General features: G+C 35.4%; 3 protein-coding genes and 2 non-coding genes across 7 annotated transcripts; 2 read left to right on the forward strand and 3 right to left on the reverse strand.

The window, feature by feature from the left end:
• Positions 1-22442: 22442 nt before the first annotated feature.
• Positions 22443-25400, forward strand: LOC108465542 (uncharacterized). 2 transcript variants are annotated; one of them, XM_053021124.1, is made up of 7 exons: positions 22443-22622; positions 23351-23536; positions 23649-23701; positions 23797-23875; positions 23956-24094; positions 24386-24499; positions 24728-25400. In XM_053021124.1, exons 2-7 carry the CDS (start codon positions 23373-23375, stop codon positions 24917-24919), a joined length of 741 nt encoding a protein of 246 aa, XP_052877084.1. In that variant the 5' UTR covers positions 22443-22622; positions 23351-23372; the 3' UTR covers positions 24920-25400. The 2 variants fall into 2 exon arrangements, with proteins under 2 accessions (XP_052877084.1, XP_017621378.1); XM_017765889.2 differs by having other exon boundaries at positions 22448-22622; positions 23301-23536.
• A 5946-nt stretch (positions 25401-31346) lies between these two features.
• Positions 31347-33112, forward strand: LOC108465543 (WUSCHEL-related homeobox 6-like). Its single transcript, XM_017765893.2, has 4 exons — positions 31347-31689; positions 31800-32123; positions 32198-32277; positions 32572-33112. Exons 1-4 carry the CDS (start codon positions 31566-31568, stop codon positions 32917-32919), a joined length of 876 nt encoding a protein of 291 aa, XP_017621382.1. The 5' UTR covers positions 31347-31565; the 3' UTR covers positions 32920-33112.
• A 4534-nt stretch (positions 33113-37646) lies between these two features.
• Positions 37647-42470, reverse strand: LOC108465541 (phytanoyl-CoA dioxygenase). 2 transcript variants are annotated; one of them, XM_053025000.1, is made up of 9 exons: positions 42142-42470; positions 41923-42047; positions 41759-41819; positions 41434-41502; positions 41193-41311; positions 40114-40261; positions 39881-40025; positions 39701-39787; positions 37647-38500 (listed from the first exon to the last, which is right to left on the reverse strand). In XM_053025000.1, exons 1-9 carry the CDS (start codon positions 42359-42361, stop codon positions 38449-38451), a joined length of 1026 nt encoding a protein of 341 aa, XP_052880960.1. In that variant the 5' UTR covers positions 42362-42470; the 3' UTR covers positions 37647-38448. The 2 variants fall into 2 exon arrangements, with proteins under 2 accessions (XP_052880960.1, XP_017621375.1); XM_017765886.2 differs by having other exon boundaries at positions 42169-42465.
• Positions 42471-55483: 13013 nt separating this feature from the next.
• LOC128290005 (small nucleolar RNA R71) lies at positions 55484-55590 on the reverse strand. Its single transcript, XR_008279645.1, has one exon. It is a non-coding gene; the product is annotated as a small nucleolar RNA R71 (small nucleolar RNA).
• Positions 55591-71673: 16083 nt separating this feature from the next.
• LOC128290069 (small nucleolar RNA R71) lies at positions 71674-71780 on the reverse strand. Its single transcript, XR_008279710.1, has one exon. It is a non-coding gene; the product is annotated as a small nucleolar RNA R71 (small nucleolar RNA).
• Between the last annotated feature and the right edge of the window lie 309 nt (positions 71781-72089).

A 72089-nucleotide genomic window follows, 5' to 3' on the forward strand; every position in this document is an offset into this window, starting at 1 on the left:
ATGTTGTGCCATGAGATTCATGCATGTTTTTGGTTGCTAACTTGATGTTCTTATTAGCCCATGGTTCAAATCTTTGCTATGTCATGGGGATGATATTCGCCAAGGTAGATGTTGTGTTAATGCCATTGCATGCTAAATATGAAGCTTGATAATGACACATGTGATGGTGGATTGAGGACTCTTGGATTTTCTTTTAGCATTTTGAGTGAGACATTAAGTTCTTTGTTTAACCATGACCAAAATCAAAGCGGTATGGTGTTGTGGTGTATTCGGCCATGGTATATCCGTAAGTATGATTTATGCATATTGCATGGTAGGTAAGATTTGAGCTTTGGATATATGTTTATATTTGGATATAAGTAACTTTGAAATTCGGCTCTAGCATATATATATATATATATATATATATATATATATGTTTGCACATGATGTATTGGTATGACATATATACTATCTCAAGGTATATAATTGCATATGATGATGTTTGGTTATGAAATAAATGATTGATGCGTATTGAGTTACAATATGGAATCGTTAGTTAGTAAAATGTATGCTGTTTTTGTGTGGTATTAAGCGTATAATTGGCCTCAACATGGACATGCATATTCGGCCACATGAGGGGGATTGGTGTGCATGCATTCGGTTAGAGGCAAGCATATTGATGCCTATTCTTGGCTTGGAAAATTCGGCTAAGGAGAGTACTAACTAATGTGTTGAGTTTGATTCATGATTTCCGTACATATGTGACTTTAATGTCTAATGAAAAAAATGTGGGCTAAGTACCTTGAATTCCTCTTTCGATGCTCAAATGATTAAATCAATTTATTTGTTAAATTAAGCTCAAGAGCAAAGGGGAGCTAAATCCGATAAAGGGAAGGAAAAAGTGGTCGAATAGCCATCGGGATCATTCGACAACATCCGAGGTAAGTTCTTGAGTAAATAGAGCTTAAATTATGATTTGATTAGATCATGTCTCAAGTAAATCGAAATCACGCTCTTTGTGTGTGGATATTGAACCGAAATGTGCAAGAGTGATAAGTGTATTGTATTTGAGTTTTGCTAATGGAAATGAAATACGAATGTGTCATGATTTAGTGTTAAATGTGCATGTTTATTCGAATGGTGTCCGGGCTAAGTCCCGAAGGCTTTTGTGCTAAGTGACTAAATCCGGGTCAACTCCCGAAGGCATTTGTGCGAGTTACCAAAACCGGGTTAAGTACCGAAGGCATTCGTGTGAGTTATTAAATCCGGGCTAATTCCCGAAGGCAATTGTGCGAATCACTATAACCGGGCTATGTCCCGAAGACAATCGAGCGAGTCACTATATCCGGTTAAATTCCGAAGGTACGTGATTCGGGAATGAGCAATCTTGCTGTAAAAATTTCAGTTAATACGCTTGCAAAAATTCCAGCAATGAGGTATGTTTGTATGTGCATTGGAATAGTTGAATTCCTTCGAATAATATTCGCTCAGTTGAGTAATGAGCTTCCGGTATTTGGCTAAGATGATCCCTTATGTATGAACATAGGGGTTGGAATGTAAAGTAGAAATGATTTGAAAGTATGTATATACGGAATTATCCGTTTAGTTATATGAATGCTATACCTCTGTTGTGCTTAAATTCTTCGCTCAAACTTACTAAGCATAAATTGCTTACTCCGTTTCTTTGTTTCTTTGTTTTATAGATTTTTGGCTCGTCACCATCGGACTGGATTTTTGGAAGTCAAGTCTCCCACACTATCAAGACCCTTTTGGTACAAATTTTGGTTGAGCTTTGAAATGGCATGTATAGGACTACCCTTTGTTGCTTTTCAAGTACTTTTGTGATGTATGTGTACGGCCATGCAAAAATGGCTCGTAAAAGTGGAGTATGGCATTAGACCATTTGTGTTTATGTATATATGTATGGTTTCATGATGTTACTACGGACTGAATGGAAGTGTTGGGCAAATTATCAGCCATTGGAATGGCTAAATATGATTATATGTGGACCTATGTATGACAAAACTCTAGTTGGTCCATGGAAACCACGAAATAGGTAAAGTTTACCTTGAAAACAGATGCTGACAGCAGCAGTGGTGTGGATTTGAAAAATCACTAAAATTTGTAGAAATGGAATTAAATAGTTAATAAATTATTTAAATGAACCTTGATGAATCTACTTTCATATGGAAGAAACGAAACGGTCATATGAGTTATATGTTAAAAGATATTAAAGTTCTCGTGAAACAGGGCCAGAACGGTTTCTGGATTCCCTGTTCCGAATTTGGAAATTCATTGTAAATTAACCAGAGATAATTAGGAGTCATTCCATATATTTATAGATTCCACTTTGAGTCTAGTTTCTATAGAAACAAACGGCATCAGTATTGAAGCCCTGTACAGAGAGATATTCAAGTTGTAATGCGTGAAGGTCAGTGTAGTCGACCCCTGTAACATGGGAGACTTTAACTAATAAACTGTACTAATTGGCCCAACCAAAAATTCTAGAAAAACCTTTTTAGATGGAAATATGAGTCTAATTTCAGGAAAAAATTTCGAAACTGATTTTCAAGCTTTGAAACTCAAGATATGATTTTTAAGGCGACAGTGATGCAGTAACCAGCTTGTCTGGAAAATTTTAAATGGACTGTGAAAATGATTAAGTCGAGTTGTGTGCACCTTGTGTTCGACTCCGGTAACGGACTCGGGTACGGGGTGTTACAATATACATATATGAATGAAATGTTGAATGATGAGCTCATCTAGTTAGATTATATGATACATGATTATGTGACTAACTCATTGATTGAGTGCGTGAAATAGGAAATCATTTCATAATGGATGATTTCATGAATTAAGTATGGATGTATGCTAATTACTCGGTAAGTTTACTTTCCAGTTATTTGAGCTTACTAAGCATGAAAATGCTTACCCCCTCTCTTTTCCCTGTTTTACAGAGCTTAAGGACTCATAAAGATTGGAAGACGATTGGAGAGTCAACACACTATCAACTAGTCAAGCTTTGGTATAAAGACACTTCTATTTTGATAATGGCATGTATAGGGCTTTGAGTATTTTGTCATATGAGTCATTTGAATTTCCAAATGAAGGCATGTAAAGATGTATTCATCTTTTAGTACAAGGCCATGGAAATTGGCATATTTGAAAGTAGGCTATAACCTGCCTTTATATGCATGTTTATGCTCCATTATGATGGGTTGCTTCAAGTGGCAAAGAGTTCAAAAATGAGCCAAGTTTTGAATGTGTTACAATAACATAAGAACCCATAAATACTAGATGGGAAATAACCTTTTTGAATGAAACCAATGATACGAGGTTTCCATACAACTAACTTCATCAAGATCATTTACAAGTGTATAATCATGTTTTACTTTGAATTTGGTATCTTTTAAGAAAAAGAAGTAGAAATGGTTGATTAAAGGCTTGGTAAATAGCCTATTAAAGTCCACATGGTTAGACATACGGGCGTGTGTCTATGCCGTGTGTGACACACGGCCTATCCCCATTGGCGTGTGGTATGGCCGTGTGTCCCCTGCACCTAAAACTTTAAGTCAAATTAGTACACGGGTAGGACACACGGGCGTGTGTCTGGGCCGTGTTAATTTAACAGAATGCTCAAGTTTTAGACACGAGGTGAGCCCACGGGTGTGTGCCTTAGCCGTGTCTAAAAGTCAGTGTTACCCGTGGGTTAAAGGCATGGAAGTGCCTTAGACCACACGGGCGTGGGTGATCACATGGCCCCTCATGCACGGGCGTATGGAACTTCTAAATAAGGAAATTTTTCTAAAATTATGGAACGTTCCCGGTCCTAACCTGAATCATCTCTATATATATTTAAGGCCTCGGAGGCCTATTTAAAAGACGAGATGTGAATGCTTGTAAATTCCAGTTCGGAGCTAAACCTGGTGAGTCGAGTCAACATGTTTTAAATGAAAAATTCCGGTAATGCCTCGAACCCTATCCCGGCACCGGATACAGGTGAGGGGAGTTACATTTGTTGGGATTTCTTGGGATTTCTTGGGATTACTTGGGATTTCTTCCAAAGGAAAATATTACTTGGGATTTCTTCCAAGCAGAGTTTAGGAGGAAATATATTAGCCAATGGTTTTTGGGCTCGAAGCGAAAGGAGTTCCTGGAACTCAAACAAGGTAACAAGACTATAGTGAAATACGAGAGAAAGTTCGTGCGACTAAGTCAGTACGCAACTGAACGGGTCAAAACTGAATAGGAGATGTGTAAACGCTTCAAGGAAGGCTGGATGAGGACATCAAGCTGTTAATTGGGATCTTAGAAATATGGGAGTTTGCCGCTTTGGCCGATAGAGCCAAGAAGGTCGAGGAACTTAATAATGAAAGAAAGCAAGCTAAGAGAGAGGCTCAAGTTGCAAGCAAGAGGTCTAGCGGTAAAACACAATTGTTCTCCGCGAAGAAAGCCAGGAGCCTGCATGAACCCTCCACTTCGTCAGTGGGATATTCGGGTAGATCGAGAAACTCTAAGCGACAAGGTCAAAAGTCTTCCTCCCTTATGGTGGCTAGTGTGGGGAGTGTAGATGATCAAAAATCGAAGTGTAAGAGCTACAACAAATTTCATTTCGGGGAGTGCCGAAGAGTGGCGCATGTTTCAGATGTGGTTCTCTTGATCACTTCCTTAGAGACTGCCCAGAGCGAGTTGAAAAGAAGTGGATGTAACCCCGAAATCGAGTACTCCTATTGCACGAGGTAGACCTCCGAGATACTCAGGGAGTGCTAGTGACAATTAAGTCGTAACTAAAGACGCTGCAAAACCAGAGGTTCAAGCCCCGGCAAGAACGTATGCGATACGTGCTCGAGAGGAAGCCTCTGCTCTTGATGTTATTATGGGTACTTTCTCTCTTTTTAATACGAGTGTTGTTGCTTTAATTGACCCGGGGTCAACCCATTCATATATTTGCATGAGATTGGTGTCTAGTATGAACATACCTGTGGAACCTACGAAATTCATTATTAGAGTGTCGAACCCACTAGGCAGATCAGTCCTAGTCGATAAAGTCTGTAAGAATTGTCCTTTGACGATTCAAGGTCGTTGTTTCCCGGCTAACCTTATGTTGTTACCATTTGACGAATTTGATGTAATACTTGGTATAGATTGGTTAGCCCTTCATTATGTAACAGTGAATTGTGGTAGTAAGTATATTAAATTGAAATGCCCGGATGGTAAGATTCTACAGGTCAAATCAAGAGAATTAGGTTTGCCACCGGTTGTAATCACAGTAATGGTTGGCCAAAGATATATGAGGAAAAGATACGAAGCCTACCTTGCATTTGTGATGAACACAAAGGAAATTGCATTAAAGATTGAGTCTGTGTCGATAGTATGTGAGTACCCAGATGTATTTCCGGCGGAATTACCTGGATTACCTCCTGAAAGGGAGATAGAGTTTGGTATTGAGTTGGTGCCAGGGACGACTCCCATTTCTATTACTCCGTACAGAATGGCACCTACTGAGTTGAAGGAGGTAAAAGCATAGTTGCAAGAGTTGATGGATAAAAGATTCACAAGGCCAAGTTTTTCACCTTGGGGTGCCCTTGTGTTGTTCGTAAAGAAGAAAGATGGTTCGATGAGGTTATGTATTGATTATCAGCAACTGAATAAGGTGACTATCAAGAATAAATATCATTTGCCAAAGATCGATGATTTGTTTGACCAGTTGAGAGGAGCCACTGTATTCTCCAAGATAGACTTGAGGTCTGGCTATTATCAATTGCGAGTTAAAGACTTCGGATGTATCCAAGATGACTTTTAGAATGAGGTATGGCCATTATGAATTTCTTGTCATGCCGTTTAATTTGTGAATGCACCGTCTGTGTTTATGGATCTAATGAACAGGATCTTTCGGCCATATTTGGATAAGTTTGTCATTGTGTTTATTGACGACATTTTGATCTACTCTAAAGATGAGACAAAGCATGCGACGCTCCTGGGAATTGTGTTGCAGACCTTGCGGGAAAAGCAACTGTATGCTAAGTTTAGCAAGAGTGAGTTTTGGCTCCAGGAAGTTGGGTTTTTGGGTCATATAGTTTCGGGTGAAGGCATCCGACTCGATCCAAATAAGATTTCGGCAATTTTTAAATAGAAACTGCCTAAGAATGTAACCGAGGTTAGAAGCTTTTTGGGCTTAGCCGGTTACTATCGAAGATTTGTAAAAGGATTTTCCATAATAGCGACTCCGATGACGAAGCTACTTCAAAAAGACGTTAAGTTTGATTGGACGGAGAAGTGTCAGCAAAGTTTTGAGAAGTTAAAGACATTACTGACCGAAGCTCCTGATTTAGTGCTGCCTGAACCGGGAAAAGAATTTGTGGTATACAGTGATGCATCCTTAAATGGATTGGGGTGTGTGCTTATGGCAAGGTGATAGCCTATGCTTCACGGCAATTGAAGCCTCATGAGAAGAATTATCTAACCCACGACCTAGAGCTTGCCATTATTATTTTTGCCTTGAAAATTTGGAGGTATTATTTGTATAGAGAGACTTGTCGTATATTCACGAACCACAAGAGTTTAAAATACTTGATGACTCAGAAAGAATTAAATTTGAGACAGCGGAGATGGTTAGAACTAATTAAGGATTATGATTTGATTATTGACTATCACCCGAGAAGGGAGAATGTGGTCGCCGGTGCACTGAGTAGAAAATCTCTGTTTGCCTTGAGAGCCATGAATACCCTTTTGAAATTGCTTGATGATGGTTCAATTCTGACCGAGCTGGAGGCTAGACCAACATTTCTGTAGGAAATTCATGATGCACAATTAAATGATGATGACTTGCAAGCAAAAAGGGCTCAATGTGAATTTGGTGTTGAGTCAGATTTCTGAATTAGTCCTGATGGATGTTTAATGTTTAGAGATAGGGTTTGTGTACCCAAAGACAATGAACTTATTCGGAAGATTTTGCAAGAAGCACATAACAGTCGTTTGTCAGTTCACCCGGGAAGTACCAAGATGTACAACGATTTAAAGAAGATGTACTGGTGGAACGGCATGGAAAGAGATGTTTCTAAATTTGTATCGAAATTTCTAGTATGTCAATAAGTTAAAGCTAAACATCAAGTACCTTCAGGTTTGTTAAAGCCTGTAATGGTCCCCGAATGGAAGTGGGACAGAGTTACCATGGACTTTGTGATAGGATTACCCTTGACTCCGAAAAAGAAAGATGCCATATGGATTATAGTGGACAAATTGACAAAGTCAGCTCATTTTATCCCGGTAAAGATGGATTATTCCCGTGATAGATTAGCCGATTTGTACATCTCTGAGATAGTAAGATTGCACGGAGTTCCATTGTCAATTATTTCGGACAGAGACCCGAGGTTCACTTTGAGATTCTGGAAGAAGTTACAAGAAGCCTTGGTTAAAAAGTTGAGTTTTAGCACAGCTTTTCACCCTCAGACCGATGGTCAGTCTGCGCGGATGATTCAGATTCTCGAGGACATGTTGCGTTGTTGCATCCTTGAATTTCAGGGTACTTGGGAAAAATACCTGCCATTGGTAGAATTTGCCTACAACAATAGTTTCCAAACAAGTTTGAAGATGGCACCTTATGAGGCCTTGTATGGTAGGAAATGTTAAACTCCATTGTATTGGACAGAACTCAAAGAAAATCAGATTCATGGAGTTGATCTAATTAAAGAAACTGAAGAAAAAGTTAAAGTGATACGGGATTGTTTAAAAGCGGTAGCAGGTAGGCAAAAGTCTTATGCTGATCTGAAAAGAAAAGAAATTGAGTTTCAAGTTGGGGATAGAGTATTTTTTAAAGTATCTCCATGGAAAAAGGTATTGAGATTTAGTCAAAAAGGTAAACTGAGCCCACGATTTATCGGACCATACGATATCACTGAAAGGGTTGGACTGTTAGCCTATCGTTTGGTGTTGCCACCCGAACTGGAAAAGATTCATGATGTGTTCCATGTATCCATGTTAAGAAGATATCGATCAGACCCCTCTCATGTAATTTCACTAACTGAGATTGAAATTCGACCGGACATGACCTATGGAGAGGAACTGGTTATGATATTGGCTCGCGAAGTTAAACAGTTGAGAAATAAAGATGTGGCTCTTGTAAAACTTCTATGGCATCGACATGGTGTAGTAGAGGCTACATGGGAGCTGATAGAAACTATGAGAATTCAACATCCGAATCTGTTTTCTGGTAAGACTTTCGAGGACGAAAGTCCCTAAGGGGGAGAAATGTAACATCCCGAAATAGGGCCTAGTCAGAATACTAATTTTGGGACCACAAATCCGACACCAAAATATTTATTTTATGATTATTATGAGGCCTAGAATATGAGTATATGCATGTGTTAAAGTTTCATGAAGAAATTATATGCATAAGGTGTCCAATTGGAAATTAGGGACTAAATTAAATAAATTACAAAACTTGGATTCTAGAAGCAATTTGTATGAAATTACTTTAGATTATGAATTAGTAGGTATTGGATAGTAATTTTCCCAAATTCTAAATTTTTGGACAAAAATGGGCTTGCGTGGATGAAATTTTAAGGAAATGGCATAAGGGCATTTTGGTCATTAGGCTTTTTAATGAAATAAAATGGGAAAGATGAACCAAAATCAGCTCATTTTCTCCTTCATCCAGCTGAATTTCAAGGGTCACCATAGCTAGGGTTTTCAAGCTTTTCAAGCTAAATAGTAAGTGCTCCCAAGCCCCGTTTTTCATATTTTTTGTATTTTTGAAATCCCGGTAGCTTACTCTTCCTATTTCTACCCATATTTCATGCTAGAGTTTATGTTCAAAAATTTACCCATGCATGAGTTATTGGTATTTTGATGGATTATGGAGGAATATGAAAGATTAATGTGTGTTAAACATTTTTTCCAAGTTAGTTTTCATGAAAAACCCTTATAGGGACTATTTTGTAAAAGATGTAAATGTGTGATAGAAATGAGGAAGATAATAAAAAATTTAGGTTGCCAAAAGAGAGAAAAATGTTCAGTTAGGCTTGGGTAAGATAGAAATTGCATGTGTTTCATTATACGAGCTTAGGGACTAAATCGTAAAAATATCAAAGGTTAGAGGCAAAACGGTCAATTGGACCGGGGTGGACATTAAACTTGAAATGTATTATGTAGGGTGTTAATGAGTTAATTTTGCTGTTATAAACCACGAGGAACAAGTTCCGGAGGTCGATCGTGGTAAACGTAAGGTTTTGGAATAACCGAAACACAATCCTAAAAAGAATACTAGGTAAGTTCGGATAACTTAAAGTAAACCCCTAATATGCATAGTTGTATGATTTTTGAATGCATGAAATTTTCATTTATTGGTGGTATGAAGATGCATGAAATGCATCTTCGGTCATGACTTGTTTATAATGATCTAGGTTGAGGTTGATAAAGGGGATTCGATGGATAAACCCTGATTGATATGTGTAACGAGATCTTGCATGTGTTACAGTAAGGATTTAGCCCGGACGGGTAATCCGTTAATCTCAATTATGAAAAGGATCTAGCCCGGACGGGTGTTCCTTGAATGATCGAGCCTCCCAAAGAATATATATGCATTTACAGATTTAGCCCAGACGGGTAATTTGATTAAGGTTTGAATTTAGCCTGGACTAGTAATTCAGATCCGAGCTCATTAAGGGTTTTGTCGCTATAAGAGATTTAGCCTGGACTAGTAATCTCGACATCACCTTACGAGTTCATGATATGTGGGATTTAGCCTGGACTGGTAATCCTGCTATATGATGTGAGGTTCGCGGGAGTGCATATATGGAATGATCATTCTTATGAATTGACGGATAATGGGTATTCCATCGAGATTTCCTAGAAACTCAACGATATTGACATGGGATATACATATATGAATGAAATGTTGAATGATGAGCTCATCTAGTTAGATTATATGATACATGATTATGTGGCTAACTCATTGATTGAGTGCATGTGATAGGAAATCATTTCATAATGGATGATTTCATGAATTAAGTATGGATGTATGCTAATTACTCGGTAAGTTTACTTTCCGGTTATTTGAGCTTAATAAGCATGAAAATGCTTACCCCCTCTCTTTTCCCTGTTTTACAGAGCTCGAGGACTCATTAAGATTGGAAAACGATTGGAGAGTCAACACACTATCAACTAGTCAAGCTTTGGTATAAAGATACTTCTATTTTGTTAATGGCATGTATAGAGCTTTGAGTATTTTGTCATATGAGTCATTTGAATTGCCAAATGAAGGCATGTAAAGATGCATTCATCTTTTTGTACAAGGCCATGGAAATTGGCATATTTGAAAGTAGGCTATGACCTGCCTTTATATGCATGTTTATGCTCCATTATGATGGGTTGCTTCAAGTGGCAAAGAGTTCAAAAATGAGCCAAGTTTTGAATGTGTTACAATAACATAAGAACCCATAAATACTAGATAGGAAATAACCTTTTTGAATGAAACCAATGATATGAGGTTTCCATACAACTAATTTCATCAAGATCATTTACAAGTGTATAATCATGTTTTACTTTGAATTTGGTATCTTTTAAGAAAAAGAAGTAGAAATGGGTGATTAAAGGCTTGGTAAATAGCCTATTAAAGTCCACATGGTTAGACATACGGGCGTGTGTCTATGTCGTGTGTGACACACGGCCTATCCCCATTGGCGTGTGGTATGGCCATGTGTCCCCTACACCTAAAACTTTAAGTCAAATTAGTACACGGGTAGGACACACAGGCATGTGTCTGGGCCGTGTTAATTTAACAGAATGCTCAAGTTTTAGACACGAGGTGAGCCCACGGGCGTGTGCCTTGGCCGTGTCTAAAAGTCAGTGTTACCCACATGTTAAAGGCATGGACATGCCTTAGACCACACGGGCGTGGGTGATCACATGGCCCTTCATGCACGGGCGTGTGGCACTTCTAAATAAGGAAATTTTTCTAAAACTATGGAACATTCCCGGTCCTAACCTGAATCATCTCTATGTATATTTAAGGCCTCGGAGACCTATTTAACGAACGAGATGTGAATGCTTGTAAATTCCAGTTTCGGAGCTAAACCTGGTGAGTCGAGTTAACATGTTTTAAATGAAAAGTTCTGGTAATGCCTCGAACCCTATCCCAGCACCGGATACAGGTGAGGGGTGTTACATTTATTGATATTAGAGCTACGGTTTAGTCAGTTCTAGGACTACCGTAGAGGATGTTAAAGGTTCGCTATACATGTAATTAATTGAATGTTGATAGTGTAATGCCTTCTAATTGTTTAAATTGTTTTGAATAGAGTAAATGTCTTCCAATCAAGCACAAGATGAGTCCGAGGGAGCCGAGAGCCATGCTCCAGCTTCCGTACAACGAGCTGTATCTAGTAGTAGTAGAAGGCTGATGTTAGAAGGCCGAGAAGAGGCCCAAGCTGCCTTCTTTGATATGAAGGATGAATGGTTTGGGGATTATCTAATAAATCGCCCCAATATACCAAGACCTCCCCCGCCCCCTAACCAGCCTAATGAGGATGTGCCACGAGGAATGGCACCAGTGAGAATCGGTAAAGCCCTTGTAGATGAGCTTAGGAAGTATGGGGCTGAGGAATTTAGAGCGAAAGTTGATAATGACGCTGAAAGAGCCAAGTTTTGGCTCGAGAACACTACGAGGGTGCTAGATGATTTGTCATGCACACTCGAAGAATGTTTGAAGTGTGCTCTGTCCCTTTTGAAGGACACTGCATACAATTGGTGGAAGACCGTATCCTCGGTAGTGCCAAAGGAAAATATTACTTGGGATTTCTTCCAAGCAGAGTTTAGGAAGAAATATATTCGCCAATGGTTTTTGGGCTCGAAGCGAAAGGAGTTCCTGGAACTCAAACAAGGTAACAAGACTATAGTGGAATACGAGAGAAAGTTCGTGCGACTAAGTCAGTACGCAACTGAATGGGTCAAAACTGAATCAGAGATGTGTAAACGCTTCAAGGAAGGCTGAATGAGGACATCAAGTTGTTAATTGGGATCTTAGAAACATGGGAGTTTGCCGCATTGGCCGATCGAGCCAAGAAGGCCGAGGAACTTAATAATGAAAGAAAGCAAGCTAAGAGAGAGGCTCGAGTTGCAAGCAAGAGGTCTAGTGGTGAAACACTATTGTTCTCCACGAAGAAAGCCAGGAGCCTGCATGAACGCTCCACTTCGTCAGTGGGATATTCGAGTAGATTGAGAAACTCTAAGTGACAAGGTCAAAAGTCTTCCTCCCTTATGGTGACTAGTGTGGGGAGTGTAGATGATCAAAAATCGAAGTGTAAGAGCTACAACAAATTTCATTTCGGGGAGTGCCGAATGAAGAGTGGCGCATGTTTCAGTTGTGGTTCTCTTGATCACTTCCTTAGAGACTGCCCAGATCGAGTTGAAAAGAAGTGGATGTAACCCTGAAATCGAGTACTCCTATTGCACGAGGTAGACCTTCGAGATACTCAGGGAGTGCTAGTGACAATTAAGTCGTAACTAAAGACGCTGCAAAACCAGAGGTTCAAGCCCCGGCAAGAACTTATGCGATACGTGCTCGAGAGGAAGCCTCTGCTCTTGATGTTATTATGGGTACTTTCTCTCTTTTTAATACGAGTGTTGTTGCTTTAATTGACCCAGGGTCAACCCATTCATATATTTGCATGAGATTGGTGTCTAGTATGAACATACCTGTGGAACCTACGAAATTTATTATTAGAGTGTCGAACCCACTAGGCAGATCAGTCCTAGTCGATAAAGTCTGTAAGAATTGTCCTTTGATGATTCAAGGTCGTTGTTTCCCAGCTAACCTTATGTTGTTACCATTTGACAAATTTGATGTAATACTTGGTATAGATTGGTTAGCCCTTCATTATGTAACAGTGAATTGTGGTATTAAGTATATTAAATTGAAATGCCCGGATGGTAAGATTCTACGTGTCGAATCAAGAGAATTAGGTTTGCCACCAGTTGTATCACAGTAATGGTTGGCCAGAGATATATGAGGAAAAGATACGAAGCCTACCTTGCATTTGTGATGAACACTAAGGAAATTGCATTGAAGATTGAGTCTGTGCCGATAGTATGTGAGTACCCAGATGTATTTCCGGAGGAATTACCTGGATTACCTCCTGAAAGGGAGATAGAGTTTGGTATTGAGTTGGTGCCAGGGACGACTCCCATTTCTATTACTCCGTACAGAATGGCACCTACTGAGTTGAAGGAGTTAAAAGCACAGTTGCAAGAGTTGATGGATAAAGGATTCGCAAGGCTAAGTTTTTCACCTTGGGGTGCCCTTGTGTTGTTCGTAAAGAAGAAAGATGGTTCGATGAGGTTATGTATCGATTATCGGAAACTGAATAAGGTGACTATCAAAAATAAATATCATTTGCCAAGGATCGATGATTTGTTTGACCAGTTGAGAGGAGCCACTGTATTCTCCAAGATAGACTTGAGGTCTGGCTATTATCAATTGCGAGTTAAAGACTCGGATGTATCCAAGACAGCTTTTAGAATGAGGTATGGCCATTATGAATTTCTTGTCATGCCGTTTGGGCTGACGAATGCACCGTCTGTGTTTATGGATCTAATGAACAGGATCTTTCGGCCATATTTGGATAAGTTTGTCATTGTGTTTATTGACGACATTTTGATCTACTCTAAAGATGAGACAAAGCATGCGACGCTCCTGGGAATTGTGTTGCAGACCTTGCGGGAAAAGCAACTGTATGCTAAGTTTAGCAAGAGTGAGTTTTGGCTCCAGGAAGTTGGGTTTTTGGGTCATATAGTTTCGGGTGAAGGCATCCGACTCGATCCAAATAAGATTTCTACAATTGTTGAATAGAAACTGCCTAAGAATGTAATCGAGGTTAGAAGCTTTTTGGGCTTAGCCGATTATTATCGAAGATTTGTAAAAGGATTTTCCATGATAGTGACTCCGATGACGAAGCTACTTCAAAAAGACGTTAAGTTTGATTGGACGGAGAAGTGTCAGCAAAGTTTTGAGAAGTTAAAGACATTCTTGATCAAGCTCTGATTTAGTCTTTGCTGAGCAGGAAAAGAATTTGTGGTATACAGTGATGCATCCTTAAATGGATTGGGGTGTGTGCTTATGCAAGATGGCAAGGTGATAGCCTATGCTTCACGGCAATTGAAGCCTCATGAGAAGAATTATCTAACCCACGACCTAGAGCTTGCCATTATTATTTTTGCCTTGAAAATTTGGAGGCATTATTTGTATAGAAAGACTTGTCGTATATTCACGAACCACAAGAGTTTAAAATACTTGATGACTCAGAAAGAATTAAAATTGAGACAGCGGAGATGGTTATAACTAATTAAGGATTATGATTTGATTATTGACTATCACCCGGGAAGAGAGGATGTGGTCGCCGGGGCACTGAGTAGAAAATCTCTGTTTGCCTTGAGATCCATGAATACCCTTTTGAAATTGCTTGATGATGGTTCAATTCTGACCGAGTTGGAGGCTAGACCAACATTTCTGTAGGAAATTCATGATGCACAGTTAAATGATAATGACTTGCAAGCAAAAAGGGCTCAATGTGAATCTGGTGTTGAGTCAGATTTCTGAATTAGTCCTGATGGATGTTTAATGTTTAGAGATAGGGTTTTTGTACCCAAAGACAATGAACTTATTCAGAAGATTTTGTAAGAAGCACATAACAGTCGTTTGTCAGTTCACCCGGGAAATACCAAGATGTACAACGATTTAAAGAAGATGTACTGGTGGAACGGCATGGAAAGAGATGTTTCTAAATTTGTATCAAAATGCCTAGTATGTCAACAAGTTAAAGCTGAACATCAAGTACCTTCAGGTTTGTTAAAGCCTGTAATGGTCCCCGAATGGAAGTGGGACAGAGTTACCATGGACTTTGTGATAGGATTACCCTTGACTCCGAAAAAGAAAGATGCCATATGGGTTATAGTGGACAAATTGACAAAGTCAGCTCATTTTATCCCGGTAAAGACGGATTATTCCCATGATAGATTAGCTGATTTGTACATCTCTGAGATAGTAAGATTGCACGGAGTACCATTGTCAATTATTTCGGACAGAGACCCGACGTTCACTTCGAGATTCTGGAAGAAGTTACAAGAAGCCTTGGGTACAAAGTTGAGTTTTAGCAAAGCTTTTCACCCTCAGACCAATGGTCAGTCTGCGCGGATGATTCAGATTCTCAAGGACATGTTGCGTTGTTGCATCCTTGAATTTCAGGGTACTTGGGAAAAATACCTGCCATTGGTAGAATTTGCCTACAACAATAGTTTCCAAACAAGTTTGAAGATGGCACCTTATGAGGCTTTGTATGGTAGGAAATGTTGAACTCTATTGTACTGGACAGAACTCAAGGAAAATCAGATTCATGGAGTTGATCTAATTAAAGAAACTAAAGAAAAAGTTAAAGTGATACAGGATTGTTTAAAAGTGGTAGCAGATAGGCAAAAGTCTTATGCTGATCTGAAAAGAAGGGAAATTGAGTTTCAAGTTGGGGATAGAGTATTTTTTAAAGTATCTCCATGGAAAAAGGTATTGAGATTTAGTCAAAAAGGTAAACTGAGCCCACGATTTATCGGACCATACGAGACCACTGAAAGGGTTGGACTGTTAGCCTATCGTTTGGTGTTGCCACCCGAACTGGAAAAGATTCATGATGTGTTCCATGTATCCATGTTAAGAAGATATCGATCAGACCCCTCTCATGTAATTTCACTAACTGAGATTGAAATTCGACCGGACATGACCTATGGAGAGGAACTGGTTATGATATTGGCTCGCGAAGTTAAACAGTTGAGAAATAAAGATGTGGCTCTTGTAAAAGTTCTATGGTATCGACATGGTGTAGTCGAGGCTACATGGGAGCTGAAAGAAACTATGAGAATTCAATATCCGAATCTATTTTTTGGCAAGACTTTTGAGGACGAAAGTCCCTAAGGGGGAGAAATGTAACATCCTGAAATAGGGCCTAGTCAGAATACTAATTTCGGGACCACAAATCCAACACCAAAATATTTATTTTATGATTATTATGAGACCTAGAATATGAGTATATGCATGTGTTAAAGTTTCATGAAGAAATTCTAAGCATAAGTTATCCAATTGGAAATTAGGGACTAAATTAAATAAATTACAAAACTTGGATTCTAGAAGCGATTTGTATGAAATTGCTTTAGATTATGAATTAGTAGGTTTTGGATAGTAATTTTCCCAAATTCTAATTTTTTAGACAAAAATGGGCTTGCATGGATGAAATTTTAAGGAAATGGCATAAGGGCATTTTGGTCATTAGACTTTTTAATGAAATAAAATGGGAAAAATGATCCAAAATCAGCTCATTTTCTCCTTCATCTAGCTAAATTTCAAGGGTCACCATAGCTAGGGTTTTCAAGCTTTTCAAGCTAAATAGTTAGTGCTCCCAAACCCCGTTTTTCATGTTCTTTGTATTTTTGAAATCTCGGTAGCTTACTCTTCCTATTTCTACCCATATTTCATGCTAGATTTTATATTCAAAAATTTACCCATGCATGAGTTATTGGTATTTTGATGGATTATGGAGGAATATGAAAGATTAATGTGTGTTAAACATCTTTTCCAAGTTAGTTTTCATAAGAAACCCTTATAGGGACTATTTTGTAAAAGATGTAAATGTGTGATAGAAATGGGGAAGATAATAAAAAATGTGGGTTGCCATAAGAGAGAAAAATGTTCAGTTAGGCTTGGGTAAGATAGAAATTGCATGTGTTTCATTATACGAGCTTAGGGACTAAATCATAAAAATGTCAAAAGTTAGAGGCAAAACGGTCAATTGGACCGGGGTGGACATTAAACTTGAAATGTATTATGTGGGGTATTAATGAGTTAATTTTGCTATTATAAACCCCGAGGAACAAGTTCCGGAGGTCGATCATGGTAAACGCAAGGTTTCGGAATAACCGAAACACAATCCCAAAAAGAATACCAGGTAAGTTCGGATAAATTAAAGTAAACCCCTAATATGCATAATTGTATGATTTGTGAATGCATGAAATTTTCATTTACTGATGGTATGAAGATGCATGAAATGAATCTTTGGTAATGACTTGTTTATAATCATCTCGGTTGAGGTTGATAAAGGGGATTCGATGGATAAACCCTGATTGATATGTGTAACGAGATCCTGCATGTGTTACAGTAAGGATTTAGCCTGGACGGGTAATCCGTTAATCTCAATTATGAAAGGATCTAGCTCGGACGGGTGTTCCTTGAATGATCGAGCCTCCCGAAGATATATGCATTACAAATTTAGCCCGGACGCGTAATTTGATTAGGGTTTGAATTTAGCCTGGACTGGTAATTCAGATCCGAGCTCATTAAGGGTGTTGTCGCTATAAGAGATTTAGCCTGGACTAGTAATCTCAACATCACCTTATGAGTTCATGATATGTGGGATTTAGCCTGGACTGGTAATCCTGCTATATGATGTGAGGTTCGCGGGAGTTTATATATGGAATGATCATTCTTATGAATTGACGGATAATGGGTATTCCATCGAGATTTCCTAGAAACTCAACGAGATTGACATGGGATATACATATATGAATGAAATGTTGAATGATGAGCTCATCTAGTTAGATTATATGATACATGAATATGTGGCTAACTCATTGATTGAGTGCATATGATAGGAAATCATTTCATAATGGATGATTTCATGAATTAAGTATGGATGTATGCTAATTACTCGGTAAGTGTACTTTCCAGTTATTTGAGCTTACTAAGCATGAAAATGCTTACCCCCTCTCTTTTCCCTGTTTTACAGAGCTCGAGGACTCATAAAGATTGGAAAACGATTGGAGAGTCAACACACTATCAACTAGTCAAGCTTTGGTATAAAGACACTTCTATTTTGTTAATGGCATGTATAGAGCTTTGAGTATTTTGTCATATGAGTCATTTGAATTGCCAAATGAAGGCATGTAAAGATACATTCATCTTTTTGTACAAGGCCATGGAAATTGGCATATTTGAAAGTAGGCTATGACCTGCCTTTATATGCATGTTTATGCTCCATTATGATGGGTTGCTTCAAGTGGCAAAGAGTTCAAAAACGAGCCAAGTTTTGAATGTGTTACAATAACATAAGAACCCATAAATACTAGATGGGAAATAACCTTTTTGAATGAAACCAATGATATAAGGTTTCCATACAACTAATTTCATCAAGATCATTTACAAGTGTATAATCATGTTTTACTTTGAATTTGGTATCTTTTAAGAAAAAGGAGTAAAAATGGGTGATTAAAGGCTTGGTAAATAGCCTATTAAAGTCCACATGGTTAGATACACGGGCGTGTTTCTATGTCGTGTGTGACACACGGCCTATCCCCATGGGCGTGTGGTATGGCCTTGTGTCCCCTTCACCTAAAACTTTAAGTCAAATTAGTACATGGGTAGGACACACAGGCATGCGTTTGGGCCATGTTAATTTAATAGAATGTTCAAGTTTTAGACACGGGGTGAGCCCACGGGCGTGTGCCTTGGCCGTGTCTAAAAGTCAGTGTTGCCCACGGGTTAAACGCATGGACGTGCCTTAGACCACACGGGCGTGGCTGATCACACGGCCCCTCATGCACGGGCGTGTGACACTTCTAAATAAGAATTTTTTTCTAAAGTTATGGAATATTCCCGGTCCTAACCCGAATCATCTCTATGTATATTTAAGGCCTCGGAGGCCAATTTAAAGGACGAAATGTGAATGCTTGTAAGTTCCAGTTCAGAGCTAAACCTGGTGAGTCGAGTCAGCATGTTTTAAATGAAAAGTTCAGGTAATGTCTCGAACCCTATCCCAGCATCGGATACGGGTGAGGAGTGTTACAATACCAATGCTATCACCTTGCCCTTTGGAACCTATCTCTCATATATATCTCTCTCATATATATTCAAACGTCTAAAAATTCCCACCCAAGTTGATCCTTCATTGGCAAATCCTCTACGTTTTGGCATTGGAACGCTTCGTCACATTGGCTACAAGAAGGACCCTAGCACAGGCGCATGGTTGAAGGCTACTCAAACCAAACCCCATGATAATGATAAGGAGGATGTTAAAGGAGGTGATCCTATTCCACCTCCTGCGCAAGCTCCAGCTTAAGACGCTCAATTTTTGGTCAAGACTTCAGCCATCCTTGAAGCTATTAGCTCATTACGAGATGTTGTTAGTGGCATAGATGCTACGATATCTACAATAGAGGAACACATAGCTAATCTTATGTCTCTATTTCCTCCACTACAACCTCCTCAAGATAGTTAGGACTCATCTTGCATATCATGCATTTTCATGGTTTAATTGGATATTTTACAGTGTTTTCTTTTCCTACTTTTATGCTTGTTGCACTAAATGTTAACTTTGTATTTTGAGATACTTTAGAGTTTTATGTTAGTTTCTTGTTCTTTATTTTTTTTTTTCTATTTATCATTGGACTAACAATTTTCTTTATGTTAACTTAGTATTTTGAGATACTTTGGAGTTTTATGTTAGTTTCTTGTTCTTTATTTTTTTCTATTTATCATTGGACTAACAATTTTCTTTATATCTTAAGCTTTATTTGTTTATTTTGCTATAGAAAAAGGGAGAAATGTGGTAAATTGGTTGGTATATTAATCTCTATAAGTTTGTGACCATTTTCAAAAACAAAATCGAGCTTTTAATTGAAATTGGGGGAGTACTTTACTCAAAAACAAAATTTATAAAAGTGTTTATATATATATATATATATAAAGGGAGATTGCTAAACTAAGCTTCATTTTATAATTTTTTGATATAACAAAGATAATGTTTTGAATAAGATTTGATGAATTTCAAGTGACAATTTATTTCAAAATATTTCTAAGAGATAAAATTTAAATATACTCATCAGCCACTTAGAAAATATTTTGAACAAATTCAAATTGAGTAACAAATATGTCAAACATTTTTTTAACAAGTGAAAATTGCTCCCTATCCAAAAGTATCGATACTTATACCAAGTATCGATATCAATTTGAGCTTCAAAGTTCAGGAAAATCGAGCAAAAATCAAAAGTATCGATACTCTTAACAAAGTATTGATACCCTCCCCAAGGTATTGACACCTTATAGCAAGTATCAATGTTTCCTCTATTGTATTGATACTATAAGTTTTAACGATCACTAAATTTAGGCATTAAATGCCCAAACTATCGATACCCCTTTGAAGGTATCGACACATGTTGTTGCAAGACACATTAATGCATTGGTTTTTACGTCTTCAATGACTTTATTCAAATTCCCACCAACCCAAACTGTTGGAAATCTATTAGGAGCTATAAATACAAGTTTCTAAATCTTCTACAATAAGAAGAGAGATTACAAAATATCAAAAGCTATCAAGAAAGATCAACAATTTTTATCAACCTTTTGTGCGTCAATTTCTTCTTATTTTTCTTACAAACACTTGTGAGCAATTCTTTGTTTTTTTTTAATGTTTTTATTATGTGAGTGTTTAACTAGCAAACATCCTAATCGTGCAAGGATTGTCTCTTTGTTTTCTCATTTGTTTACTCTTTTGAAAGGGGTTAAGTCTTAAATTTTGAGTAAAAATCTTAAAGGAATTGTAAGGTTAAACCTTATTCTCAAAGCTTGATCAAATTAATGAATTTGATAAAATCCTTAGTTGTGGAAAGCTAAGTTAGTGGGGTAGGCAATTAAGGTTGAACAGCTCTAAATTTTTATGTTCATTGTCTCATCTCTTCCTTCTTGGTTCCACAAAATTTTAAAAGGCCAATTTACCCCCTCTTGTCTATTTCAGTTGATTGATCTAGCTAAGAAAATCATAAGAACCAACTTGAGATAATGTCTCAAGCATAGGAGGGGGCTAAATTATAAGAATAAGCTATCAAAATAATAAGAACCAACGGTCATATTTAAACTAATTATGCCTTTTGTTGTTCCATTAAAAAGAGCCTAGAGGAACTTGAGATAATGTGTCAAGTTCGAGAGGGAAGGCTCGATCAATCAACTGTTGCAATATGATTGTTGAAGGAATTGATCTACCACATGAAAATCGAGGAAGCAACGGTCATATTCTAATGGTCATATTGCAACGGTCACATTCCAACAATTATATTATAACAGTTGGATTCCAATGACTTTATTGTAACAGACAATTTTTTGCATTACCAATAACCTATGTATAATATAAAAGAGTTAATGTTATTTTCGGACTCCAGTTTCATTTTAGAATTGGAATATCAACATAGGTCAGCTAGCTACCCACTTTTTCTGTTTTTGGATATAAAGTCTCTTTCCCTCTCAAAGTTTAGGGACAAGATTTAATAAAAAATTTGATTTTTAAATGTGACTGAGTAAATGAAGTGTTGGAAATTAATATTACTAAATGAGACCCAATGTGAGTAAAAGATAGCCACATAAGCAATATTGTCCTGCGGAGGCTTTTTTAATGGAACAACACTAGACATAACCGCAATCTTAAAAGTCAAAATTAATTCTAGGTTTCTCTTTCAAAATTTCCGTAATATAAATATTTTTTAAACATTAAGAATAAGAAAAAAATATTTAATGCCAAGCAGAATTAAAGAATTAACAAGAGTTTTGTAATGGTCAATTTTTAAAATTATTTATAAAATAAAAATAAATTATCAATTTATCAAATATTCACTCTAAGAATAAAAATTTTAAAATAACTTATTTTTAAACACTTGGGTTGATTTTATTTACATTAATACAAGTTTTGGAGTACTGCAGGAGACTATTAAGAAATAGGTTTGTACTTTATGTTGCGTTAAATAATGAGGTTAGGTCAAGTGATGTCAACTACAACTTAATTTTAAAAAAAAAACATAATTCTAAGCCTGTTTTCGAGTCAAAACAGAGTCAGCTCTACGTGTTTACCCTTTTCATAGTTAAAATTAATAAACTATTAAAATTATATTTTATATTTTTATTTATATATTTTATAATTAAATTTAAATTTAAAAATATTTTTATTTAAATTAAATTTCATTCGTGCGTAGCCAATTCGAAAAATAAAAATTTTATCCGAATTTAACTCAAGTTGGATTAAGTCTATAGGATTGAGGGATTGCTCGACAAATCTATTGCATATACTCCATCACTATTTTAGTTTCAAATAAATTTTACCGAATTCTTTAGTGCATTCATTTTTCTATCTTATTATTGTAACTCGTGATAGTGTAACCATTGATACCTTAAGTAGTTTTAAAAAAGAATATTATAAGCTTTTTCCAAAAACAATGAACTCAAATTCTTTTAATAAGTTAATTTTTATTTTTATTTTTTAGAAAGTCTTGAGAAAAAAAATACAATTTGCAGAATAAACGTAAGTAAATCGTATACGAATAGCATAGGTGGCGAGGGTTGATTAGGCAACAGAACTAAAAGCGAATATGCGGACCGTTATATGAAGAAGATTCGTGAGTCATCCGCATCTCCCCTTCCTGATGCTGTTTTAGTCTTTAAAAGTAAACAACTACCCACCCGACTCTCCTGCCTTTCTTTAATTCTCTATAACCGTAATTCACACTACATTAATCTCTCTTTTCCTTTCTTCCTTCCTTCTTTCATTTAAATTCTCACATCTTTCCAGGTATCACTTTCTCTCTTTCTTAAACAAAACTTACAGTATATTTCTGTTTTGTTCTCCATAATCTTCATTTCTTGCTTTCTCTTTTTTTATGTAGAGTTGCCTGTTTCGCTTGTATTTTGAGAACCCATTTTTGTGTTTCCTTCCTTCTTTTTGAATGTCGATGCTTGGGGATATCTGGAAAATTAAGTGCATGATACTATATGATTATTTGATTTTAGAATTTGGGTTGAATGCTTTGGACAAAAACTTCATTTGGGTTATCTCAAGCTTTAAACTTTGAACTCATATTTCTCCTTTAATGGGATCTTAAAAAATCTGATGAGGCTCTATTGAGTTTGTACATTTTTGGATTAATGAACGATGATATGTTCATTGCCATGACCTTATATATGAGTTTAATCTTATTTAAGTAGGATTAATCTACTATTTTTATGCTTTATTTGTTTAACAAAATATTGAGTGTTGTTTTAGCCAAAGAGAGACATTATCATTCTTTTCTCAATATGAAAGGGAAAAACCTCATGGGGGAAGGTGAACTCGTTGAGCTTAATAGAAGCGTGATACAAACCTCTAGCTGGTCAATCCTTGAAGTTAGTGTTTTTTGTAGAAGCCTTATCTATGCTTTTAATTTATTGAATGTGATTTCAATATATATTTCTGCTTCTTTTAATCGTACAGAGATTGGTCATATAAGTTGCTTCTTGCATTCGTCTTCCCTCTGTTGCCAGCAAGTTCTTGCTGGCAGGTAAAATGTTTTGCACAGCGTTGAGGCCTAGTAAAGCCTTAGACGGTGTAAATGGAGTGCAAGTGGTTCCTCGTTCACCTTTTGCATTGGAGGAGATAAACCAACAAAGGGAATTCCAATCCACTCATGATAAATCATTTTTTACAGCAAATCAACCACTATTGATGCAGTAAGTTATGCATCAAACAATCTGTTTGAATCCGTACTCCGGCAATTTCTTTGTAGATAGTCACATGTACTAGTGACACAGCATAACGTACTTGCTTATACTTACTTTTCAGAGTATGGCAGCAGAGGCCATCTTGTTTAAGGCCAGTAAGATGTTGTATGAAAGGTATGATACTGTTTGTGCTTGTTTTTGTGTGTCTCAGCTCGGCCATTCTGTCATATAAAATTTGTACATTGCTTACCCTCGAAAGCTTTTGTCAGGGGATCAGAATTTTCAAGAAACAGTGGCTAATGTGTTAACCTCACTTCCTTTTATAGTTCTTGGGATCCAAGCCCCGAGGTAATAGTCTCCTTAATTTGCTTCATGAACAAGATACCATATTACCTTTTCTTATTAATACTTTGTTTACTTGGATACAGGAGAAATTTGAACTCTAAGCTGTATGCTAATTCACTAATCGGAGTTGGAGTTGCCTCTACTTTGTATCATTCTTCCAGAGGAAAGCTGAGGATGTATTTAAGGTGGGCTGACTACACAATGATTGCCACTGCTACTGTGGTAAGTTCAGACTAAATTCATATCTTTTTGAAGATTAAAACTCGGGAAAGATTATAAATGTGAATGAATTTTGGAAATAGTGAATTTGAATAATCCTCATACATGTTGTAGACTGAAGTTATGCTTCTGAATAGTAACATGTTTACTCGTTATCAACTTTATCAATTCCAAACATAAAAATGAATGTTTATTAGGGCATTGTGGGTATGCTGCTTTTTTAGACTTGAATGCTACCTGCTGAAACTTGTGCAGTTCTGTTTTCACATTTCTCATTCCAATCCTTTTTTGCAGTGTCTATCAAGAGCTCTTAGAAATGAGAATCCGAAGTTATTGATGGCAGCTTCTGCTTTACTTCTACCTGTTCAACCTCTGATGGTTTCAGCTGTTCACACTGGAATGATGGAGGTATAACTATCTAGTTTATATCTCACTTGGTTTTTTATTTAATAAAAAACAGTCTGGGATCCTATTATTTTTCCATTACAACAATAGGTTCGATCTCATTATTTTCCAAGTCTTCAACTGCCTAATCTTTGCTCCAACTTAGCATTATAATTTAATGGAGTTACCTTCAAGGCTGAAGCTGTTCCGTGGTACTGAAAACATGTCCAATGTCGTGTTCCTGCATTTCAGGTGGCATTTGCAAAAAGAGCATTGAAATACCCAGAATTAAGGATGGCTCACAATGTTCATAAGATGTCATCACTGTTGGGAGGTGTTCTTTTCATTGCAGACGATGTCTTTCCTAGGACTCCTTTCATTCATGCTGCATGGCATCTTGCAGCAGCTGTCGGTGTTGGCACGTGTAACAAGCTTCTTGAGTAGTGTGTTATATATAAATTATAGTAGGACAATCTTTATATCTATAACTATTATTTGTTTATCCCGATTCCTAAGAGCTCTGGAATATCTCTTTACAAAATCTCGTAAAGATTCATCTTCACGTTGCCTGATTGGCATTAAATACGTTGGCAATTGTTGTAGTGTCTTGTTCCCAAGAATTTGCTCATGAATAAGTCCGCCAATTGCTTGAAACTAATGATGAAATTTTACAGAAGCTACATATACCAAGCCTGAGCTGAATCTTTCAATGTCACCGAGAATGCCATGCACTCCACCTAATCTGAAGCAACCAAAATGTTCATATGATTCACATAATGCGCCAAATGATCTTGGGGTCAACTCGACCATCATACGATAATTTAGGGAATTTAAGAGTTGGAAGAACATTACGACGTAGTATTTCACTAGCCAAGGGTTCATTTGTATATTTCTTAACTAAACTCAATGACTAATACTTTTGATATTTCCGCATGTGTTTTTTCTAACTGTTCTATCTTTTCTTCTAGTGTGCTTCTACTAAAATTCCAACTTTGACTATCGTTAATAGCCTCGTCAACATCATTATCATCTACATTATCATCAAGATCATCATTACCTTTGTTATCATGTTGATGCTTGTGAGTGGGATGGATATTCTCCTCTTCTCTATGCAATGGATCTTGCCTTCGAGCAGCTCTAGTCGCTTTTAACTCTTTTATGAGCTTTTCATTCCTTTCATCTACTTGGCTTGTCTTTCATGCAGCCCCCGAACAAATTTTTATTGCTCTTCATATCTTCTTTGTTGTGAAGATATTTGTTGCTCCATCACCTTCATTCTTTCTTGCATGTCAATGTATCGTTGGGATATTGAGTGGGTGTTTTGTGATCCTTGGTCAACTAGAGAAGCACTGGTATAGGTGTGGATGACTGTAACACCATGGTGGTGGATATTGATAATACTGCTAAAATTGGTTAAATTGGTAAGGAGTTTTTTGAGTTTGTGCATTAGGATTGAATCGGGTTTGTTGATGAATGTTTCGATTGACATGCATGGAATCTTGTACTCAATTTGTTTGGTTTTGAGATGGTAAATCCTAGAGTGGTACCTCTTTCAAAGGGTCTTGGGTTTGCTGATTACTAGTGGGATCAAGCTCATTGGTGGGGGATGTTGGTATCAAGCTCACGGTTGTCCACGTTCACTGCACCAACTGTTAACCTGTTGGATTAATAAGGGAAGAAAGTAGTGGTTTTATTGGTGGTTCACTTGGGATGAGGTGGAAAGCCACTAAGAACGGGGTTTTCCCGTGAGAGAGTTAAAGGGAAGAAGAAGGTTTTTTGGTCTGGGAGTGGATCTAACCTCATGAGCTGTTGCATGGGACTTTTATACTAGGAGACAAGGTTGCCTACGTGTTTACGGACTATTGATAGTGAGATCTTATTTGGTTTCGACAGTGATGCGTCCTAAGATATGATGTATAACGATTAGAAAGTTAGTGGTGTCAGAAAATACGATTTCAAAATTTTATTTTTATAAACCGAATTTGTAAATATTTAATATAAATATTTATGGAGTTATATAGTAGATGAATCGAACTTTAGATAGGTAATTTTATCAAATTAATGATTAATTAAGGTGTAATGACTAAATTGTAAAAGTGGTAAAAGTTCAATTGCTAAAAAATCCTTAATTAAAACATGGACAAGGGACTTAAGTGTAAATTAAACCACCATGCAAATAATAGTGGACGGTGGTGGCATGATTTCTCTGAATTTTGTATGAAAAATTTAATTAAATTAAAATGAACTAAAACATAAAACGTTGAACAAAACATGAAAGTGGGGAGAAAGAGAAGACATTGTGTTTTTATCTTTTTTGGCCGAATTTAGAGAAAGAGAAGAAGGGGATGTGGGCATTAAGGGTTTTTATATTTTTGAAATCTTGGGACCTTAATTTAGTTAATCTGTGTGTTATTTTTAAAAATTGTTAAAGTTTTGGCAAAATGTTATTGATGAATCTTTAAAGTTTTAGGTACTAAATTGATAGATTTTAAGTTTAGAAGTGAAAAAGAACTAAATTATGAAGTTAATTTATAGTTTTGTACAATAGAGACTAAAATGCATAAATTTCAAAATTTTTGGTAGAAATGAGAAATAGGATGTCCAAATTGGACTTTTGTGAAATTGGGTTGAAATTTTGAGTTCTAGATTGAAAGTTAAGTTAGCCTCAGTTTTAGGGACTAAATTGAAAATATATATAAATTTTGTGTAAATTCGCAATTGAGTAAATTTGAAAATATTGTATACTATAAATTGAAATTTTGATTCGATTGGGATTGATTGTTTGTGATCAAGTCTAAATTGAATAAATTTGAAAATATTGTATATTGTTATGAGTGTGAAATTGAATCTATATGGTGATATGTGAATTGATGATTGGGTGATGAGATTATGATATGGAATTGAGGAATTCACTTATAAATGAAATTGAGAAATGGTTACCTTATAAATTGTTTGAGCAGAGTCGAATATAGTTGGCATGTTATAAGATGGGAAGAGTACAGGGTTATTACAACTACGAGTCAAGGAGTGTTGGGCACACATGTATGTTGGTTATACGACTAGCATTGGGTACAACTTACTATTTTGGATTTATCTGATAGGCACTAGATGCCAAACCGTTGTGATTGGTTGGATTCATACATTCATCTGTATCTGAATCAGGTTAATAAGGAATTAAAAACATAATACAGGATGATGATATGTAAAATGAACTGAAAAGATGATTGATTATGTTCATCGTACTTATAAGGTCAGAAATTTGAACTAGAATGTGACAACCAACGGTTGAGATTTCAAAAGTGATATGATATGAAATGGTTTATGTTTTTATACTAGTGAATTGAATTTGATTGGGATAATGAATATAAGAACTAATATAATTGACATGATAACTTGCATATTAATATTTGATCTTTAACTCATACATTTGAATAACTTACGTAGACGGGTTTGAGTAAAAATGTAGGTCCGAAAAATGGGCTTGAAAAAAAATTGGTCAAGCCTCAGGTAAGACTTTTTTTACCCAAGCTTGGCCCAAACTGACCCAATTTGCAAAAAGAAAAAAAAAACATGTTGTTTTCTTATTGTTTTCTCATTATTTTTGCTGTTATTTTATTATTATGTTGCTACTATTTTGTTGTTATTGTTTGGATATTGTATACTCCTATTTTATTGTTAATTTCGCTACTATTTTAGAGGCATTTGCTTGTTAAGTTGCACCTATGTTAGTATTATTTAAGTATAATTTTTTAATTTATTTTCAATTTGGTGAGAAACATTTATTTAAGTATTTTTAGCATTTTTAATGTATTATATATTTTTTAAAAATTATATAAAAAAATTAATACGGGCAGGCTGGGCTTGAGCAAAATTTTAGGCCCATTTTTTGGGCCGGGTTGGGCCCGGGTCTATCAAACTGGCCTAAAATTTTGTCAAGGCCTGGCCCAAACCTGACCTGGTTGGACAAGTCTAGTTATATTATAACGTTCGAATTATGTAAATACCACTGAGTTATACTTAACATACGGTTTTGTTTTTCATGCACATGTTAAGTTTTGATTGTGTTTGTCTATTGATAATAGCATCCAACTATAATCTTGGACAAAGCAAGTTGGTGATGTTTCTCGTTAGTTCAATGAAATTTTCAATGACATGCACCAAAGGAAGTCTTATGTTTATATAATGCTAAATTTGAACGATGAAATGGTATTTTGATGTATTATGTATATATGTTGGCATGATTTTGGTAATGGTATGAACCATGTGTATATATTATGGTGTTTATGATATGTGGATTAAGTAAGTATATTTAATAGCTTGAATGAATGATAAGTGATATGCTATGAATACGATTTGCTATAAGATTAGTTGTGTTGGAATGGTTGGCATACTTGTGTTAATATGAATCTGTTTGAGTTTGATAGATAAGAAATGGTCTTTTTTTTTTTATGGAATTAGTATGAAATGTTAGGTGATTGTAGATTTGGAAGCTTGAAATGCTAAGTAGAATTGCATGTATTGTTAGATTTGAATGAAGTGATTTGGTACCAATTAAGGCTTGATGAATTAGTTGAATTTTGTAGAGTAAAAGAGAATGATTTGGTATGAAATTTGACTAATTTTTTCAAAACATGTTTGACTTAGGCATGAAATAAGAAATTGAAAGTTGGGATTGCATTGACTACTATTTGGTACATTTTTGCCAAAATAGTAGGTGACATCATTCGAACGTCGTCACGACGAGAAAACCATGTTGAGACACCAATCATGAGTTGTCAGGACGAGCTTGAGCCCATGTCATGGCGCGGCGAGAATTTACGTTGTTGCGACAAAATCAAACAGTGAGTCACGTCGTAACAAGGAACTCCCTCATATCGCGACGTCAATCCTGAAATTTTGGGACTTTTTATTTTAGTCCTTCTTTGGTTTTAAATTTGCTTTAGAGCTTATGTAATTTCATACAAAGCTTGGGAATGATTGTATTTCACACTGTATGTATAATTGTTTGACTCGTTTCAATAAATTGCATAATTTAAATATAAATTTATCGTAGTTGCTCTAGCAATGAATATGACATCCCTTAGCTTAGACTTGACGATCGGGTCGAATAATGGATGTAACATGATGTCTTAAGAAAACTGGGTAATCAATTATTCTATATCTCCACGTGCATCCCATATATGCTCAATGGAGATATGATGCAACATGAAGCCCACTAGACTCAAGTTCATCCATGATAAAGGGTGGAAGGACAAATGTCGCTAAAGGACATGTGTTTTGGGTATGTGGTGTAGGTATAAGAGTATCATAATCTTGATTTTGGTAATTTACTTGTTTAAGGCGTTAAATTTACCATTTTGAAAATTCTTTAAAATTCTTAAATTTTACACTTTTATATAATTTTTGTAAAAAAATTGGAGAATTTTTTATAAATATTTTGAAAAGTTGAAGGTTATTTTGATTTTTTTATATTTTGTTGTTAATGGACATTTTTTTATTTTCAAAATTGACAAGGATCTAATAGGTATTTGAACTAATTTTTTATTCGAGTTGTAAAATTCAACTCAATTCGAACTTGAAAAATCGAATTATTTATTCGAGTTAATTCAGAAAACCGAATAACTCAAATAATTTAACTCAATTAACTCAATTTTTTTTTAACTTCTTGAAATTAAATCAAGTTTTACTTAATTTCAACCTCTAGCATTCTTAATCACATCCCAATTCAACGTTACTTTTCTGTTTCAAAGTTGTCCTTCATAGTTTGTCGCGCCATCCTCCTTATATATACTACTCCCCTCAATTACTTGCCAGTCACTCCATCCATCGAAACCTCAAACTAACTCCAAAGTCTTACAACGACACTACCCCTACTCTCCCAAAGAGAGACTCAATATTGTGATGAATTAAAATAGCAAGGCCATGCCACTCTCCACGTTGCATATTGTTTTTTTAGTTGTACATATTTAGTGTATATAAAAGATTGATTGTATACATATCACATATCAATTAAGTTTAAATTTAATTATAAAAGCTCATTGTTTTTATTAAGCAATAAGTATTATTTTAAGAATAATTTTATTTTTATATAAAATTTAAAAATTATTTATATATGATGAAACTCTATTTATTGTATATATTTCATCCCACGGTAAAATGTAATATAATCTAATATATATATATATATATATATATATATATATATCTATATTTAGATGTATCGTAACATATCAACTACACATACCTCGTGATTTTTAAGTGATTCTTACTTAATTACGTAACTATAAAATAGTAAGTAAATAAGATTACATTTTAAAATTTATTTTAATGTGATGGGAAAATCAAAATGATTAACCTAATTAATTAATTTTTAAAACTATATAATCTAAATTCAAAATAATTTTAAATCTTTAATCAAGAACTTTAAGAGATGTTCGGATATAAATATATTTTAAATAATTTATTGGGAGATAATAAACAATATTTTTAAATCGAATTGATAGTCGAATCGGTTAACTCACTAATTTTTAGTTCAACCAATCCATTTAACTCAAAATAAATAAATCATTTAAAAATTAAAAATTAATTTAATCAAAATTTAATCCAATTAAATCAATTCATACCAATTTACAAATCATTTAAATGTTTTATTTTCATTAAATCTATAATTCAAATAATTCTCAATTTTATCGATTGATTTGATTGGTTTGGATAGTTTGATAATAAACTCTTAATTACACTCCAACCTGCATCCTTTTAGCGTGTAAAAATAATAAAAATGTTTTAAACCCTAGGTGTCCCGTCTAAAAGTAGAAACAATGTTTACTTTTTATTTACTTTCTTTTTCTTTTTCTATTTTCACATTGTCTTCTGATGCGAGTACGAGCGCTAGGGAGAGACAAAGCGATATTATTACTGAGAAGTAGCATCCCCTTCTTAAACCCAATGCTTACTCTCTTTTTTCCTTTTTTTCTTTCTTTTTTCTCTCACTTTTTAGCAACCTTAATTTGAGTCTCAATCTTATCACCTTTAATATTTTTTTCTTTACGAACTTCACAGCACAGCTCAATAACCTGTTGCTTCTTCAAAAATGGGATATCCCCATATCACTGACCTCAACTTGTCTCATTCATTCAACATTGCGAAGCCTTCACCCTTGGATCCTAACCCTACTAACACCACCAACCTTTTAGCTTTGAATCATGGTGATTTGGGTAAATCCTATTTCTTTTTTTTAAACTTGTCATTCATTTTTCTCCATTGTTCTTTTAAATGATCTCTTGTTAAAACAGAATATATTGATAATTTCTTGTTGTTGGTATAGCAAGTAATGCAAATGAGGTTAGTCATACGACAGAATTGAACAGTCAGCAGCAGCAGCCATTAGGGAGTTCACGTTGGAATCCAACGCCGGAGCAGTTACTGACCCTTGAGGAACTCTACCGACGTGGAACACGGACTCCGTCGGCAGCACAAATCCAACAAATTGCGACGCGGCTTCGGAGGTTCGGGAAGATCGAAGGGAAGAATGTTTTCTACTGGTTCCAAAACCATAAAGCAAGAGAACGTCAAAAACGCCGCCGTCAACTCAAGACTGAAGAAGAACAACAACAATGTGATACCGAAAGCTTGGAAAAGAAGGAATCCGGTAACCTATATACATAGAATTTAAACATGAATGTTTTGAAAGAGAAGTGACGAGATTTCTTTTTGTTTTACTAGTATTTTCGTTGCCAGTAGGATGCTGCGAAATTACACCGACAAACAAGGGTTCTCCTTCAAACGTTAGAAAATTTTCAGAGGTTTGTTTCATGCCATATTATTGCTTACTGCAAGGCATAATTATAGAAGCTAATTATTATTAGATCAAAAGGTCAAAGGTTTTCAAAATAAAGTCAAGGGAAAAAAAAAAGATGAAAAAGCATTTGTTAGTATGTTGGGAAAAGAGAGGTCTAAAAGCTGCATTTCTTACTTTCTGTTGGGGCTGTTGTTTATGAAATGACTGAATATTTTTGGATTTATTGTGAGCTGAGCATGTTTATGATCAGCTTTAATTACTTTCTTTTTGTCTTTTTTTTTTTTTTTCTATTGCGTAGGAATTCATTTGGACGCATGGATTTCCAAAAAGTGAAGGAAATGAGTGGATGGAAATTGAGGAGAAGGAATTACGCATGGAGTTGTGTTGTACACCAATTGACCTCACCAACACCACCACAACAGCTTCATTGGACACTCAGAAAAATTTATGTTCATTCAAACCCCACCAAGAAAAAATTACCACTCTTGAAGATGAAAACAGAGAAGATCAGACCCTCGAGCTGTTTCCCCTTGGAAGCAACGATGGAAACGGCATTAATATCAGCAACAAAGACACCCAAGGTCCCATCAGAACCATAAGTACAACCCCAAACCAGTATTTCGAGTTTCTTCCTCTGAAGAACTGAAGAAGAAGAGTAGCTTAGCATGTGGCTACAAGTGCAGCAATTAAATACTAGTTTTCCATTTAAGTAAAGATGGTTAAGGCTGTATTAGTTTTGTTTTGTTGTGGGGAACTAGGGACTGTTTCATCTGTGTCTGTCACGCATGGTGCAATTGTGAGATAAGGACATGTAGTTATTTTTGGGCTTTGCCTTAAAACGCATTCTGGACCATGTTGGCTAAACCAAGGAAGAGCCTCCTTCATTTTCCTTTAAACGATGCAAAAAATTACAGAATTTCTCTTTGTTTTTGTCTATTTCATACAACTCATTGAGCAACACAAAAATGAAAGAGAGATGAGAAGGCCATGGGGAGACAGATAACAGGAGAAAGATGTGAAAGAGTTTGATGTAAAGTGACCTAAAATTTGGACTGCACATATCTGGGGGTTTTCAGGTATATGTCAGTAATATTTTTGTTTTTATCATGTATGTTCAATTCCATATATTCCTAGGGAATTAAATTCGTACTGAACTAACAGTAAACTAGTCCAAATGCAATATTGAATATCTCCTTTCCTTTGGAGACTAATCAAACCCATCAAAGTGCTACACATTAGAGTAATGTCACAAGGAACATGGACATTAATGTCAATGGTTGTTCAACTGTTTGAATATTATTTGAGATTGCAGAGTAGTATATGAGAAAATAGTCTCAATTAATCCATATATTGGTGTTATAATTTTCTTGCATTATGTATCTATCTGATCTGTAGAATTAGGTTATTACTGTTGTTTTACCGACAAAAGGTCAAAAACAGAAGCAAGGGTTGACCTTGATGACACCTGTTAGACGTTTTGTCCTTTCACCTCTTGAAAAACCCAGACATATTCATTCATTCACCAACAAAATAAGATTAAAAAGACCCCCCAAATGACAATGTTAAATTATGAGATAATGAGGGAGGTGGCCTGGAAAAACTCTGGAGAGATAAAGAAGATGCCTAATGAAGTTGTCACTGAAACTTTTGCAGCTGAAAGTCTGCAGGGTATGCATAATGAAAGAAGCAGTGTTCAAAGAAAAAAAAGATAGAGAAAGAAAGAGTAGGACAAATACAAGAAAGAAAGCGCGTATTGCCGAGAAAGACCGACCATGATCTAGTGAAAAAATCCAATCAAGTCCGGAAGCAGCCAGCATTAATTGGAATTGGCCAAAAATAGGGAAGCTAAGGGGATTGTCCTTGTTTTTCTTTTACTCTGATTTCCCAGCACTGCCTCGTCAATCAGGACAAACACAATCTCACGCCATGAACTTCAAAAAAAAAAAAACCTAAGTGGAACAGTTGGGGTAATGGTTTGAGATTCCTTGAAAATCTGTTTGCAGAAGTAGACTAGCAGTAGTAGACGACCCATCCTTCAATAATGAAGAAAGCTCCAATGTTTTCAGAAATTTATAGACCCCTTTACCCCATAGCTCTGATCACAACCTAGCCTTTTTGTTTTTCTTTTTACACCATACTCTCTCTTTTACAATTACTAGCGTTACGTGTTTAATACATGCAACCAAATATCTTCAAACATGATTAATATGATACACATTCCATACGCGTATCAGAAAAAGTGAAATAAATAAGCATCTAAAAGTTTGAGGTACGTTATTATAAAATATGGTGCTTTCTTTTTTTCTTTTCTCTCAACAGGGTAAATGTTAATAGCTATGTTCGAGTCATGTGAGGATGGAGTACGAAAAAGATAACTCATTAAATCTATATACCTATATGTTAGAAGAGAAAGGTTTATATAAATCAACAGCATCATATCATTTTGTATTTTTTTCATTTATTTAATGATATTTTAATAATTTTTTATGTTATTTATATATAATTTTGGTAATTTTTAAACTCAACCCTAAACCTTAAATTTTCAATATTGCTTTTATTGCGTTTTTCAAAATGTCACTAGATAATTTAATAGAAAACTTTTAACAGTGATAATAATTAAAGTTAAATTTTTTAATATGAAAACTAGAGGTATTAAATTTCTAAATATAAATGTAAGGAAACTAAATTCCAAATATCTGAAATGTATAGGGACCTAGAGTATGTTTTAATCTTCAAATTTTTACTCTATCATTTAACATAAACAAATAATCAACTCAACACCAAGCGTGGCGAAGAACAAGACTAGTTAACTTGAATTAAATGACTATAAGAGTAGTTATTTATACTACTTATAAAATTTTAATTAAGTTAGTATCACAAATTAACTAGATACTAATTTAATTGAGAAAAAATATTATTTATGTCTTTCAATAATTTATATTTTTTCTTAAAATAAATAACTTAAGATTACGATTTTAAAATCAATGGATAAATAGTTAAGAGATCTAAAATACTTTTAGTGTGAATTTGACCTTTTGTGTTGATTTTTTTTATAGATAAATGTATATAAATTTTTTATACAACATTAGGGATGGGAGGAGGTGGTCAGATTTAAATTAGTGACAAATAGGAGTGAAATTAAGAAAATTTTTAGGGGCGAAATTAAATTATAATTTTTATGATACAAAAATTTAATTTTATCATTTTAATATTTTATATCTTTATAATTTTTAAAAGATTAAATCAAATTTTATATTTTTAAAAAGGGTCAAAGTGCAATTTTATCTTTACTAATTTAAAATTTTAAAAACTTTAAGGAGTCTAAAGGGGGTTCGGGGTCCTTGCCAGCCTCCCTAGGTTCGCCCATGAAACCAAACTAGTGCCTAATAAGAGTTTTAACAATCGCTTCCTAGAAGTCATTGACCCATATAATAAATATGACATAAAAGTAATTATGTCATTTTATATTTTATAAAAACATTCTTTAAACAATTTATATACTCCAATAACCACTCTTATTTACAGTAACTTAAATTTTAATATATATACATTTTTTGAAATATAATATATATACAAGCTAGTATCTATTATCCAAATATTAATTTTACTTATTAAAATACATTATTTCAAAGATTTTAACAATATACAGTTCAATAATTATAAATATTAGATTGATATTTTAATTAAAAAAACTTTTATATAGTGTATATATATGTATGAAAGGATATTTTATGAAAATTTAAATATATTTTAATAAAATTAAATATTTAAACTTGAAAGGTTATATCGTGAAATAGTATAGATAGATGATGAACATATATTTCTTTTGTATATTGCTATTTCAATCTCCTCTAAATCTTTTTCCTTTCTACAAATACAAAGTTGTTTTAAACCTATATTATTTCTTTTGTATGCTGCTATTTCAATCTCCTCTAATCTTTTTCCTTTCGACAAACACAAAATTCTTTTTAACCTATCTTCTAAAAATATACTTTTATTTACATATTTTTAATATAAATTTTGTGCGACTTAATCCAATAACCATTAATAGGAATGCCAATGGACCGGAAGGACAGATTTTGCATATCATTTTTATATCCTTTATCCAATAAATGTTGAGTCAAATGTCAACCAATAATCTAACATCTTCTAAGCTCCAATAAATGATAATTAGACCCCTACACCATGCAATTAACACTTTGTTGAGGGGTCAATAAACAATGTGTTATAAGCGAAGGACCATTAAAATGACCAGCCATTTTGGTTATTAGTACATGGTGAACCAAGTTGCTCTGACTTTCAAGTGTTCGTGTCGAACATCTTTATTAGACTCCTATTATGGCATGGGAATGGCATTACAAATCTTCAAAATACATAGAAACTTAGAAAGAAATGAAAACACCCATCTGGGTCACATATAACTATCCCACACTTGCATCGAGTTAACATAAACGATGATCATCATCCTGTAATCTTACTTTCAACAAGAGGAATAATTTTTCTTAGACACGTACATGAAAGCTCCATGCAACTACGACAAACTCTCAAGTCATCCGGAAGAGTAAAGGGACTTAATCCAATAACCATTAATAGGAATGCCAATGGACCGGAAGGACAGATTTTGCATATCATTTTTATATCCTTTATCCAATAAATGTTGAGTCAAATGTCAACCAATAATCTAACATCTTCTAAGCTCCAATAAATGATAATTAGACCCCTACACCATGCAATTAACACTTTGTTGAGGGTCAATAAACAATGTGTTATAAGCGAAGGACCATTAAAATGACCAGCCATTTTGGTTATTAGTACATGGTGAACCAAGTTGCTCGACTTTCAAGTGTTCGTGTGAACATCTTTATTAGACTCCTATTATGGCATGGGAATGGCATTACAAATCTTCAAAATACATAGAAACTTAGAAAGAAATGAAAACACCCATCGGGTCACATATAACTATCCCACACTTGCATCGAGTTAACATAAGCGATGATCATCATCCTGTAATCTTACTTTCAACAAGAGGAATAATTTTTCTTAGACACGTACATGAAAGCTCCATGCAACTACGACAAACTCTCAAGTCTGTCCGGAAGAGTAAAGGGACTTAATCCAATAACCATTAATAGGAATGCCAATGGACCGGAAGGACAGATTTTGCATATCATTTATATATCCTTTATCCAATAAATGTTGAGTCAAATGTCAACCAATAATCTAACATCTTCTAAGCTCCAATAAATGATAATTAGACCCCTACACCATGCAATTAACACTTTGTTGAGGGTCAATAAACAATGTGTTATAAGCGAAGGACCATTAAAATGACCAGCCATTTTGGTTATTAGTACATGGTGAACCAAGTTGCTCTGACTTTCAAGTGTTCGTGTCGAACATCTTTATTAGACTCCTATTATGGCATGGGAATGGCATTACAAATCTTCAAAATACATAGAAACTTAGAAAGAAATGAAAACACCCATCTGGGTCACATATAACTATCCCACACTTGCATCTGAGTTAACATAAACGATGATCATCATCCTGTAATCTTACTTTCAACAAGAGGGAATAATTTTTCTTAGACACGTACATGAAAGCTCCATGCAACTACCTGACAAACTCTCAAGTCTGTCCAGAAGAGTAAAGGGACTTAATCCAATAACCATTAATAGGAATGCCAATGGACCGGAAGGACAGATTTTGCATATCATTTTTATATCCTTTATCCAATAAATGTTGAGTCAAATGTCAACCAATAATCTAACATCTTCTAAGCTCCAATAAATGATAATTAGACCCCTACACCATGCAATTAACACTTTGTTGAGGGGTCAATAAACAATGTGTTATAAGCGAAGGACCATTAAAATGACCAGCCATTTTGGTTATTAGTACATGGTGAACCAAGTTGCTCTGACTTTCAAGTGTTCGTGTCGAACATCTTTATTAGACTCCTATTATGGCATGGGAATGGCATTACAAATCTTCAAAATACATAGAAACTTAGAAAGAAATGAAAACACCCATCTGGGTCACATATAACTATCCCACACTTGCATCTGAGTTAACATAAACGATGATCATCATCCTGTAATCTTACTTTCAACAAGAGGGAATAATTTTTCTTAGACACGTACATGAAAGCTCCATGCAACTACCTGACAAACTCTCAAGTCTGTCCAGAAGAGTAAAGGGGCTCAGGTTCAACTTTTCTTCGGATCCTGAAAGAGGAAAAGATCAAGCGGAAAATGATCAATCATGACAACTACAAAGAGAAGTGGAAGCATAGAATATAGTCAATCAAACAACAAATCTAATGCTGATATCTATAACAGATTTCTATATTCGATTACTATAATCAATTCATTTGTATGCCTCTTCGATAACTGAAGTATACTAATTAGTTCTTTTCTTTGATTATGTGAAAGAATAAACGAAAAGCATTTCTCTTTTTGCATCTATGGCATCATATTAATTGTGAATATAATGAAAAAAGAGTACAACTTTGATGATTACAACATACTATAATTTAGTATGATCATCAGACCGAGGAATATCGAATGAATTAGATCTTTTCTCAATCCCTCCAATGCTGAATGGCAACGGATGTATTTCTCTAGACATCTTTGGATAGCAAACCCACAGGTTTACTACCAGGAGGTAACTACATCAATTACCATTTTTTAATCGGAATATTGTTTTCTCAGTGAGAATAAAAACTATAGGAATATAGGTAAAGGTCTTTAGAGGTTGCCCTAGCATAGCTATACAATGACGAAATACTATGAGACGGTTGAATTGCTTGTCGATTATTCATCATCCAGATAAAATGAGATTCATAAGATACAAAGAAAAGGCTTGATGATATCTTTGCCCCTCAATCTTTACATTTTGTCATTTTCTTTTCTGGGGACTAAATTTGGCGCTGAACCTATAATTTTATTTTTCTTTTATGTTCTTAATTCTCTTTATTTTTATTTTTTTATGTTTCATTTCTTAGGGAATTTTTAGGTTTGTTAATTTGATTTAATGTTTTATTTTTAAATACTATTTTTAATTCCATGTCATTTTTATGTTCTAATTTATTTTCCAGATGTAAGCATTTTACTGGGCCATTTAAGTTTGAACTGCCACGTCAATTAAATTATGGCCACGCATGCTTGCCACATTAGGACCGTTATTAACTGCCAAATTAGCAAATCAGTTAAAAACACACCAATTACAAAAAGATACAAGATGAGGGTCCAATTTAGCCAAAAAAAAAAAGGACCAAAATGACATAAAAGGTGAAGGTTGAGGGCCAACGTTGTCATTAAACCAAAAGAAAATTATGCTTATCCTATGAAGCATGAAAGAATGGAATTGTGGAAAATAAAAAAGATGAACCATCAAAAGACAGACAGAAATGCTCAAGTACTCACCAATTATCTTCTGCCCACTTGCAGCCATCAGTATCTACCGCATGCAAGCTGTATGCATGCCGTGAATTTGAAGATTGATTTTCAAAACTGTAGCATCAGCATAAACAGAAGACACAAATGGTTAGTAGCTATTAGGCCATTAAGCTATAATGAGCTCTAAATATAATTCTTTAAACTAACCTTTGATGAATAAGGTCACCATGAATTACAACCAAAGACCCAGCTTTTACTTCAATAGGCACAAAATCTTTCTGGTCATATGATAGGGACGGCCTATCAAAGTAAACTCCATCATCACCCCTAATGAACCTTCTAACAAGACCATCTGGAAACAAAAAATAAAAAGAGAGAAGATCAAAATAAGTTATCTTCTATATACTTTAAAAAGTTGTACATGGGGAAAAAACCCCTACTTTTTTGAGATTCAGGAATGGCCCAAAGGCAGCCGTTTACAACTGTTGCATCTTCTAGAGCTAGCCACAGACCGGTGCAAGTTTTAGGTTCAGTATAAAGAAACGAGTTGTCCTGGTGAGGAGTTACCTCACCTCCTATACCTGGTTGCTGTCAGGTCACAGTTAAGTATGACTGGAAATTCAGTATTCAACAAAATTCAATTCACAGGATACAAGTTTCGAACTTCATCACAAACTATATAGTATTCAAATATTCATCTATTAACAAGATTAGTAGCGTCTTTTTCTGCTTTGGAGGAGATACAGAAGTTTGGATTTCCATTTTGGAGAAAGTAAGTAAAAGCATCAAAACAATCTGCCATCACATCAGAATGAAATATTTACATCTTTTAAATGAAAAATATTAAAATTATTCGATTAACCATGGTTAACATCTTTTTTTTTTTTATGATACACTGTGGGAGCAGACAGCACCAGCAAAAACAACATAGCCAGCAAATAGAACCTCACTGACATAGAAATTCCTAATTTTTACAGAAAACTTCATGCCACTGCATGTCAATAGAAGTGCAGCAATAGCAAGGTCCCGTAGGATCTGCACGGACTACCACTAGAGAAGGAAAAAAACAGAATAATCAAGCATGAAATTAGTATGTAACTAGAAATAAATAGAGGCCAGAGAAAAAAAAAATAACTCCAGGATTATGAAAAAGATGTCATTCCATCAGAATTCAGCTCAATCTTAAAGCTTTATGCAAATATTAATTTCAACACCTTTAAAGAGCCAATTAGTTGTAAGGAGTGATATGAGCTAACATTATAAGTCAAATAAAGTTCCCTTAAAAGGAAACATCAATGAAAAATGGACACAGGTTTTATTGACTGGAAATAAATAAAAGAAGAATCAACCTATATTAGCAAATACACTATTTGCCTCTAAAGTTAAAACTATTATATTCAAGTCACTAAAATCAGAACCTCTCAATAACTTGGGAGTTGAATTTCTCAGGTTACTAGCAAAGGGTGTTATCACTAGATAAACACTGCCTTTGTGGTCAAGTTAAAATCAAGCTAAATACCTTAAAGATATACATTGATTGAATGATCACGGGCTTCTTATAACCTAAGGAGAAAAGCAAACTCGAAACCTTCTCAGAGCAAGAGAATTCTTTGAAAACTGGATCAATCTCATGTAACGCTGCACAAACAAATAAAACTGAAGGATTAGCTACAATAAACATACCTATAATCTATTTACATGAGCATGTAGCCAAAATAAGAGCATAACAAAACAAATATAAGGCCTTTGAAATCGCATACCATGCCCGACTTTATTAATAGAAAGTTCCTTCGGTTGCTTTAAATTTCCATTATCATCAAATGCTTTTTCTGCCAAAACAACAAAAAGAACAAAAAAAAGTGTAAAAGTAAAAAGGAATCAAACTTTACCACGTAAAGTTGGCAATCTTAACTTATTTAAAACTTCAGTAAAGAGTTCACAACATCCAAACCTTTCACTTTCAATCTCACAGCAAGTTCATATATCCCAAAAGTATATTTCTCAAAATTAATTTGATTTTTTCCAAAGTAAAGTTAAGAAAAGAAGAGAAAAAGCTTGAATGTTTAAGTAATAATAAAAACCTACCTTCAAAGAAAAAGGAAATGTTTTCAGCACTTTCATAGAAGTATTCACTGGTCAATTTTACCTACAAAAAACTCATATCGAGAAACTATCAAAACTTAAAGTTAAATTAAATAAAGTCAAATTATAATACATTTGCTCCAAGAAAGGAGGGAAAGAAAACAAACCTGATTTTTGGTGGAGAAAATAGAAGCGGTGGTGGTAGGGTCAAAGGCCTGAAGCATTCCGTCCATTCTCTTCCTCATAGCTTCAATTTCTGCAGGGCTCGCAAATGATTCAATCACAAGAAAACCTGCAAAAAACACAAATGATTCAATCGCAAATTGATGGAGTAAAGAAAAGAGTAAAAGAAAACAGCAGCTGTACAGAGTATGAAAAGAAATGACTTTGCTGAAAGCCGCGGTGGAGCTGACCATGAGAGTCGAAAGATTGGCGCTGCTGTGGAGAGAGATTTCCAACGATTCCCATGGCGGTAGCTTTTGGCTGAGACACGGAGGATTGTCGAAAGGATTCTATAATTTGTGTAGCAAATATTTTTTTTCTATTTCGATGAAAATGAATCGAGTTCCCACTATGAAGGAAATGAAGGAACACCCAAAATGTCATTTACTTGGATCCGGACCCGGAAGCCCTGTAATTATAAAAATTGAGAAATAACCCTTTATAAATTATAATAGCTCCATTTATCTATTAAAATTTTGAAAGGTTATCATACACCCCTAAAACAATATTCGAGGCATATATAATAGTATTTGAGATTTATGTAATATTTGATTTTATAATTTTTTAAATTAAAAGATTATAATAAATTAATAATATTAATTAGTGGGATTTATGTTTCATCTTTAATAAAATTTACAAATATATTTTTATTTATTAAAATTATTTTATTTTATAAAATATAATTAGTATTTTTTACATAAAATTTCAACGAAATAATATATTAACTAAAATTTATTATGTTTATTTTACTTAGTAATAGAGTTAATTTTATAAAAATTAACATAATAGGTTGTTATAAAATCTAACTTAATCACTTTTTACTTGTTATTCCTGCTATAAATAAAAATAAAAATTGCTATAAAAGGTAAAAATAAAATATAAAAAATTGATTCTACAAAAATGTACTATTATAAATAAATGTTGCTATAGAGTATGGTTGTCATAAATAGAGTTGACTTTATTACTATAAGGTTAATTATTTATTACTATTATAACTAAATGTTGATATAGAAGCTTGTAACACCCTCTATCCAACTTGAATCACTTAATCTGGATATCGGATGTTACAACACAAATACTTTGCAAAACTTTTACAACCGGCATATAACCATTTTAACACATTTTTTTATTTCTTATTTACTTTTCTTAACACCAAAAGTTTATAATAGAAAATGTTTTAAAATTTACATCAGACTTCAAAAACAGCATATAATGTTACAACTTTAAAATTTGTTAAAGACAGGCTCTTCATGGCGTAGTGTACTAAGCGTCATACTACTATGATACCTTTTGTATGCATGATGACGCAACTCGAACTACTCCTTGATGTAATCTTGGCTTGGTACCTCCTGGCATACCCACTCTTAAAGCGAAACCTGAAACATAAACAAATATTTGTAAGTTTAAAAGAATTTAGTGAGTTTTAACCCAGATTACCTTGAAGTATTTGTTGTTTAATTCCTCATCTTGAAGATTTTGGATTTCATTTCTGTCTTTGGAGGATACTTTCTTAATATTGATCGTATACATATACGTCAACTTCCATACTTAACCATCCTACACACAATTTACTCATTGAGCAGATTCTAGACTTCACCACTCAATACAGATCTCATTCCTTTTCGAGAAACGAATACATTTCTCAAAAGGATGTCCATACAAAACCTACCTTCAACGGATTCTCACTCAGTCAGATGTTAAACACCTCCCCTAGAATGGGGTACTCACAGATACTATTATTTGTAGATACTTATACTAACTGATCTTTTAAGATGAGCTTCACATAGATCCTACATTCGAAGGATTCTCATACTGAATTGATAGTTATCAGATTACCAGTCAAATCATGTCTTAAATCAACAGTCAAATCATGTCTTAAATCAACCCATATCACAACTTATTCTGATGGATGAAATCTTTTAAGTCATCCTGGGAAATCCCAGACAACCATGTTACATATCATGAGAACGCTTTGATTTGATAGACAACTCATACTTCAGATACCCTTTTTATATACAGTGTGAAACACTCATATTTGGTGAATACTAGATAATTCAGATCACTTTCTTATATACCGTAAAAAATTCAAATCTGGCAAACTCTTAGACTATTTATAGTTACGAATATGCCAAATTTCCTGTACTGATAGACTATTATGGTAGATTCACCTTTCAGGAACACTACTGGGAGCTCTTTTAGGAAATGCCTTAGGTCATATTCAAATTTTTCCACAAGACTAACCAAACAAAGATATCTTCAAACTTACCAGATCCTTGTCATATCATCCGTTAATGGACGAGTCTTAAAGCTTTCCCAGATCACACCACGTAGATAGATAACCAGATTTTGGCACAATGGCGTTACAAAATATGTTACAGAGGCATCATAGAATACACCATAAAGGCTTTACAAAATATGCCAGACAGGCTTTATAGAATACGCCACAAAGGCTTTACAGAATAAGCCACAAAAGCTTTATAAAACATTACGTCTTCACTGTCCCAGCAGACTATCTTAGAAAGTGCCATGAGTTTCTCCCACATGGTCTTGTACATATTTTCATGTCGTGCTCTGCTAGTTTGGTTTACATCTTACTGGAGGCAACACTATGAGCATTCTCATTGTCATATAATGTCTTGGGTCTCTACCACATAGTCTTACACATATTTTCATATCATGATATTCCTGTCCGGTTAGCAACCTCTCTATCCTACCGAAGGCATCACAAATGGTTGTGTTACTCATTTAACATATAACACACTTACCTGGATTAATTCACACGCTCCTGACAAATTCATACTCTCCCATATTTGATGTCACATGCATATATACCACATATCATTTTACTTATGAAACAACTTATATACCTCATTTGTTATCATGTAGTAAGCTTACAATACTTCATACACAAATACACTCATTAGCTATCAAAATAGACATCAACAATTGATCTACCATTATAAACGTAACCTTACAATACTTCATGCACAAATACACTCATTAGCTATCAAAATAGACATCAACAATTGATCTACCATTATAAACTAACATGCATGAGTCAAGATAAAGGCTCACCTAAAACTCACTTTTACTATAACTCAGAGTTTCAAATTCGATCGTTCTTCTCAAACTAGTAGCAACAACAGGAGGTTGAAACATCCACTGATTAACCCCCAAAATCATAACTTCTAGGTTAGCGAAGTAGAAAAGAATGTTTAGGTTTAAGAAGAAGAACTAGAGGGTGGAACATAAAGAAGAAAAGCCATCCTCTATGTTCCCTTCTTACCATATATATATATACTCTCAGCTTCTCTTAGTGGATTTTGACAAGTGACAATATTTACTGAAATTATCCTTTGTTTTCCTAACTGAAAATTCGAGGCAAGTAAAGGAAAATCTAACACCCCTCACCTATATTTAATGCCGGAATAGGGTTATAGAGTATTACCAGACTAATAACACAAATAAACATACATTTCTCATACACTTTTCTATTTCAAAGATAAATCATTCAACATCATTCACATTGTCCCTAATACGAGCTTACAAGGCCCTAAACATGCATTCGAGGTGGTTTGGGACTAAACTGATAACTCAGAAAATTTTTGGAACACTTAGAAAATTTTGAAAAATACAAGGGGCACAAACCTGTGTGGCCCGGCCGTATGAACATTCGAAATGGGATCACATGGCCGTGTCTAGGGGCGAAGCCAGAAAAATTTTTTAGGGGAGGCCGGATGAAATTTTAATTTTTTATAGTTTATATCTTTATAATTTGTAAAGGATTAAATCAAATTTTTATAATTTTAGGGGGCCAAAGTACAATTTTACCTTTACTAATTTAATTTTTTTTAAAAAATTAAGGGCCTAATAAATAATTTTACATTTTAGGGGGGTCGGGGCCCATGCCAGCCCCCCTGGCTTTGCCCCTGGCCTTGTCTCAGTCCGTGTCCTACTCTGTGTAACTCTCTGACTTGGGTTACACTGCCAACCACAAGCCCGTGTAACCAACCCGTGTGCCAGGCTATGCCAAACCTGTAGGGCATATTGACTTATACCACACGACCAAGTCACACGCCCATGTGCTGGGCCGTGTGGAGCATATTGACTTGATTTCTAATTCAACACTAGGGGACACACAACCATGTAATCTGACCGTGTGTCACACAAGGCTGATACACATACCCGTGTCTCTGCCCGTGTGGACAAAAATAGGCTATTTACCAAGCCATCTTGCCACCCAAATTTGCATACAACTACACCAAACCAAATGGCACCAAACATGACATAAATAGGCATTCATCCAATCTCAAATAAGCTTAATTCATGCCATTTCAATACCAACATATACAAGGCACATAAATACTACTATATGCCATTCAATTTCATACCAAACCTCACTTTCACAAATCATCAATGTGGACACTTCCAATTATGCATCATTTTGTCTAAACTCATAAGCATACAAATTCTCAAATATCAACCATTTACCACAATCATTTGCATAGAAATTATCAACACAAGACAAAGGCCATTTGCATATATATACACAACCAAAACAACCAAAATAAGCCAATTCTCGTGGCTATATACAAAACCAAACATTAAACATTTACAAGCCAATCCAAATGGCTATATTCATTACCAAACTATATACCAAAATGACTAAAGCTCCTATACATGCCATATAACCAACATACATAGATTTAAAAGTACCAAAGTGATAGCTTGATAGTGTGATGAGGTCTCCGACGATTCCCAAATTCAAGCCAGCTTTGATTTCACTACAAAATATGGAGAAATAAACAATGTAAGCTACAAAGCTTAGTAAGCTCATATAAAATAATAAGCAAAGCTCACCAATTAATTACCATTCAAGAATATGTACAGAACATGCTATAAAACATTTAATCACAATGTTAACATCTATTTAATCACACAATTAACCATGAACTCACAACTTCCATAAATTCAATGCTTATATAGTTTCCGTGTAACACCCCTAACCTGTATCCGTCACCAGAATAAGGTTAAGAGACATTACTGGATAACGCACCTCATTTACATACATTTATATATTCATACTCAAAATCCATTCAAAACATTCACAATGTCCCTTATAAGGCTCTACGAAACCTTAAAACATGCTTAGAAGTGGTACAGGACTAAACCGATAATATTTGCCAACTTTGAGAAACTTAGAAAATTTTCAAACATATAAGGGTCACACGCCTGTGTGAACAGGCCGTGTGCCTCACACGGTTACCAGACATGCTCGTGTCACAGGCCGTGTGAAAATAGGGCATACATACTGGCTTGTACCACACGGCCGAGGACATGCCCGTGTGCCATGGCTGTGGAAAACTGGAGGGGTTACTCATGTAACACCCCTTACCCATATCCGATGCCTGGACAGGGTTCGAGACGTTACCGAACTTAAACGTACACCATTTTTTAAAACCGGACCATAAAATTTCATACAAATTAAAAATTTTCAAACACATGAATAATGTCCCTTGAACGGGCCTATGAAGCCTAAAACATACATCAGAAAAGGGTCGTGACTAAATCAGAAACTTTAAAGAGGTTTGGGAAAATCTCCCAAATACAGAGTCACACGCCCGTGTGCTCTTGACACGCCCATGTCATTAGGCCGTGTAACTCTCTAACTATGACGTCATCATCAAAGTAAGGTCACACGACCTTACTACACGCCCGCATGGCCAGACTGTGTCCCTCACACAGCTGAGACACACGGCCGTGTCTCTACCCATGTGGCCAACACTTAGGCTATTTTCAAGCTTTTTTGTTGCCTTAATCTTTCACAAACTTAACCACTTTAAAGACATATTACAGTATCAATTAATGATTTGGCATGTCTCACTGAGGCACGTTTTTAACAACCAACCATAATATATTACCCAATAATTAATCTCTACTTATTCTTCAAATATCCACATTCAATCATTAACAACTTAATGCCAATTTACGTGTTTATTCCATAGTCGTGACCACCCCGAATGGTCCTAAGGCATTCATCATGTACATGTGCCATACACTACCCATTCATAGTAATTAGCATAATCACATCACAAGGTATTAACACATAGCATGGATAAATAGGCTTACAAGCCAAAACCATTATAAGCCACATCTCATGGCTATATACAATGAATCAATATAAGCCAATATATTTGGCTAATCATAACAACATCTAACATAAAAACCAAATCCCTATACATGCCACTCACTTGCGTATGCTTAACTTATACATGCTAACACTCCGAAGGTGGTATCTTGATAGTGTGATGCTGCCTCTAACGATCTCCAACCCCGAGTTAACTTCACAACACTAAAAGAAATGGGAAGGAGGGGGCAAGCTTTACGCTTAGTAAGCTCGCATGAAAAATAATAAGCAATATGCCAACATGCTTCTCAAAGTAATACAACTATAATTACAATTTTGCTTATATTTTGGTCATGCTATTTTCTCAAGTCATAGTTACCAATTTATTTATATCTGGAGTTACGGAACTCCAAATTTAGATCCACTATTTTTCTCCGAAACTAGACTCACATATATTCTTACCATAAAATTTTCAAAATTTTTGGTCCAGCCAATAAGTACAGTTTATTCTTTAAAGTCTCCCCTGTTTCGCTGTTCAACAGTTCCTACCTCTCATCACTAAAACACTTAATTATCTCATAGTACAGAAGTCGAATGAAGTTCCCATCTATTTATCTTGAAAATAGACTCATTAAGGATTTTAAGAATATAAATTATAACCCATAATTAGTTTTGTACAATTTCTAGTGATTTCCCTAAGTCAGAACAAGGGATTCCAAACTCATTTTAACTCTGGCTCACAAAATTTCAAATATCTCATAATATGAGATTCCTTTGCTTATACTATTTCCTTTATCTGAAACTAGACTCAATAAACTTTAATTCTATTTTTTATTCAACCTTTAATTCGACTTCCATGATTTTTGATGGATTTTCAAATTCAGACTACTGCTGCTATCCAAACTGTTTCAGTGCAATATAATGGGAATTATACTTATAATGCTTTTTACAAACCATTTCACCTTCATAGTACAAATGCATATTTGTTCATCATAATCATAGACCCAAACTTACAAGGTCATCACCATTTCATTCTCATATACATAACTTACTTATTTGTGTCCTTTCTAGAGGTGCATTAATCATTTTCATGATCGTAATAGCACTTGAGCTTCAAGTACATACTTGTACCGTTCTAACCAGCTCATACACTTACTTTTTCGTTTCCATCACAAGCTTTGAACTACCAGTTGAACCACTTGGAACACTAATGGATGTTCGGGAAATCTCGCCACACATGATAGGGTGCCAATATCATGTCCCTAACATGGTCTTACATAGGTCCTCACACTGATGCCGATGCCATATCCCAGATATGGTCTTGCACTAGCACACATCACAATGGTGTTTCGATACCCATATCCTAAGTATTTCCGAAGGTCCATTCGAGGTTTTCATCAACACGTAAGGTATTATCAGTAACATAACCAAGCCTAACAACTCATACATACACAAATATACATTTTATACCATGTCAAAACATTAATTTCATAATAATATAATAATGAATTATTTACATACAAACTTACTCGTTTCAATGGAATCTCTTGTTCCATCAATTTTACCATGTCCAATAAACACAAAATAACATGAATAACATGCTTATTAAATCATACGAACTTATCTCGGCACCAAAATAGCAAAAAAGAACTTAACAATCTATTTTCCATTTTTCACCAGATCTAGGTCCAATCCTCGTTTTCCTTGATCTATAATATCACATTTAGTCTAATTATTAGTCACATTATTTAATGTGATCCAAAAATCATATTTTGGAAAAATTATGTTTTTTCCCCTAAGCTTTGTTAAAATTACACTTTTGCCCCTAAGATCATAAAGTGATTTTTATTCAATTTCCTTGCATTTTAAGCCTAGACGAATCATTTTTATAACTATAGCAGCCCCTAATTTCCACTAAATCACCCTTTTATGATCAATTTTGTAACTTTTATAAAATGGTCATTTCGGACGTTTTCATCGAAAATCACTTAGTAAAAGTTGTTCCTGTAACCATAAACATGCGTAATCTACCATTAAACCTCAAAGTACTAGTATACCACTCATGGGTAAATTTTTAAACACGAACCCTAGCTCAAAATAATGGTAAAAATAGGTAAACCAAGTTATCGAGACTTCAAAAATGTAAAGAACATTAAAAATGGGGCTCAGGATCACTAACAAATGAGCTTGGAAGCTTAAACCAAACCCTAGCCATGGCTTCCATGGTAGATTCGGTTGGATGGGGAAGAAGATGAGCAATTTTGTCCTATTTTCCCTTTTTAATTCTTTTAATTATTAGATTTCCAAAATGCCCCTAACTTAAAAATATTCTATTTCACCTATTTCATGTTTATTTTTATCCAAAAATTAACCAATGGTCTAATTACTATTAAAGGACCTCCAATTTAAAATTTCATAACAATTTGACACCTTTAACCTCAACTTTTGCACTTTTTACAATTTCATCATCTTGACCAAATTGAGTGCCTAAACGTCGAAATTTTCGATCGAAATTGTCACAAAATCATCCCGTAAAATGTAGACCATAAAAAATATATTAAAAATAAACTTTCTTACGTTGGATTTGTGGTCCTGAAACCATTTTTCCGACTAGCCCTAATTCAGGATGTTACAATTCTCCCCCTTTAGGGATTTTTGTCCTTGAAAATCTTACCAGAAGAGTGGTTTAGTTTCTCATAACTTCTACTATCTCATAATCATTGCTGAAGAACTTCTACTTTAGCCTTCATTAAGATCCAGGGTCTTACTTAGCTTTCCTAATAACTCATGATATAGAATCTAGATCTCAATCCAATTAATCAGGACTAGCTTTCCAAGAAATCCGACAATCTCAGTGATACATGATTCCATTGATCCGTTAAGCGAGAATTCAACACATGCCGAATTGATTTGCAGATTTCATCAAACATTTAACAACAAGCCATAAAACATCTTTCTCTTCAAAGACAAGAAAAATCCTAATAACAATTTATGTATCCAAACACAAGGATCAGAAATGTCGAGTTCCAAACTCGAGTACCAATACATCACTCTTATGAGTTTTCTTACAAACTAACTGTATAAACTCTGGATTTTCTACCTAAGCACTTGTAACTACATTTTTATTTTATCAAATATCATACAATAACTAATTCAAGTCATCTACGCTATCATAATTTAGATCTGTCTTTAACATCGGATACTTTAAGCTATCATATTGCCTTATAGTCTCATAATACATCACTGAAGGTCGAGGAGTCTTTGCCCAATACAGACTAGACCAGTGTAAAGGCTTCGGTTAACAATATTCTCATCCGACCAAACCTTTCTAACAAGTAATAGACTTTTCAACTTCCGTAAGACAGAAATTTCTATCTTTCAAAGCAGCCTTAAATTATATCAAAGCTTTCTAAGAACTATATACTTTTCATTCAAACTGTTCATCCTTTACCCGTAAGGAAATGAAATCTTATTCTCGAACATAAATATCTCATTTAATCCTCCAAACAATAACCGATTACCAATTGAACAACCAAGCCAGTCTTAATCATCAATAAATGACATTTCAAGAAATCTTCTCTTCTAATCAATAGAACGACTCAACAGGTAATCATTCAAAATTCACTTATCTTGCTAATCAAAAGACCACTTCAAATACATTAACTTAGAATAACAAGAATATCCTGACTGAAGGCATTAACTTTAATTAACTTACTTGGGAGAAGAAATCCAGATACTGAAATCATTTGCTATAATCAAATCGGAAACATAGTCGTAATTGACATAGTCATCTTAAGCCAAAGAATACACTTTAGGTACGAACCATGATTAATAATTTACGGAATAAATATGGCAAGAAAAATCTATATAAAGGAGTCCAAAAGAATACATCCTTCCAACCCACTGGAAGTAAATGCAACAAGAATGATATACCTTCCCATATATATACATATCGAATAGAATATCATTTAGAAGAAACAGAGTTATATCATTATGTGTACATTTTTATAAAGTTTCAATAGATGAAATGCAATAGAATGTCAGAGGGAAATGAGGCAATACCGATTATATATACTAGTCAGACTATCAATACTTTCGTCTATACATCATGATTGGAAAACATTTCCATAAAAAAAGGTTTTATCAAAAGAGTAAAGGCTATAGGAACAATCTCAAGAATAATTACACGTATAGAATACCTCAAAAGAGACTGCCAAAATCTATTTAGCCATAACTGTCACACTCAATGTCTTACCTTTCAAATATTATTCCTTCAACTATTTTTATCATCACTAATCCTGTATTATTCCTTTCACTGAAGAAAGTAAGTTCAGGAGGAATTCTGATTACTACATTCTTCCGACATCGTGTCTGAATCAATCGGTTTACCAAAGTTAATTTCTTCTGTAATTGCGATATTTTGTAAACCGAATAATCTTTAAATCAACCTGATACCTTTCTAGTTTTGTCTTTACTTATCAACTCATTCTCAAACTCTGACCATAGTAACAATCATTCTACCGCTGAACTCTTTTAGTCTCATACTCTTGAGCTTATTTCAGCACAAATATCATAAAATCCTTTACAAAACATCACTCTGGTAAGGGGGTGGGGTCGTAAGATCCCTAATTTGTCTCTCATACACATGTTCATACATATAACTTTTATCCTTATAGTCATATTATCATTATCATATCATTCAATCAAGCATGCCATGTACATGATTTCATATGAGGGCCAAACAAAACATGGATAAATATGTCATAATCTAAACTTTTCTTTTACATATCATCATATACATACCATCACAACCATATGACTCAATTCAGTCAATTTAGCATATTTACTTAAGCTATACGAGTTTACTCATTATAATTTTCCAAACAAGCATACATGGACATTCATTCCATCAATACTTTCAATAAGTTACCTATCGTATGCTGCCGTTCATGCAATTCAATCTTATACATCGTGGAATCATCGATTAAATATAGGTAAGCTCATTACGGAATCATCGATTAAATATAGGTAAGCTCATTACATCATAATCTTTTATCTCATTTCACTTTTCTACGTTTCAAGGATGCCTCTCGTTGGAACATTGCAATTTCGATGGATTCCCAGGTAGTATACTCAGGGTATATACATTAAGTAGTACCTTTTGGGTACACTCTCTCGAGTCACAATTTATACAATAGAGTTGCCAGTCCAGGCTAATTTCTCATTATACCATGTACCATAAGGCTTTGTCGGATTGCTAGTCTAGGCTAAATCTAGTCAATTAGGATTACTTGTCTGGGCTAAATCCTTTTGATAAACCGTAATTTATACATATTTTTACCCCATGCTTAACGCATTTTATGGATGATTTTTCCTTAGAATTGGTGAATTCGATGCTCCTAATGCCTTAATTTCATGTTTTATACTTAGGTGAGCATAAGAGAGCAAAAGGAATGAGAAACAAGCCAAAAACGGAGAAAATAGGCCAAAGTACGAAATCAACACAGCCTGGACTTCCTCACACGGGCGGACCACACGGTCGTGTCAATTTGGCAGAATCGAAGCATGACTCGCACAGGTAGACCACACGCCTGTGCCTATTTAACTGGCTTGACCACGGCCTGAAGTAATTGCACACGAGCGTGTCCTTGCCGAGCCCAAGTTGAGTCCAATTTAGAAAATGCTAATTTTGAAGGCTTTTAGGCATTTTAAAGCCTATAAATACGCTCTAAAGGAAGAGGAAAAGAGACACAGAGAGAAGGAGGCAGGGAGCTGCTCAAGGGAAGCCGATGATCCATCTCAGAAGCCGGATTCACCATTAAGACTGAAGATCTCCCCTCAATTTCCCTTCAGGAGTTTTGGGTTTTTCTTTATGTTTTGTATTCATTATTCTTCTGAGATGTTTTCCTTTTTAGTTATGAACTAAATCCCTTAAATACCTAAGGGGAATGAAACCTAAGACGAATCTTGTTATTATTTTCTGAATTGTATGATAAATATTTAACTTGTTCTTAATTATGTGTTCTTAATTCTTGTTTTGATATCCCAGGATACTAATTCAAGATAAACTCTTATTCAGAGGAGGAATAGACCCTGTCTAAGAGTACATTTGTCATAATTAAGCGGAGTTGATTACACGCCTAGACATAGGGTGATAAGATTTTGCCGGATTAGGGTGAAACCTAATAAAGGGATCCATAGATCGAGTTAATACTACCCTAGGGTGTTAATTAGAGAAAAGTCTCAGTTATTCAATCTAGGGATTAGACGTTATTAGTCTTGAATAGGGATAATAACATAACTTAGGGATCTCACGGGACAAGTTAAATGAATAAATTGTTCAATTCGGAGTCAGAATAACAAGTGATGTCTAGGTGGATTCTTCCTTAGGTATTGTCTTAATTCAATCGTTTTCCAAAAGTAATCCCCAAATTCTAGTTTCTGTGAATTCTTAGTTTAGATAATTAGTTAGTTAAAAAAAAACCCCTTATTCGTAGGCTAGATAATAAAAAGACAGTCATTACTAGTACTTTTAGTTCCTTTGGGTTTGACAATCCGGTCTTGCTAAAACGATACTACTGTTCGATAGGTACACTTGCCTACATCATGATAATAGTTAGTTTCAAGAACGATTCTTTATAAATATTTGAAACCTGTCACATGAAAATCGCGATCAAGTTTTTGGCGCTGTTGCAGGGGAGCTAAGATATTAGGAACGCTCAATTTTTATTACTTTAGCCATTTATTTTTCTTGCAAGTTAATTCTATTTTATTTTTATTTATTAATTTCCTTTTTTCTTTCTCTTGGTAGGTTTTTATAGTTTATGATTAGAAGAAACCCGTTAGGACCACTACTTTTTAACGAAGAAATCGATCACACAGTTCGCAGAAACCAAAGAGAAATAAGGCGAAGCTTAAGATACACAGAGAACGAGCAAGAGGATGATATTCAAACCCCAACCGAGGAGATGACTGAAAACCAAGAAAATCTGCTACCTCCCGCGATTGCTGTTAATCAGAATCCTGCTCCGCGTACTATGTATGATTATGCTAATCAGTCAAGTATAGTTAGACCTGCTGTTGCTGCAAATAATTTTGAACTGAAACCTAACACAATTCAAATGATACAGCAATTTGTTCAGTTTGATGGCTTGCAGGATGAGGATCCAAACACTCACTTGGCAAATTACCTAGAATTCTGTGATACATTTAAAATTAATGGCATTTCTGACGATGCCATTCGTCTTCGGTTATTCCCTTTTTCATTGAGGAACAAAGCTAAACAGTGGTTGAACTTGTTACCACAAGGGTCAATCACTACTTGGGAACAAATGACTGAAAAATTTCTATTAAAATATTTTCCACCGGCTAAAACGGTCAAATTACGTAATGATATCTCTTCGTTTGTGCAGATGGACTTAGAAACTCTTTACGATGCATGGGAGAGATACAATGACTTACTGAGAAGGTGCCCTCACCATGGGTTATCGCTTTAACTGCAGGTTCAAACATTCCATAATGGCCTGAATCCGTCGACTAGGCAAATGATTGATGCAGCAGCTGGGGGAACCATCAACAACAAAACACCTGAAGAGGCTTACAAATTTATTGAAGAGATGTCACTGAATAACTATCAGTGGCAAGTCTTGAGGACTAAGTCAACTAAAACAGCAGGTGTTTATAACGTTGATTCGGTTATTATGTTCTCAAACCAGGTAGAACTTTTAAATAAAAAGATTAATGGTTTACTTGGTTCTACTCAGGTACATCTAGTAATGATGTGCAAGACGAATGGAGGAAGAGCATGTACAGAGTATCAACCCTTCAACCCTAGCATCAAGGAGGAACAAGTCCAATATATGGGTAACAATAACTCTAGATCCCAAAATAACCCATATAGTAACACATATAATGCAGGTTGGAGGAACCATCCCAATTTCTCGTAGGGCGGTCAAGGAAATCAAAGACCGCAACATCCTTCGGGTTTTCAACAACCACCCCATCAACAGGAAAAGAAACCGAACCTTGAAGAGATACTGTCTAAATTTATCTCAGTTTCGGAAACCTATTTCCAGAACACCGAGACAGCACTTAAAAATCAACAAGCGTCGATCCAAGGGCTCGAAACTCAGATAGGCCAGCTGTCCAAACTAATTTCAGAAAGACCACTAGGAAGTTTACCTAGTAACACCAAATCAAAAGAGCATGTAAAGACAGTTACACTAAGGAGTGGGAAAGTGTTAAAGGAACCTGAAAAGAAGCTAACACAAGAAGTCGTGATAAGCGAAAGGTGGGAAGCAAAACACAAAAATAGTGACAAACCACTGCCGAAGGAATATAAACCACCAGTTCCATACCCAGCAAAATTGAAAAGAGACAGCATTGATGCACAATTCGGTAAGTTTCTTGAACTTTTTAAGCAATTATATATCAACTTATCTTTTGTTGAAGCCATCTCGCAGATGCCTACATACGCAAAATTTTTGAAGGAGCTTCTAACAAATAAAAGGAAGTTCGAGGACTTATCTATAGTAGAACTCAACGAGGAGTGCTCAGCCATCCTCCAAAACAAATTGCCAATCAAACTGAAAGATCCAGGAAGTTTTACTATCCCTTGCTTAATTGGTACTCTGAATGTTGAGAAAGCACTAGCTGATTTAGGCGCTAGCATTAATTTGATTTCATATAAAATGTTCAAACAACTTGGTCTTGGGGAACCTAAACCCACTAGGATGAGTATTCAATTAGCCGATAGATCTATTAAATATCCTAGGGGTATTATATAAGACGTACTTGTGAAAGTAGATAAATTCATATTTCCTGTTGACTTTGTTGTGCTTGACATGGACGAAGATGTGGAAGTGCCCTTAATTTTAGGGCACCCATTTTTAGCCACTGATAGGGCTGTAATCGGTGTGGGTGACGGTAAATTGGTACTTAGAGTAGGTGACGAGGAGATTATCTTTAAAATTTACGATGTTATAAGGTTTTCTAGGGAATAGGATGATACAACTCAAGACTCTTTTCAGGAAATTATACAGAAGGACACGACGAAATTGTATCTAGCTCAAGAAGAGAAGACAGATGATGAACCTAATGAGTATTCTTCAAGACAAGTAGAATATGAGGGCATTAAGATAAACGATGAACTTAAGCAAAAACCCTCTATTGAAGAGCCTCCCAAACTGGAACTTAAACAATTACCAAACCACTTGGAATACGCATTCCTTGAAAATAATTTTACATTACCAGTTATTATTACTTCTAACTTGCAATCCAAGGAGAAAGAGGAATTAATCCAAGTATTAAAAGAACATAAAAAGGCCATAGCTTGGAAAATTTCAGACATTAAAGGAATCAACCCTTCTTTTTGCACCCAACAAATTTTGATGGAAGATGAATACAAACTGTGTGTGCAAGCTCAAAGACGACTGAACCCCAACATGAAGGAAGTTGTTAAAGCTGAGGTAATTAAACTTCTAGATGCTGAAATTATTTATCCTATTTCTGATAGTTCTTGGGTAAGTCCAGAGCAAGTTGTCCCTAAGAAAGGAGGCATGGCGGTTGTGACCAACGAGAAGAATGAATTAATCCCAACAAGGACAGTCACAGGATGGAGAGTTTGCATTGACTACAGGAAACTTAATGATGCCATAAGAAAAGATCACTTCCCCTTGCCATTCATTGACCAAATGTTGGAAAGATTATCCGGGCACATGTACTACTACTTTTTAGGCAGACTCTCTGGCTACTTCCAAATACCAATAGCTCTGAAGATCAAGAAAATACGACATTCACATGCCCATATGGTACCTTTGCTTATCGTAGAATGCCTTTTGGATTATGTAATGCTTCTGCCACTTTTCAGTGCTGTATGATCGCCTTCTTTGATAAACTCGTGGAAGATATCATGGAAGTATTTATGGATGATTTCTCGGTATTCAGTAACTCTTTCCATCTCTGCCTTAAAAATTTAAAACAAGTTTTAATAAGATGTGAGGAAACGAACCTTGTGCTTAACTGGAAGAAATGTCACTTCATGGTTCAAGAAGGTATTGTATTAGGGCATAAAATTTCTAGTAAAGGGATTGAAGTAGACAAATCTAAAATAGAAATAATAGAAAAACTACCCCCTCCTAGTTCAGTTAAGGCTATTAGAAGCTTTTTAAGACATGCTGGTTTTTATAGAAGATTTATTAAGGATTTTTCTAAAATAGCTAAGCCTTTGACTAAATTGCTAGAAAAAGATATACCTTTTAATTTCAATCAGGAGTGTTTAGCAACATTTAATACTTTAAAGGATAAATTAATTAATGCTCCAATCATAATTGCACCTGATTGGAACTTACCATTTGAATAAATGTGTGATGCGAGTGATTTTACAGTAGGTGCTGTATTGAGACAGCGAAGAGACAAGCATTTTCAACCTATCTATTATGCTAGCAAAACTTTGACAGCTGCACAAGAGAATTATACTACTACGAAAAAAGAATTGCTAGCTGTGGTTTTTGCATTTGATAAATTTCGATCATATCTCATATTGTCTAAAGTTGTTGTTTACACTGACCATTCCGCCCTTCGCTACCTTTTAACTAAAACTGATGCAAAACCTCGACTCATTCGATGGATTATCCTATTGCAGGAATTTGACTAGGAAATTCAGGATAAGAAATGAGCTGAAAATCTCACAGCTGATCATCTATCCAGGCTTGAGAACTCCAATACCAAAGGACTAGATGAAGTTGAAATAACTGATTCATTTCCTGAAGAACAATTTTTTACTATATCTGACTCCGAGGTACCTTGGTTTGCAGACATCGCGAATTTTTTAGCTGCTAACATTATCCCCAAAAGGGTTAACACACCAGCAAAAGAAGCGATTCTTTAATGATGTAAAAAACTACTTTTGGGACGATCTATTTTTGTTTCGCAGATGTGCAGATCAAGCCATCAGAAGATGCGTTACAAGATCAGAAATATCAAAAATATTGGAATACTGCCACTCAGGGCCAACCGGAGGACACTATGGTGGAACAAAGACCGCACACAAAATACTTGAATCAGGTTTTTATTGGCCTTCGTTATTCAAAGACGCCACCTGGTATGTTACTTTATGTGACAAATGCTAACGGACAGGTAACATATCTAAACGTGATGAAATGCCTCAAAACTATATGCTTTCTTGTGAAATATTTGACGTGTGGGGTATCGATTTCATGGGCCCATTCCTAGTTCATTTGGAAATAAATATATCTTAGTAGTAGTTGACTACATGTCCAAATGGGTAGAAGCTCAAGCTCTACCTACTAATGATGCTAGAGTGGTAGTACGTTTCCTTAAGAAACTCTTCTCAAGATTCGGAACACCTAGAGCAATTATCAGTGACAGGGGCACTCATTTTTGTAATACCCAATTTGAAAAAACTCTTAAGAAATACGGATTTTATCATAGAATAGCCACCCCATACCATCCTCAAACTAATGGACAAGTTGAAGTGGAAAACTGAGAAATCAAACGGATTCTTGAAAAAACAGTAGAATCAAATAGAAAAGATTGGGTAATAAAAGTAGATAATGCCTTATAGGCTTACAGAACTACTTTTAAGACCCCCATAGGGATATCACCTTACAAACTTGTTTATGGAAAAAGTTATCATCTACCATTCGAACTAGAGCATAAAGCTTTTTGGGCTATTAAATTTCTAAACCTTGATCCCGAACTTGCAGGAAAAAATAGGTTGATGCAGCTGAATGAACTTGATGAATGGCGAGCCAATGCATACGAAAACTTACACTTATACAAGGAAGCAACAAAGCGGCACCATGACACTCGTTTAAAGTAATGAAAACAATTTGAAGTTGGAGATATTGTCCTCCTATATAACTCAAGACTCAAATTGTTTCCTGGGAAACTTAAATCACGATGGTCAGGACCTTTTGTAATTCAATATGTTCTTCCATATGGCACAATAGAGGTAAGTCACCTATCACACGGTACTTTCAAAGTAAATGGACATTGTCTCAAACTTTATAATGGTGAGAATTTTAAAGACGATGGAGAGGAGCTACGACTCCACAAACCACCCTGAATAAACCAATAAGCTAACAGTCGAGCTTAGACTATAAACAAGCGCTTCTTGGGAGGCAACCTGAGCACTAACAGTTTTAAATTATTTAAATTTCAATTTTTTTTAAACATCTAGGTCACTAATAGAGTCTTTGAGCACAGATAAACTGTAAATTGTACATATTTTTACCCAATGTTTAATGCATTTTATGGATGATTTCTCATTAGAATTAGTGAATTCGATGCTCCTAATGCTTTAATTTAATATTTTTTACTTAGGAGAGCATAGAAGAGCGAAAGGAACGAGAAACAGGCCAAAAAGGGAGAAAATGGGCCAAAGTACGAAATCAACACGGCCTGGACCTTCTCACACGGGTAGACCACACGGCCGTGTCAATTTGGCAGGCTCGAACACAGCCTGAAGTAATCTAACACGGGCATGTCACACGGGCGTGTCCCTACTGAGCCCAAGTTGAGTCCAATTCAGAAAAGGCCAATTTTGAGGGTTTTTAGGCATTCCAAAGCTTATAAATACGCACTAGAGGAGGAGAAAAGGGGAGACGGAGAAGAGGGGGTAAGGAATTACCCTAAGAAGCCGATTGATCCATCTCAGAAGCCGGATTCATCATCAAGACTGATGATCTCTCCTCAATTTCCCTTTAGGAGTTTTGGTTTTCTTTATGTTTTGTATTCTTTATTCTTTTGAGATGTTTTCTTATTTAGTTATGAACTAAATCCCCTAAATACCTAAGGGGAATGAAACCTAAGACGAATCTTGTTATTATTTTCTGAATCGTATGATAAATATTTAACTTGTTCTTAATTATGTGTTCTTAATTCTTGTTTTGATATCCCAGGAAACTAATTCGAGACACGCTCTTATTCAGAGGAGGAATAGACGCTGTCTAAGAGTACATCTTCCATAATTAAGTGGAGTTGATTGCGCGTCTAGAAATAGGGTGACAAGATTTTGCCGGATTAGGGTGAAACTGTAACACCCCTTACCCGTTACCGTCGCCGGAACAGGATACAAGGTATTACCAGAACATAACATATACCAAGATAGAAATATGTCATCCCATTTGATAATGCATCGTATAACATATATCTTGAACAATATTAGCCAACTTTTATGGCTTGTACAAAGTAACTGGTGAAATCTTGTAATTAATATTTTAAACCTAGACAAATATGACACATAACAAAATAATTTTTGCCTACTATACATGCCATAATTCAAAACATTTAGTTCAAATACCCCAAAGTATGATAGTGCGGGTAGATCTTCACGATCCTTGACTCTGAGCAAGTGGAGAACACTATAAGACAAAAGAGAGAAAGCGAAGTAAGCTTATAGCTTAGTAAGTAGTATGTAAATACTAATTTAAGAATCTAACATGTTTACACAACAATTCAAGTATGTCTACTTTAACTTCACTACTTATTCCACTTGATTAAAATTTGTCTCTGCTGTGTCATATTCACTAAATAAATCATAACTCGAGTTACAAAACTCGAAATTCATATCCGTAAAATTTCCTGAATCTAGACTCATAAAGCTTCTTGCTAAATTTTTTTATAATTTTGGTTCAGCAGATTAGTACAGTTTATTAGTTAAAGTTTCCCCTGTTACACAGCTCGACTGGCCTGACCTCTGTCCACTACGAATTGAATTTCTCTCAGTACATAACTCAAAAACCCTGAAGTCTGTTGTATTTAAAACTAGTCTCAATAAGGAATTTAGGCATGTAAACTATATTTCTTAGTTTGATTTGTACAATTTTAATGATTTTTCAAAGTGGAAACAGGGGATCACGTATTCATCCTGAGCAAGTCAGTTACAATTGTAAATATCTCAAAATATTGAATTCCTTTGCTTGCCCTGCTTCTTTTATATGAAAGTAGACTCATTAAGCTTTAATTTCACATCTCATTCAACCTCTAATTATATTCCTCCTATTTTGGTGATTTTTCAAAATCACGTCACTGCTGCCATCTAAAACAGTTTTAATACTAATTTCACTCTTTCACACATTCTTTATGCTAACCTCATTTTATCGTATATATGTATATGCCACAATTCATTTTCACCACATTTCATTCACTATAAGTGTAGGTCCAAACCACAATGTCACCACAAAACCATCCCATTGAACAATTCGGATCAATCCTCGATATTTAACGGTTTGAGACACCCCACCATCATACTTCATTTAGTTCGGCTCTCTTGTACACATGGGGAACACTTAGTACCACTCATGCGACCTAGCCGATTTGTCTCGTAGCTCTCTTTTCTACATGGTGTCCTTCACTTGGAATCACGCATGCGACCTAGCTACATTTATCTTTCACGTAGCTCTCTTGTCTACATGGTGTCCTTCACTTGGAATCACGCATGCGACCTAGCTACATTTATCTTTCACGTAGCTCTCTTGTCTACATGGGATACATCTCGTATCACGCATGTGACCTAGCTACTACTGAGGTGTCTCGTAGCTTTCTTGTACACATGATGTGCACTCAGCATCATACATGTGACCTAGCTACGCTCCCTCTATTTCATTCGATCTCTCGAATGTTCAACAGGATCTCTCTCTGTATTTATTTCCATTCTTCCAATAGTCAATTTATATTTTAACATCAGCTAGTATATTTATATAATAGGCTGAAATATAAGAATGTACATGAAATTATTGTAATATTTACATACAACTTACCTTGGTGCAAAATATGGAAATTTTGCAATTTAGTTCAAAACTTTTTCTTTCCCCGTTCGAGGTCGGTTCGCGCCTTTCTTGATTATGGAGCTTGAAAGTTGAAGAATCCTAGCTATGGAGAGAGTGAAGTTTGGCAGCAACTAAATGGGAAGATGACTATTTTGTGTTATTTTTCCCATTTTATTTCATTTAATATCAAAATGACCAAAATACCCTTACTACTAAACTTTCCAAAAATTCCTTCCATGTCCTAAATTTGTCCATGAACTTAAAATTGGTAGAATTGCTATTTAAGACCTCCTAATAAATATTTCAAAACAATTTCATACTAAAATTTCTAGTATGCAAATTTTGCAATTTATTCGATTTAGTCCCTACTTTCAATTTAAACACTTTAGGCATAGAATTTCATCACGAAATTTTCACACAATCATGCAATCATATCATAAACCCCAAAATATTTATAAAACAATTATTTCTATCTCGGATTTGTGGTCACGAAACCACTATTCGATTAGGCCCTAATTCGGGTTGTCACAATTCTCCCCCTTTAGAGATTTTCGTCCCGAAAATCTTACGATAAAGAGGTTTGAGTCTTGTTTCCTCATAGCTTCCTCGGGTTCCCACGTAGCCTCTTCTATCCCATGTCCGTGCCACAATACTTTCACTAAGGCTATACTTTTGTTTCTTAAGCTGTTTAACTTCTCGAGCCAAAATCTTTATTGGTTCCTCCTCATAGGTCATATCCGATCGAATCTCAATTTCATTGGGAAATCACATGTGAAGGATCGAACGATAACGTCATAACATTGATACATGAAACACGTTATGAATCTTTTCTAACTCTCTGTAGTAAGAATAACCGATATGCCCTTGGTCCAATTCTCTCAATAATCTAAATGCGGCCCAATAAAAGCGGACTCAACTTGCCTTTTCGACTAAATCTCGAATCTTTTCCATGGTGACACCTTCAAGAACACTTTATCACCCACTTGAAATTCAATCTCTTTTCTTTTAAATCGCATATGACTTTTGTCGATCTGAAGCGACTTTCAAGCAATCCCGAATTACTTTTATTTTCTCTTGGTTTCTTTAACTAGATCAACTCCGTGAATCTGTTTCTCACTAAGCTCGGTCCAATATAAAGGAGTCCGACACTTACGACCATATAAGGCTTAAAGACGGTGCCATTTGTATACTTGATTGATAAGCTGTTATTGTAGGCAAACTCAATCAAAGATAGATATTTCTCCCAACTACCTCCAAATTCTAAAACACAGACATCTAAGCATATCTTGAGTACGGATTACTCTTTCCGTTTGACCATCTGTTTGTGGATGAAATGCGGTACTAAAGTTCAATTTTGTACCCAAAGCTTCTTGTAACTTTTCCAAAATCTCGAGGTAAATCTTGGATCTCTATCGATATTATAGACATAGGTACTCGTGCAACTTCACAATTTCAGCAATATATAATTGGCTAATTTATCAAGTGAGTAATCAGTGCGTCTTGGTATAAAGTGGGCTGACTTTGTTAATCTATCAACCACTACCCAAACAGCATCCTTCTTTTTAGGATTTAAAGGCAAACCGGTTACAAAATCCATGGTAATCTTGTCCCATTTCCACTCGGGCACCATTACCGGTTGAAGTAATCACGAAGGTACTTGATGTTCACTTTTACTTGTTGAGATCAAACACTTAGTTACAAATTGAAATGTCCCTTTTCATACCGCCACCAATACGACTTCTTTAAATCATTATACATTTTGTGCTACGGGGTGAAGCGATAAATGACCATTGTGCGCCTCATGTAATATTTTACGAATCAATTTATCATTTTTCGGCACACATATTACGTCTCGAAACATCAAGCAGTCATCTGGTCCAACTCGAAAATCGAGTCATAACTTTGATTCGCATTGAGTTCTCTTGATCCGCAACTCACTATCATTCTTTTGAGCATCACAAATCAACTGGAGAAATAACGGTTTAGCTCTCATCTCTGCTAAAATTGACCCGTCATCGAGACAATGCTAACCCGTGTTCATGGCTCTCAAAGTGAAAAGAAATTTTACGCTCAAGGCGTCAAGAACTTCATTTGCTTTTCCGGATGATAATCAATCACTAGATCATAATCCTTTAATAATTCAAGCCATCTTATTTGTCGCAAATTTAGGTCCTTTTGATTCATCAAGTACTTCAAACTTTTGTGATCGGTAAAAATTCGACATTTTCACAGTATAAATAATGTCGCCAAATCTTCAAGGCAAAAACAACAATGACGGTTCCAAATCATGTGTAGGATAGTTCTTCTCATGCGGTTTTAAGCGCCTCGAAGCATAAGCTACTACTTTGCCCTCTTGCATCAACACACATCCAAGGCACATCAATGATGCATCACTATAAATTACGAACTCCTTTCGACTAAAATTTGTACTAAAATTGGTGCTTGATCAATCGTGCTTTCAACTTTTCAAAACTCTGTTGACATTTATCGGTCCATTCAAACTTAACATTCTTCGCAACAATTTAGTCATAGGAGAGGCAATTATCGAAAATCCTTCAACAAAGCGCCTATAATACCGGCCAAGCCTAAAAGCTTCTAACCTCGAGATACATTCTTGGCGGTTTCCAATCAACGATCGCAGAAATCTTGCTTGGATCCACCGAATACCATCACCGAGACTATATGCCCCAAAATCCGACTTCACGAAGCGAACTCACTTTTACTAAACTTGGCAAGCGGTTTCTTTTCTCTCAAGATCGCAATATAGTTCTCAAGTGTTCGGCATGTTCAAACTCATCTCGAGAATAAATTAAAATGTCATCTATAAACACTACTACAAACTTATCCAAATATGGTAGGAAAATCCGATTCATTAAGTCCATAAATATGGTGGAGCATTTGTTAAGCCAAAAGGCATCACCGAAACTCATAATGTCCATACCTTGTCCTAAAGGCGGTTTTGCACATGTCGACTCCTTAACTCTCAATTTGGTAGTAACCGGACCTCAAATCAATCTTTGAAAACACTGTGGCCCCTTTAAGCGATCGAATAAATCATCAATCCTCGGCAATGGGTACTTGTTCTTTATAGTCACCTTATTAAGTGGCGGTAATCAATGCAAAGTTTCATTGAACCATCCTTCTTCTTCTGAATAATACAGAGCACCCAGGGAGAGAAACTCGGTCTCACAAATCCCTTGTCTGTTAACTCCCCGCAATCGAGCCTTCAATTCTTTTAATTCAATTGAGCCATTCTATATGGAGCAATCGAGATCGGTGCGATGCCGGCAACAAATCAATGGCAAAATCTATCTCTCTGTTTGGAGGCAACCCGGGCAATTCCTCCGAAATACATCCGAAACTCACAGGACTATAGGTCTTGATTCAAATTTCAGTTGAGACATCTCAACATTCATTACATAAGCCGGATAAGCTTCACACCCTTTTCTCATGTATTTACAATGCGAGACATGTGCGAAATCACCATAGGCAATTTATTTGATTAAATCTGTTTCAACCCACGAAATTTCTCCATTTTCACATTTTAACTCTAGTGTCTTTTGTTTACAATCTACCTTAGCATCATACAATGTTAACGGTCCATTCCCAAGATAACGTCAAACTCACCAAATGGTAATGACATCAAGTTGGCGGAAAAGCAGTGACCTTGAATCATTAATGGGCAATTCTTGCAAACCTTGTCAACTAGCACATATTGGCCTAAGGGTTCGACACTTTAATCGTAAACTCGATAAATTCAACAGCAACTTTTTATTGGATACTAAATTCATGCAAATATAGGAATGGGTGGACCCGGGATCAATCAATGCAATAACAATAGTATCATAAAGAGAAAATGTACCGAAGAATGACATCGGAGATGATGCATCTTCTCGAGCACGTATAGCATAAGCTCTAGCAGTGCTCTAGCTTACGATCTTGCCGTTAAATCTTTCATCACAGTTCTACTACTAGTCCCACCTCCGGTATTTCTCGGTGGTCTACCTCTACTAGCGGTGGTATTCATCTAACACTCTGAAATCTTTCTTCTTTAACCTTCTCCGGACGGTCTCTAATAAAATGCTCATGAGAACCTTTTGAAACAAGCTCGCTCGGTCCCCAACACTCACCATAATGTTGCCTACCACATTCTTGACACTCGGGCTTTCTAGGTCGCACATTACCCACACTTGCCACCAAGTAGCTTGAGCTTTAGACCCGAATATGCTCTACCACGATCTCTGTGTAAATCCCCAATTGAAGCTGTCATTCGAGGGTTTGTCTCTTTGGACCTCTTTGGTTGAGATTGAAATGGCTTACTTATCGTCTTTTTCGACATCTCGAGCCTCAATAGCACTTTTCTTCTTTCTTTGTTCAATTCTTGACTTTAAGAGCTCGATCAACCAATACTACAAATTCTTTCAACTCCAAAATCCTACAAACACTTTCTTGTCCTCATTCAGCCCATCTTCAAATCTTCTACACATAATGGCCTCGGTGGACACACATTCTGGGCATACTTCTTTGAGTCTTACAAATTCGCGTTCATACTCTGCGATGAGACATTTTCCTTGCTTCAATTCAAGGAACTCCTTCCGTTTTGATCAATAAATCGTTGACTTATGTATTTCTTTCTAAATTCTTCTGGAAGAAATCCCAAGTAACTTTTCTTTTGGCACCACTGCAACCAAAGTCTTCCACCGGTGGTAGGCGAATCTCTCAAAAGTGATCTGACACACTTTAAGCATTCCTCGGTGTACATGAGAGCTCATCAAATACGGGTAGAATTTTCAAGCCGAATTCCGCTTTCTCGGGATCATCATCAACCTTTGCTCTAAACTCTTGACCCCTTGTTTTGAATCTTGTCAACCGGAGGCTTGTTCATTCTTACCAAATTTATACCTTGAGCGACTCTACAGAATCGTCGAGGTATAGGAGGGGTGGAGGAGGTTGAGCATTTGGATTTGCTCGAATAAATTCAATATACCAATTGTTCATCATTTGGAGAAAGGCGTCCGAGCCTCATCTCCTTGTCCCAATGTCTCGGTCTACTTTCCACGGTAGCGGTCCCTTGTCGGGAGCCGGCGCATTACTAAGACATCATCGGTAGTAGTTCCTTGGGATCCATTACTATATTAAAACAAAACACAGTTTAGAATAATCGAGTCACCACACTATCACAATATTTTTATGGCATGTATAGCTAGACTTTTACACACACTTTATTAGTCCGAGAACCGACTAAACCATAGCTCGATACCACTAAATGTAACACCCTTACCAATTACTGTCATGCGGAGCAGATACAAGGTATTACCGAACATAACATATACCAAGATAGAAATATGTCATCCCATTTGATAATGCATCGTATAACATATATCTTGAACAATATTAGCCAACTTTTATGGCTTGTACAAAGTAACCGGTCGAAATCTTTGTAATTAATATTTTAAACCTAGACAAATATGACACATAACAAAATAATTTTTGGCTACTATACATGCCATAATTCAAAACATTTAGTTCAAATACCCCAAAGTATGATAGTGCGGGTAGATCTTCACGATCCTTGACTCTGAGCAAGTTGGAGAACACTATAAGACAAAAGAGAGAAAGCAAGTAAGCTTATAGCTTAGTAAGTAGTATGTAAATACTAATTTAAGAATATAACATGTTTACACAACAATTCAAGTATGTCTACTTTAACTTCACTACTTATTCCACTTCGATTAAGCTATCTCTGCTGTGTCATATTCACTAAATAAATCATAACTCGAGTTACAAAACTCGAAATTCATATCCGTAAAATTTCCTGAATCTAGACTCATAAAGCTTCTTGATAAATTTTTTTATAATTTTGGTTCAGCAGATTAGTACAGTTTATTAGTTAAAGTTTCCCTGTTACACAGCTCGACTGGCCTGACCTCTGTCCACTACGAATTGAATTTCTCTCAGTACATAACTCAAACAACCCTGAAGTCTGTTGTATTTAAAACTAGTCTCAATAAGGAATTTAGGCATGTAAACTATATTTCTTAGTTTGATTTGTACAATTTTAATGATTTTTCAAAGTGGAAACAGGGGATCACGTATTCATCCTGAGCAAGTCAGTTACAATTGTAAATATCTCAAAATATTGAATTCCTTTGCTTGCCCTGCTTCTTTTATATGAAAGTAGACTCATTAAGCTTTAATTTCACATCTCATTCAACCTCTAATTATATTCCTCCTATTTTTGGTGATTTTTCAAAATCACGTCACTGCTGCCATCTAAAACAGTTTTAATACTAATTTCACTCTTTCACACATTCTTTATGCTAACCTCATTTTATCGTATATATGTATATGCCACAATTCATTTTCACCACATTTCATTCACTATAAGTGTAGGTCCAAACCACAATGTCACCACAAAACCATCCCGTTGAACAATTCGGATCAATCCTCGAAATTTAACGGTTTCAAAGACACTGACCCCACCATCATACTTCATTTAGTTCGGCTCTCTTGTACACATGGGGAACACTTAGTACCACTCATGCGACCTAGCCGATTTGTCTCGTAGCTCTCTTGTCTACATGGTGTCCTTCACTTGGAATCACGCATGCGACCTAGCTACATTTATCTTTCACGTAGCTCTCTTGTCTACATGGTGTCCTTCACTTGGAATCATGCATGCGACCTAGCTACATTTATCTTTCACCTAGCTCTCTTGTCTACATGGGATACATCTCGTATCACGCATGTGACCTAGCTACTGAGGTGTCTCGTAGCTTTCTTGTACACATGATGTGCACTCAGCATCATACATGTGACCTAGCTACGCTCCCTCTATTTCATTCGATCTCTCCGAATGTTCAACCGGGATCTCTCTCTCTGTATTTATTTCCATTCTTCCAATAGTCAATTTATATTTTAACATCAGCTAGTATATTTATATAATAGGCTGAAATATAAGAATGTACATGAAATTATTGTAATATTTACATACAACTTACCTTGGTGCAAAATATGGAAATTTTGCAATTTAGTCCAAAACTTTTTCTTTCCCCCGTTCGAGGTCAGTTCCGCGCCTTTCTTGATTATGGAGCTTGAAAGTTGAAGAATCCCTAGCTATGGAGAGAGTGAAGTTTCGGCAGCAACTAAATGGGGAAGATGACTATTTTGTGTTATTTTTCCCATTTTATTTCATTTAATATCAAAATGACCAAAATACCCTTACTACTAAACTTTCCAAAAATTCCTTCCATGTCCTAAATTTGTCCATGAACTTAAAATTGGTAGAATTGCTATTTAAGACTTCCTAATAAATATTTCAAAACAATTTCATACTAAAAATTTCTAGTATGCAAATTTTGCAATTTATTCGATTTAGTCCCTACTTTCAATTTAAACACTTTAGGCATAGAATTTCATCACGAAGTTTTCACACAATCATGCAATCATATCATAAACCCCAAAATATTTATAAAACAATTATTTCTATCTCGGATTTGTGGTCACGAAACCACTATTCCGATTAGGCCCTAATTCGGGTTGTCACAGAAACCTAATAAGGGGATCCATAGATCGAGTTAATGCAACCCTAGAGTGCTAATTAGAAAAAAGTCTCAGTTATTCAATCTAGGGATTAGACGTTATTAGTCTTGAATAGGGATAACAACATAACTTAGAGATCTCTACGGAACAAGTTGAATGAATAAATCGTCCGATTCGGAACCAGAATATCAAGTAAAGTCTAGGTGGATTTTTCCTTAGGTATTGTCTCAAGTCAATCGGTTTTCCCAAAAGCAATTCCCCAATTCTTTTCTCTGTACGTTCTTAGTTTAAATAATTAGTTAATTAAAACAAATCGCTTTTATTCTTGGGCTAGATAGTAAAAATATAGTTATTACTAGTACTTTTGGTTCCCTTGGGTACGATATCCCAGTCTTGCCGTTACTATACTATTATTCGATAGGTGCACTTGCCTTTTCGTCGTGATAATAGTTAGTCTAGGTCTGATCTTCGTTATAAATATTTATTACTTGTTACGAATCACTGCGATCAAGTTTTTGGCGCCGTTGCCGGGGAACTGAAATATTAGGAACACTAAATTTTTATTACTTTAGCCATTTATTTTTCTTGCAATTTAATTTAATTTAATTATTATTATTATTTAGTAATTTACTTTTTCTTTCTCTTGATAGGTTTTTATAGTTTATGACTAGAAGAAACCCGTCAGGACCCTTACTTTTTGATGAAGAAATCGATCGAACAGTTCGTAGAAATCAAAGAGAAATAAGGCGTAGTTTACGATACACAGAAAACGAACAAGAAGAAAATACTCAACCTCCAACCAACGAGATGGTTGAAAACCAAGACAATCATCTGCCTCTTGTAATTGCAGCTAATCCAGATCTGCTCCATGTACTATGTATGACTATGCTAAACTTTCTTTAACAGGAACTGAATCAAGTATAGTTAGACCTACTATTGCTGTGAATAATTTTGAATTAAAACCTAACACTATTCGGATGATACAGCAATTTGTTCATTTTGATGGTTTGCAGGATGAAGATCCCAACACTCACTTAGCAAATTTCTTGGAATTTTGCAATACATTCAAAATCAATGGCGTTTCTGATGATGCCATCCGTCTTCGATTATTTCCCTTCTCACTGAGAAACAAAGCTAAACAGTGGTTAAACTCGTTACCACGAGGGTCTATCACTACTTGGGAGCAAATGACCGAGAAATTTTTACTAAAATATTTTCCGCCAGCTAAAATGGCTAAATTATGCAATGATATCTCTTCTTTTATGCAGATGGACTTAGAAACACTTTACGATGCATGAGAGAGATACAAGGATCTATTGAGAAGGTGCCCTCACCATGGGTTACCTCTATGGCTGCAAGTTCAAATGTTCTACAATGGTGTGAATCCCTCGACAAGACAAATGATTGACGCAACTGCTGGTGGAACCATCAACAATAAAGCACTGGAAGATGCCTACGAATTCATAGAGGAGATGTCACTGAACAACTATCAGTGGCAAGTCATGAGGACTAAGCCAACAAAAACAACCGGCGTTTATATCATCGATTCAGTCACCATGCTCTCTAATCAGGTAGAACTTCTCAATAAAAAGATTGATAGTTTTCTTGGTTCTACGCAGCTACATCCAGTAATGAGGTGTGACTCAAGCGG

The sequence above is a fragment of the Gossypium arboreum genome, chromosome 2, assembly GCF_025698485.1.
Source record: "Gossypium arboreum isolate Shixiya-1 chromosome 2, ASM2569848v2, whole genome shotgun sequence".
Classification (NCBI taxonomy): Eukaryota; Viridiplantae; Streptophyta; class Magnoliopsida; order Malvales; family Malvaceae; genus Gossypium; species Gossypium arboreum.

Excerpts from the sequence above, each read along its gene's own strand:
- LOC108465541 (XM_053025000.1), bottom strand. The coding sequence starts at position 42,361 with ATGACATTTTGGGTGTTCCTTCATTTCCTTCATAGTGGGAACTCGATT. Across the intron at positions 42,048-42,141 it reads CCACCGCGGCTTTCAGCAAA|GTTTTCTTGTGATTGAATCA; the intron begins GTCATTTCTTTT and ends TGTTTTTTGCAG. Across the intron at positions 39,788-39,880 it reads GGTGACCTTATTCATCAAAG|TTTTGAAAATCAATCTTCAA; the intron begins GTTAGTTTAAAG and ends CTGATGCTACAG.
- LOC108465543 (XM_017765893.2), top strand. The coding sequence starts at position 31,566 with ATGGGATATCCCCATATCACTGACCTCAACTTGTCTCATTCATTCAAC. Across the intron at positions 32,124-32,197 it reads CTTGGAAAAGAAGGAATCCG|TATTTTCGTTGCCAGTAGGA; the intron begins GTAACCTATATA and ends TTGTTTTACTAG. Across the intron at positions 32,278-32,571 it reads ACGTTAGAAAATTTTCAGAG|GAATTCATTTGGACGCATGG; the intron begins GTTTGTTTCATG and ends TCTATTGCGTAG.
- LOC108465542 (XM_053021124.1), top strand. The coding sequence starts at position 23,373 with ATGTTTTGCACAGCGTTGAGGCCTAGTAAAGCCTTAGACGGTGTAAAT. Across the intron at positions 23,876-23,955 it reads CTTGGGATCCAAGCCCCGAG|GAGAAATTTGAACTCTAAGC; the intron begins GTAATAGTCTCC and ends ACTTGGATACAG. Across the intron at positions 24,500-24,727 it reads TTCACACTGGAATGATGGAG|GTGGCATTTGCAAAAAGAGC; the intron begins GTATAACTATCT and ends CCTGCATTTCAG.